The sequence below is a fragment of the Tenrec ecaudatus genome, chromosome 3 (assembly GCF_050624435.1).
Source record: "Tenrec ecaudatus isolate mTenEca1 chromosome 3, mTenEca1.hap1, whole genome shotgun sequence".
Classification (NCBI taxonomy): Eukaryota; Metazoa; Chordata; class Mammalia; order Afrosoricida; family Tenrecidae; genus Tenrec; species Tenrec ecaudatus.
Window position 1 is genome coordinate 74194867 of NC_134532.1, and position 72089 is coordinate 74266955.

Below are 72089 nucleotides of genomic sequence, written 5' to 3' on the forward strand. Positions count from 1 at the left end.
TTATAGTAATCCATAAATCAATTATATCAAGCAAACTTGTGCATATGTTGTCATCATCATTCTCAAAACATTATCCTTCTACTTGAGCCCTTTGATATCAGCTCCTCTTTGTTCCCTCCCTCCCCGCCCCTCCCACTTTTGTGAAACTTTAATAACTTATATATTGTTATTATTTCCCCATATCTGATACCGTCTGCTGTGTCCCTTCATCCACAATTCTGTTATTTGTTCCCCTTGGGGGTGTGTGTGCACGTGTGTTATACATCCATCATTGAGATTAATCCCCCTTCTTCCCCTTCCACAAACACCCTACCTGTACCCTCAAGGTATCACTACTCCTGTTACTGCTTCTGAGGGGGTTAGCTGTCCTGGATTCTGTGTGTTGACTGCTCTTATCTGTACCTAGCAGATTTGTGAGGCAGAACTTGGGTCATGATACTGGGGGAGGAAGCATCAAAGAACTAGGGGAGTTGTGTGGTTCCTCGGTGCTATTCTGCACCCTGGGTGAGTCGTCCCTTCTGTGTGACCCTGCTGTGAGGGAATGTCCATTTGTCTACAGATGGGCTTTGGGTCTCCACTCTGATCCCACTCCTTCACATTAATATAATTATTTGTTTCTGATCTTCTGATCCATCGATCTTCGGATCTTTTGATCCATCTAAACCACATGATCACTCAGGCTGGTGTGCTTCTTCCATGTGGGCTTTTTTGTTTCCCTACTAGATGGCTGCTTGTTTAACTTTCCATTTATAATAAATTATAAATTATTATTGTTTTCATACTTACACCAACTGCTGTCTCCCTTTGCCCAGGCGAGTTATGCATTAATCATTGCCCTCAGTTTCCCCTTCCCCGTACCCTCCTGGTATTGCTACTCCCATTTCAGTTCCTGAGGGGTTTATCTGACCTGGATTCCTTGTATCCTGTACCAGTGTACATGCTCTGGTCTAGCCAGAACTGAAAGGCAGCGCTGGGGTCATGAGGGTGGGTGGTGAGGAAGCCTCAAAGAACTAGAAGAGTATTGTGTGTTTCATCGGTGCTATACTGCGCCCTGGTTGACTCAACCTTACCTTGTGACCCTTCTGTGGGGGGTTGTCCTATTGTCTACAATGGAATTTGAGTCTCTGCTCTGACCCTCCTCTTTCTCAACAATGGGTTTTGAAATTTTGTTTTGTTTTGGGTCTTTGGGTGCCTGTTACCTAATTCCATTGATAACTCATGATCACACAGGCCATGTGCTTCTTTCACGTGTGCTTGTTGCTTCTTTGTTAGATGGTCGCTTGTTGACCTTCAAACCTTTAAGAAGCTGGACAACAACAGCCTTCTTCACCACGTTTGCTTATGCAACCTTTTTATTTTCAGCGATCTTGTCTTTCAGCAACCGTGTGGCAAAGGTATCACCCAGTGCCAGGTTTTTAGAACAAAGTGATCTTCTATTGAGGAAAGACTTGAGGAGAGGCCCAATGTCCATCTGATATCTTAATACTTTAACATATAGATATATGTACATAGACCCATACCCCTATGGCTAAATATTGGTATATTTACATAGGTTTATGTCTATATTTATAACTCTCTGTGTAGATGCCCTTTTCCATTTCGTCTCTTCTAAGTTGAAAGCTGTGTGGCTACAAATGATTGTCCAGCCAACATCCTCTCTCATACCTCTCAATGCCCTCCATTGGACTGTTACCACATTCCATACAGATGCTTTCCCTTCCGTGCCGCACCCACATGCAGACAAAATGCGGTGCAGTCCGCATTAGCCCTGCCCCTGTCCAGCAGGAGCCAGCTACAGAAGAATGGCCTTGACTGGTCAACTTCCAAGTAATTGGGCTGGTTTTGCTGGAGGGTGTGTGTGGTGGGTTGAGGCAGCGATGCTTGGTAGAGAGAGTTGGGCAAAGGAAAAGAGGGAGACAGTGGAATTGATTTTGAGTCCAAAGAGAGATTTCCTTGATCGCTTTTATCAGTGGTGTCCCAGCACAGAAGAAGGTGGAGGGCAGTGAGGACATACTTTTCCAGAAGAGGACGGGAGAATAGAAGAGTGTGGGCAGAGCGGGGGGAAGAGGGTCACACCCTCAGGGTGGTGAAATCCCGCCCCCCTTGGTTTGGGGGCTGGCAGCAGAGACTTAGCATGAACTCTGGGCTGCATCTGTATGCCTCCAGGGGAGGCAAGCTACAGAAGGCCAGCCACTAGTAGGTCTGATATCAACAGTACAAGCATCTGCATTTTCCATCCAGAAAGACCTTTCAGTGTTCCAACCCGAAAAAAACTTCTTTCATAAACTCGTTCATTGCATTCTAACTTTTTATCTGACTCTGGTCTGTATACAATTCCTGGTCTGAAAACTTTCTTTTGAGGAAGACACGAACCAAAAGTGGAGGGGTTTGAAACCCTGAGCTTCCTCCTGATAGCAGAAATACGCAAACACTACAAATCTTATCTTTTCATTTCCCCCCCGAAAAGTCATGTATTATTTGCTTGTTTAATGTTTACTCAGAGGTTATGTACGAGGTCTATCTTATGCTTTCCCTGTTGGCCTAGTGGTTACACAATGGCCTGAGATCCACAAGGTCAGCTGTTTGAAACTACCAGTTTCACTTTACTCCTGTAAACAGTTACAGTCTCACAAACTCGCACGGGCCGGTCTACCCCGCCCTGGAGGGTTGCTATGATCATCACCGACTTTATGGCAATGGGTTGGTTTATTTGTTTGTTTTCTTTTATAAAACCCTTAAGAGCAAAGGGTTTCAGGGGTTAACTTTGTACTTATTCATCCATAAACTTTTCATTGTGATTTAGGTGAAGGTTTACAGCGTAGAGTGTCAGTTTTACATTCAAGAGTTTACACCCATTTGTGTCAACTCATCCATCTACCTCCCCACAATGTCCCATTGCTTGTCCCCCTCCTCCCAGGGTTTGCTTCCATCCCTTCTTCCTGTAACACTGGAAGGTGGAGAGCACGTGTACTCATTAATTGAAGTCTATTCGATAGTACTCAACCAGAGTCATCCAAAGTTTTACGAGAAATTGTCACATCTTAAAATGGTATCTCTAATATTGGGAAGAGACATAAACTAAGGAGGATTCATGGTGTTAGACGTAACAAGGAACGGCAATCCACACTATCACCCAGCATCATGGGATACACAGGTGAACTTTTGGTTTTACTTCCCTGTGTTATCTTTTCACTCTCGTGCTTTCACATTCCTTGGGAAATGCTCCTGGACAGGGGATTTTCATGGATGATAGCCACGTACATTCAACTTCAGAGAATAACTCCCAGAGAAAAGTACGCAGTTAGACAATGCCATTTTAACAGTACCAGTATGAAAATAACCCAACATCTGCTCCATTATTTAACATAAATAATTTGTACATTTTACTAATTTTATTCTTAAAACCTTATGTGATCTCAAACCAGAGCTGCTGTCCACTGTAGCTGAGCAGCTTTTCCTAATGAGATCATTAGCGTGATTTTAAAGAAGTTATTGTACATTGAAAAGACCACGTCCAATTAATTCATCTTTTAAGTGTGCATCATTGTTATTACAGTTACAACGATGAAGGAGCCTAAATTCTCTTAATTTTGTAATGTAATGATCAAGTCTTGTCCTACTCTTTGCAAAATGAATAAACAAATACAATCATTTTCACTTTTTATTAGATGGCTTCCTGAACTCAAGTTGAATATGCTAAACTATAGTAAATAATTAATCCCACTGATAAATTTATCAAATTACAACTTCTAAAATATGTTGGACTCTACTTAAAATTTTAATAGATTTAGGTTTTGTGTGATTTTGTTTTCAAAGCATTTCAGTGCTTAATAGCTCCAAATTGAAACCTTAACAAGAAAATTCTTCCTGTGCATTTAAAATAATCTCATGTAATAAACTTGCAAATACAATGTAGTTATCTTGCTATTATAAACGTAGTCTTAGATATGTTTAGCCTGGATGACATAGTGGGATGTGTGTTGGGTCAACAGTTCAAAACCTCCAGCCACAGGAGGACAAGGAGGCTGTCTGCTCCAGGAAAGCTTCAAAACCACAGACGATGATGGAAAGGGGAAATTTTATGCTGTCCTAAAGGGTTGCTGCGGGTCAGAATTGACTTTCTAGCAGTGAGTGAGAGCTCAGTTTCAGACTCCATTACCCATTTAGATTTATACTCTGATCTGTTAATATATTCAAACTCAAAATCCCACCTCACTGCCTTTGAGTTGACTCTGTTTCAGAGAGACCCTCTAGAAGTGTCCCTATGGGTTTCTGAGACTATAACTCTTTATGGAGTAGAGAGCCTTGTCTTCTCTCAAGCAGAGGCTGGTGGTTTTGCATTGCTGATTGTAGCAGCCCCGTGACGTATGACCACTGTGCCACCAGAGCTCCTCCGTATATACTCGAATTTTAAAAACATGATAAATTCATTAAATACTTGATTAAGCTGAATTTTCTAGAGAAAGTCAGTTATTTATGTTTAAGAAAAAAATTCACATCAATGGTCTTTGTTTCTCAAATAAGTCTAAAAGTTTATTTCAGATCTTGACCTCAAAGGATACCTGACTTGGGTTGATATATTTTTACCATCTCTGATTTTAATTTAGATCTCTCTGTAGTTGATAAAACTTATTCATCAAAAGAGGTATATTTACAATCTTAAGGGAAATAATATTGACATGATAATATGATTGAATGTGGGCCAGAAATCAGGGACAACATATGCATATGAGATTGGTATTCTGAACCTCAAATTGCAATGCTTAGTCCCTTTTTATAATGATAACTAGATGATAAAAGGCTCTAAATATGCTCACAGAGCCGATGCTGTCACCTGAGGTACAGTTGCTCAAGTCTCTATCCCCCATGAAGTTTCACTGAACTCCCCCCAACTAATCTAATTACCATAAAACTGAATTCTACAACCCTTCTGATTTTTCAGGTGGATGTGACCAGAAGTATTAAATCATATTGATGTCTTTATCCTGCCTTTCTCTGGCCTGACCTTTTATCCTATCCCACAGAGTCCTGAATATCATTCAGCATTTTGTTTGATATTTAAAATACAATTTTATTGTTATGTAAATACCAAAGCTCATCTTCCAACACATGTCAGAGAGATGGCTTTGGAAAGCCAGGTTTTGCTGATTCTTTCAGTAATTCTATCTGACATAAAAGTTTACCTAGTGTAAGGGAAAGAGCATACCTAGATTCTGCATTTAGAAAGATTAGAATTCCAAGACCAAGTTACCACTAAATGACTATACTCATTTCTTTAAATGCCTTGAGTCCCGATGCTTTCATTTAGAGAGTGTAAGAAACTCATTTTGCAGGGTTTAAGGTAGGCACTCATAGTAATAATAATAATTATTATTATTATTACAACATAAGACAATCATTGCAATGTTTCATTTCAGGAGACTTGATATACGGGCAAAATTTTAAAGAAGATGACAGTTTTCTGAGATTGAAGAAACTATTTCACAAATCATAAGACTAGTGATGACCAACTTTCATTTTATTGTATAAAAGTGAAAGCAAAATATTTTAAAGTATGTATGCTTTTTCCCTTAAATATAACACATCTCACATTTTCCCTCTTCTCTTCCCCTACACACTTTTACATTCTGCATTAATTATCAGAAGAAAGTCTAGATTTCTTGTAATCAGAGGCTTGAATAAACTAAGACTTCCTGGGTGTAGGGAGACATTTTTCAGTAGCAGACACAAAGGTGAGAGTTTATTTGTTCAGAGGGGAGGAAGAGTTGGGTTTGGTTGTATTGGCTCAGCATAATGATAAAGGTAAGTCCCCTCCCTAAAGGAGAGTTATTATTTGAATCAACCCCTCTCCTTGATAGAGAGAATGGAGACCTAGATGCCGCTACACAGACCGAGGTGTGGAGAAACCCAGACCTGCCCACCCAGCAGCAGGGATCTGTCATAAAAGAAAGGATTGACTGAAGCACTCATTTTCTGATTTTCTGCCAAATGATATCACTTACAGATAAAGAGAACAATCTGAAGTAATACACCACGCAGTCATTAATCACACTTCACCATCACACCTTTGGTGCTGAAGAATTCCTCCTTTACAGAAGCAGTTGATGGTTGTGTGGGATTCACGCTACGGTTTTTAATGCAATAAAAATCAGAAACATTAAAAAAATGTGTTTGTAACACACTGAGCACATAAGGCATTCTCTGAAGGAATTAAAAAATACTTTTCAGCTTTTCTGGTTGGTAACTATCTTTGTCTCCAAAGAAGGGAATTTCCATAGCTCCCCTGAAACTCTTCAGTTGATGGTTATGCGAATCCCTCCTTCCGCCTCAATAATGGAATAGCATACAAAATGGATGACTTTTTTAAATGACTCAGACCGAAGTTGAATTTTCACACTACCACTTAATATATATTGCTGGCCTGGGGCAAATTACTTAATCTCAATGAGTTTCAATTTCTTATTATTAAAGTAGAGATAGTACTACCAACATTATCAACCTCACAGGAGTATTGGGACAATGAAATATGAGGTTGGTGGATTCACCCAGCACAGTGTCAGACAAGGAGGTATTTAAGATTGTATTCCTTTCATTGATTGCTATATTCGTTGTTATTAATTATAACTTCCACCTCTCATTTTACAACATTTATTTATTAACTTTTATATATTAGCTTCTCATTTTGTGGGTCGAATTATGTCCACCAAAAAGATACGGTGAAGTCCTTCCTCCTGGTCTGAAAATGTGACCTTGTAAGAGACAGTAAGATCTTTGCCACTATTATCAAGTTAAGGTAAAGCCACACTGGATTAGGACCCACCTTTATCCAGTGACTAATCTCTTTACCAAATGGAAATTTGGACATGGGCACTAGCACCAGGAGAATGCCATGTGAAAATGGAGGCAGACATTGGCATCATCCTGCCCCAACTCATGGAACCTCAAGGTTTGCTGTCATACAGTGGAAGGCAGCGTAAGGTTTGGAACAGACTATCAGATTCCTGCTCTGAAGAACAGTGAGAAAATAAATTTTGACTGTTTTAAGCTACCAAGTTTTGGGTTATTTTGTATGGCGGCCCTAGGCAACTAATACACACACTTCTAGACAAATGTAGGGCATTGCATATAGTAATCAATACTTTAGATTTTTTCCTAATTAAATATAAAAACATTCAGATGTTCATTTCAGATTATTTAGAAAATGCAAGGCCTGCAATAAGGAGAGCCCGGTGGGCAAGTCGGGGTTATGCTTTGGGTTTTAAACCACAACATCGGCAGTTTGAAAGCACCAGCTTTTCCATGAGCGAAGGACAAGACTCCTATTCCCATAAATAATTGCAAACTTGAAACACATGAGGAAGTTCCAGTCTGTCTTAGGGGGTCACTATGAGTTGGAGTCAACTCAATGGCAGTATTTTTTTTAATGTTGATGTTTTCAGGTGTTAAGGAGTCAGTTCAGACCCATAGAGACGCTATGCCCACAGAAGGAAACATTGCCCAGTCCTGAGCCATCCTTAACATTATTTCTAGGCGTGAACCCATTGTGATAGCCACGTTGTGAATCCATCTCATGGAGGACCTTCCACTTTGTCCCTGCCGCTCCACTTTACCAAGCATGATGTCCTTCTCCAGGGACTGGAGACAATATGCCCAAACTATGAAAAATGAAGTCTTGCCACCCTAGCCTCTAAGGACCACTCTTGTCGTACTTCTTCCCAGACAGACTTGTTTGTCCTTTTATCAGTCCATGGTCCTTTCAATATTCTTCCCCAGCACCACCATTCAAATGGTGCTCCAGCATCCATTTTTCTGCAGTCTTCCTTATTTAATATCCAACTTTCACATGCACATGAGGAAATGGAAAATATCATATCAGGCACACCATAGTCTTCAATGTTGCATCCTGGCTGTTCAATATTTTAAAGAAGTCTGATGAGTAGATTTATTCAATGCACTGCATCTTTTTATCTCTCTTTTTTATTATTAATAATTTTATGGAGGGGGGGCTCATTTACAAATCTTATGACAATCCATCATTCAATTGCTTTAAGTTCATTTGTACATTTGCTGCCATCATCATTTCCAAAACATTTTCTTTCTACTTGTGCCCTTGCTATCAGCTCCTCTTTCCCTCTCTCACTTCCCCTCCCTCCCACCTTGTGAATCTTTGATCAATTATATATTATTGTTATTTTATATCTTACATCGCCATCTGTTGTCTCCCTTCACCCACATTTCTGTTATTCATCCTCCTAGTCGGAAGGGGCTATATATCTGACCTTGTGATTGGTTCCCCCTCTCTCCCTCTCCCCCCTCCCCTCTACTCTCATTGTATTGCTACTCTCATTATTGTTTCTGAGGGGTTTGCCTGTCCTGCATTATGTGTGTTGAGAGCTCTTACCTGTATCAGTGTAAATGCTCCAGTCTAGCTGGATATATAAAGCAGAACTGGATAATTATAGTGTGGTAGGGGGCAGGGGGGAGGGTGGGCATTCAGGGACTAGAGGTATGTTATGTGTTCCATTGGTGGTATACTGCACCCTAGTTGAATCATCCCTTCCTTGTGGCTCTTCTGTGGGGGTATGTCCAATTGTCTACATGTAGATGGGCTTTGGGTTTCCACTCTGACTCACCTCATTTGCAACGATGTAATTGTCTGTTTAGGATATTTTGATAACTGATGCCTGATCTTCATGATCACACAGATTGGTGTGCTTCTTCCATGTGGGTTTTATTGCTTCTCTGCTGGATGGCCACTTGTTTGACTTCAAGCCTTTAAGACCCCAGATGCTATATCTTCAAATAGCCAGGCACCATCAGCTTACGTCACCACACATCTTTTGATCTCTTAAGTGCTACTTCCATGAACATTGATTACAGATCCAAGCAAGACAAAGTCTTGATAACTTTAATCTTTTCTCCATTTATCATGATATTACCTATTGGTCCAGTGGTGGAGATTTCAGTCTTCTTTACATGGGGTCAAAATATGAGACTGAAATCTTTGATCTTTATTAGCAAGTACTCAAATTCTCCTCATTTTCAACAGGCAAGGTCTTGTCATCTGCATATCACAAATTGTTAAAAAGCACTTCTTCAACACTAATGCTACAATCTTCTGCATATAAGCCAATTTTCTGCTTACTTGCTCAGCATAGAGACTGAATAAATGTAAGAAGCTACAACCCACATACACACCTTTCCTGATTTTAAACCATGCTGTGTTTCCTTGTTCCAGTCACAAAAGAGCCTCTTAGCCCAGGTACAAATTCCTCATGGGTACAATGATGTGTTGCGGAATTCCCATTCTTCTCAAGATTTTCCTTAGTTTGCTATGGTCTACATCATCCAATGCCTAAACATAGTCAATAAAACACAAGCAAACGTCTTTCTGGTATGCTCTTTTTTGAGTTGAGATCCATCTGACATCTGCTATGATCTCCTGGAACCTCTTGCAACTCCCTATCAATGGACTGCTGCAACTGTTCTATTTAATAGACTGTAATAGAAGGTAAAATTGCTCATAGTGTAACAACATAGAGAAAACCATTCATAACTCACTTTGACGTATTTCCTACAAGGTCGTTTTTTGGGCCTTTTGTGTACTTTAAATATTAAGATCAAGCAGTGTTTAGAAATTTGTGTACTGCTTTGTCATATAATTTTATGCTATGAACAGTTTTCCTATAGGTATTTTTCACAGATGTGAATTTTAAAAATGGTGTATCATGCTGTCAACTGGATATTCATAATTTATTTTGATACCCCTACTTTTTAATATATACATATATACATAATTACATATATACATATATATAACTTTAGTTGTTAATTGGATAAAAGTTTACAAAGCAAATCAATTTTCTACTCAATAATTTTATAATAATCATTTATTTTAGGAGAATTAACATGAGACTAGTTTCAAGGAGCTGGATATTAAAGATATCCCAAATAGCCACCACTTCCAAAATGCTATTCTTCTTCTTTACCCACATACTCCTCCTTGGAGTATCCTCCCTTCCATCCCTGCATCCCGTGCTTTGCTGCATTATCCCACAGAACTCAAACAATGTTAAATATATGTATCACTGGTTGTGGTTACTGTTTCAGACAAGTGGTGTTATAGACAAGATTAAAGAGGGATTAAGCCCTGACTTTTTTCCCTCAACAGTTTCATTGGCATATAATTCACATGTCATAAAATTCAATAGTGCAATCATAACATCACCACATGAGTTTTAGAACTTTTTCTTCAATCTTGTACTCATCATTATTAGCTCCCTATTTTCGCCCTAGCCCCCCTGCCATATTGCGAAGGAAACATTAATCTAATGATTGTCTCTATAGATTTACCTATCCTGGATTTCATACGCAAAAATGCATTAAAAACCTAACAAGAATAACAAAGTAAAATGGATAAAAAACCTCAAAAGAAAGCAGAAAATACTAAAAACTAGAACAAATTTAAATGAATCATGAAGGAGAGCAAATGATAGGGCGCTACATTTTAATCTAACTGCATCTGCAACGATACACTTTCCAATGCATTTTGCATGTTAGCAAGACCTCAGCAGAGGGTGTGAACTAAGGACACCTTTAGACTCCACTCCACTAGAGGACTGACATGGTAGCTACAACCATGGGCTCATTTGTAATGTGTCCTTACAGGATGGCACAGGGCCATGCAGTGTTTCATTCTGTTGCTTAGGGGAGCTATGAATCAGAACCCATCAGTGGCACCTAACAACCACAACCACAATAACACTAGAGGCAGTTACTTAAGATACCATCCTTTATTTCCTTGGGTATGTGGTCTGCTGAAAGAAAGAAAGAAAGAAAGAAAGAAAGAAAGAGAGAGAGAGAGAGAGAGAGAGAGAGAGAGAGAGAATCAATAACTCACTTCAATCAAAAACCATTCCTAATTTTCCTGACTGAATTTTGGTAAAAGCCAGACCGGCTTTGACGTTTGGTCATTTGTGGCTCTGGCTCTGGCCCTTGCATTTAGCTGTCCTCTGCCTGACTTTTGGATTTGGGATTGAGTCACCCGAAAGGAACACATTTCAACAGAGGTTCCACACTAAGGGCAGACTATGAAGAAGGAACTAGCTGCCCATGGCTGAGGAAGTAGCCACTGAAAAGCACATGCCTGGCATGGAAACATTGTCAGAATCTAATGTCCTGATGAATGGAAGCAGCACCGGTCAGAGATAGAGCCAAATGATGACCGCCGGGTCGGAAGGCCCTCAAAATGTGACCGAGGGAGAGCTGCTTTCTCATAGGAGAGTCCACCGTCTTGATGGAAGTGAAGCAAGCCTGTGGAAAGAAAGCCCTTGACATCTTCCTTGCTGATGTGACACGACTGAAATGAGAAGAAAGAGCTGGGAAATATGCTGATAACAGTAACTTGGACCGTCTAAAGTACGCATCTAGGTAAATTGAAGTTGTCAACCATGAAATGGTACACACAAAGAGGGATATCCTCGGCACTGGTGAGCTGAAATAGACTATAACAGGCCATTCTGAATCAGAAAATCACATGTGGGGATGACAAAATAAAAGAGGAAGTGCATTGCACACATTGTCACAAAGCACGTTTCATGATCTCCCTCAGTGCAATGCCGTCTGGGATAGGATGATATTTACCAGCCAGAAATCCAAGCAATAAGACTGTTGATCAAATCTACGTACCAGTCCCAAAAGCAAGTGAAAAAGAACTTGAGGAATTCCACCGATGTCTTCAGTCTGAAATTGACCAAACATGCAATCACATTGCACTGATGACTACTGGCTATTGGAATGAAACATTGGGGATAAGAGGGAGTTGGAAAATATGTTCTTGGTGATAGAAATAAAGCTGGAGATTGCATATTAGAATTTTGCAAGAGCAATGATTTGTTTAATTTTTTCCCCCCAAGAACACAGTTACTATTCACATGGACTTCTCCAGAACCAAATTGACTACATCTGAGGGAAAAGATCATGGAAAAGCCCAATATCAGCAGCTAAAACCAGGCCAGCTAAAACTGTGGAACAGACCATCAATTGCTCATATGTAAGTTCAGGTTGAAGTTGAAGTTAAAGAAAATTTAAACAAGTCCATGAGAGCCAAAATATGACTTGATTCCTAAATTTGAGACCATCTCAAGAACATATTGGGGGCATTGAAACATCACTAAACAGACAAGAATGAAATCAAAGATCAGCTTAGATGTCCGAAGAGAGTCTTAAACCTGCTCTAAATTATAGAATAGCTAAGGCAAACGGAAGACATAATGAATTAAAGAGCTGAACAGAAAATTTCAAAGGGCAGCTTGAGAAGTTACTTCTAAGGAAATGTGCAAAGGCCTAGAGTTAGAAACCAAAAAGGAAGAACAAGCTCAGCATATCTTAAACTGAAAGAATGCAAGAAAAACATCAAGCCACAGTTGAAATAGTAAAGATTTTATGGGCTAGATATCAAATGATACAGGCACTATCCAAAGGAAATGGAAAGAATACTCAGAGTCACTGTGCCAAAAATTACTTGTCCAAATTCCACCATTTAATGGGGTAGCATATCAGCAAGAACCAATGGGATTGAAGGAAGAAGTTCAAGCTGCAGGGAAAACGTCAGCCGAAAACAAGGCTCCAGGACCTGATGGAATACCCACCGAAATGTTTCAACAGACTGAGGAAGCACTGGAGCATTTACCTGTTTCTGACAGGTAATTTGAAGGATTACTTTTTGGCCAACTGTTTGGAAGAAGAAGACCTCTTTAGGGTGTTGATACATAGTGAGGTTACTTTGAGGAGCAAGGATGCACCTGATCCAAGCCATGGTATTTTAATTGTCTCACATGCATGTGAAAGTTGGACATTGAATAAGGAAGAAGAGTGGATGCATTTAAATTGTGGTGCTGTAGAAGAATATTGAAAGGACCATGCACTGTCAAAAAACAAATAAATTAAAACAAAAAACAAATAAATCTGTATTGGTCTAAGTAAGACCAAAATGTTCATGTACCGTGGATAGATTGTCAGCAGAGATCAGTCCCTAGAGAAGGATGTCGTGCTTGGTAAAGTAGGGGAGCAAAAGAGAGGAAGGCCCTCCATGAAATGTAATGACAGAGTGGCTGTGACAACTGGATTAAGTGTAGGAACAATTGTGAGTGTGGTGTAGTGTTGTGAAGGGGTGCTTTGGGTCAGAACCTACTGAATGGTTCCTAACACCAACCATCGCCTTTGCCCTGACCTGATATGATATAATTAACTATATGGTGGGATCTGCAGTCAGCAGCCAAGTAGTTGTAAGATTAGGGTGTGGCACAACCCACTTACTCAAGTCACAGGCCTGAATTAATTGAAAGGAAGTCCCTGGATGGGGGTGGGAGATGGTCTACTGTTGAAAACTTGGGCCTGCATCCTGCATTTGGCTTGTAGATATCTAGTTCTTTGAACTTGATCTGGTGGCTTGCCATATTCCCTACTTCTCCAGGGAAGAACCAGCCACCTGTCATCTGACCTGCTGACTTTGGATCCATTCACCTATGCAACCACCAGGTTCCCTGATTGCGTTGGGCTGCATCCTCAATGTCATCAGTTCAAATCTACCCAGCGACCCTGAGGGAGAAAGACAAGGCTTTCTACTCCCATAAAGGGTTACAGTCTCATAAACTCACAAGAGTAGTTCTACTCTGTCATTACCCAGTCCTGCATCACCCCCAGAATTGTTGACATGTTTGAGCCCATTGTTGGAGCCAATGTGTCGATCCATGTCCTTGAGGGTTTTCCTATATTTCAGTGCTCTTCTGCTTAAGTAATAATGACGTCCTTTTCCAGGGACAGAGCTCTCCTGAAAACATGTGCAAAATAGATGAGGTGAAGTGTTACCATCCTCATTTCAAGGGAGCATGCTAGGTGTTTCCTTCCAAGACAGATTTGTTCGTTCTTATGGTCGTCCATGGTACTTGGAAGACTCTTCACCAGCACCAGCATTCAAATGCCGAGACCTTTTTTGGTCATCCTCAGTCACTGTTCAACTTTCACATCCTTATGAGGTGATTGAAAATACCATGGATTGTGTCAGGTATACCTTAGTCCTCAAAATAACACCTTGTTTTCAACATTTTAGAGAGGTCTTGTGCAGCAGATTTACCCATGTATTGTGTAGTTTGGTTTCTCCATTACTGCTTCCATGAGCAGTGATTGTGGATCCTAAATAAATGAAATCCTTAACAATTTAATTACTTCTCCTTTTATCTTAATGTTGCCTAACAGCCAGATGAAATGAGTTTTGTTTTCTATACATTGAGTTGTAATCTCTCTGAACCTCTTATTCTACTTGCTGTCCCTATAAGCTCATCAATCCTCGGTTTAATATACTGAAAAACAGAAAAGCATATAACACAGCTGCAAGAGGGTGACCTCCCACAACATGAAACCTCTGAGACACACTCTAAGATGAACAAACAAAGACCAATGAAAACAATACAAACCAAAAATACAGAAACTTTCAGAAACCAGATCAGGTCCAGCCCGCATCATAGGGGGGAATCTACTGACAAAAATTTAACTGTACAGGTCAGAGTTATACCTTTGCTCTTCTGTACTCCTTTCTCCCAAACACCCTTTGTAGTAACCCCTCTCCTCCTGTCCCTCAATTTTGGATCGCGGGAGTTCCCAGAGGCTTATTTTCCTGGTAGTTCCACAAAGGAATCATGGGATTTCACCATCAGCCATCCCCTCTGCACACTAGCTTTGACACAGATCTCTCCTTCAACTTCTGATTATATGGACTCCAATCCTTCGGTGACTGATGATGGTGTGCTTCTTCCATGTGGACTATTAGTTGACAATTCGCTTAGATCATTGCTTGTTTATAGACAAACATTTAAAACCCAAGATGCTGAAATATAAATTTCCAAACAATGATTTTTAAAGTGTGTTTTGTGGATCCTTCAGAAGTTTAGAGGTTCAAGCCCATTCTACGATAATGCCAATTATTCTTTGCCTATTTATCCTTTCAGCTCTCATTTTATCAGAGAGTTTTCCAGAACATAAATGACATGTGAGTTGTCATTGTTTTGGTTGCTAGTTTAATAGGTAATTTTTAATTCATGTGTTCCTAGATTTTTCTAAGATCTAGGTGTCTGTGTATGTATCACCAAGATTTTTTTTCCAGAATCATTTTATTGGGAGGTAATACTAATGTCACATCATTTCACAGCTCAATCACCTCAAGCAGTTTTATATAATAGCTGCCACGATCCGTTCCAAAATATTCTTTTCCTTCTTGAGCTCCATAACAGCAACTTCATTCAGGCTTCTCTTAGGCCTTTCCACAACAGTCTTTCAGCCTCCATTGCTTTTACTAGTTATGATCTCTGTTATTTCATTGTGATCCAAAATACCATGATTTTTTTCATCTTAAAATTTCCTTATGTCACTTCTGAGCTGGATGGTCGCTTGTTTACCTTCAAGCCTTTAAGACTCCAGACGCTATATATTTTGATAGCCAGGCACCATCAGCTTTCTTCACCACAGTTGTTAGCTCAGAAGCAACAAAACCCACAGAGAAGAAGCACACCAGCCTGTGTGATCACGAGGTGCCGAAGGGATCAATTATCACGCATCGGAGAACAAAATATCATATCATTGTGTGCTCACCTCCATGATACGATCACTGAAGACAAATGGTGCATAAGCAAATGTGGCGAGGAAAGCTGATGGTGCCCGGCTATCAAAAGAAATAGTGTCTGGAGTCTTAAAGGCTTCAAGGTAAACAAGTGACCATCTAGCTGAGAAACAGCAAAGCCCACATAGAAGATTCACACCAGCCTGTGAGAGCATGAGGTGTCGAAGGGATCAGGTATCAGGCATCATCAGAACAAAACATCTTACCATAGTGAATGAGGCGGGGAGTGCAGAGTGGAGACCCAAAGCCCATTTGTAGGCCACTAGACATCTCCTTACAGAAGGGTCACAGGGAGGAGAGGAGCCAGTCAGGGTGTGATGTAGCAACGATGAAACATACAACTTTCCTCTAGTTCCTAAATGCTCTCTCCTTCCCCCCACCCCCACTATAAAAATCCCAATTCTACCTTGAAATTCTACCTTGAAATCCTCTGGCTAGACCAGAGGATTTACACTGGTACAGATAGGAACTGGAAACACAGAGAATCCAAGGCAGATGATCCCTTCAGGACCAGTGGTGTGAGTCGCGATACTGAGTGCAGAGGGAGGGTGGGTTGGAGAGGGAGAACCGATTACAAAGATCTACATGTGACCTCCTCCCTGGGGGCCGGACAACAGAAAAGTGGGTGAAGGGAGGCATCAGACAGAGAAAGATATGACAAAATAATAATTTTTATAAATTATCAAGGGTTCATGAGGGAGGGGAGAGTAGGGAGGGAGGGAGGGGAAAAGTGAGGAGCCTATGCCAGGGGCTTAAGTGGAGAGCAAATGTTTTGAGAACAATGAGGGCAATGAATGTACAAATGTGCTTTACACAATTGATGTATGTATGGATTGTCATGAGTTGTATGAGCCCCTAATAAAATGATTAAAAAATTTCCTTATGTCTATGTAATAGCTCATCAGAAAGTATATTTTGTTTGTTTGACATTAATGTGATTTTAAGAATGTTCCTAAATTTTAAACTGTTATTCACAAGGTATTACCTAAAATTAATAATATTTTAATCTAAAAGTATATATGCTCTATCTCACATAGCACTCTCCACTTTTCTTGTTCTGTCTCCAGTAGCACTTTCTACTTTTCAGCTGGGTTCCAGGATTATTGCAATAACCACACAGAATCACAGACAATACTCACTCCGATGGGATTTATTAGGGAAGTTAATAGGTGATAAATGAGAATACAATTGTTTAGTCGGGGCAGTTTTTTCTCTGTCAGGCCTCTCTCTGACCCACAGCTTCTTGACTTGATCTCAGCCTTGCTTTAGCAATGTTGCATAGCTCTTCTGAGGTCTGAAGGCATGTAATTTTACCCTAAAGTTTGACCTGATAGCTGGGTGCACCCAGCTTCAGCTTCATGGGTCAGCGAACTCAGCTACCACTAAGTGGCCAGAGGTACCCCACTCCGCAAGCAAGACTCCTGCTCAAAACACTCCACTTTACTTTCTATGTGGGCCAGAAAATCGACCACTCTGCCTCATTCTCTAACTTCTGGATCTGCTGCTGCTGCTGCTGTTCTTCTGCCACTCTGGTGTCATAGCTACCTCCTGGTCAAAGCAGTTCAATGCCCAGGAATCTCGGGGTCCAAATGACAGGATTCGCCCCTGACTCTTCTCTCTTGCTGATAGTGAGATCCTCACTTCTTGTTTCTGAGATGGCTCCGTCGATACCCAGAATTATACAATCATATAATCCAGAATAATACAACCCAATCAATCTCTCCTCTGCTCCCATCTTCTTACCCAGACACACCAGAAAAACATAAGCTTGCTTGGTGGGAGTAAGAAAGGCTATCGGCAGAGAGCCATACTAAATAATTCACTATGTTGCAGACACCTTCACACCTAGACTTATCCGGGAAAAGTCATTTGGTGGGAGTAACGAAAACTAACTCTGGGTAGAAGAGCCATAAATAATCCACTGCACTGCAATATAATTTATAACACTTCCTTTTTGTATTTGAAGATGAATAATTGCCTTGGCTTAAAAGGGGGTTTTAGAATACTTTCTCTCAAACATTGCAGGAACCGTGTCTGAAGATCCTGAACAAAGAAGTTGAGATCTTCATGGAAGAGAGACTTCTACCTCGGGAGAATGGGCAATGCAGCAAATAATCAATACCATTTCTTGGACAAAAGTTATTGTACTTTGTAAATGTTCCAGAGTTGACTATTTTAAATGCAGACATGATGAGCTCTTCTAAAGTTAGATATTGTTTCATGGTTTGAAACTAGAAATACAATAGCCGGTGATGTATCTTAGAGCATGAATGATGTATTGTGTTTGCTGGGGATGCTCACACAATAGCCAAGAGAAAAACGAAGGCTTTCTAGGTGACATTTGAAAGCCAGCTATATGGAAAGTTGCTAAAATAAGCCACACTGCTGCCACATTCCAATGACACAGTAACTTGTCCCGTTAAACTATAGCTCCAAACAATTTTCTAGAGTTGTGATTTTGCCTTTCGCATGGAAAAAACTACAAACTCGGCTGCATTTGATGTTTTGCTTTTATTCATTTTGAATCAGTATGAACTAATCATGAAATCAATTTGAACTATACTGTACCAGAAGTTATTTCATTCTTAAATAGCATGCAGTTTCAGGGGAAATAAATACAGTTTAACTTAAAGATGTCTTAGATAAAACAGGAAAATGAATTCATTTTATTGAAACGTAATCCTTGAGTAAACTTATTAACATTTGGGTGATGAGATGGGAAGATTACATAAGACACTTCTGCTCCCTACTGAAGTGCTCATTTTTTTCTCTTGGAAAATGCACTGTGAAATTAAGTTGTGAGGTGATCGGACTACTTTTTAAATGGAATACCATTTTTACTTGCAATGACACTGGAAAACTATAGTCACTCATGCTGAAATACTTGGTGAAGAGTTTACACCCCTAAGGAAACAACTGAGACTATTTTTTGCCACTTAGATAGCATGAGCTTTCCAGTGAAAATTATAATTTCAGAAAATGTATTTGCCCCCATAACCTTGGCAGCTTCACAAGATCTAAGGACATTTTTTTGATGAGGTCATCAGTGAAAATAATGGCTATGATCACTTGATATTGTGTAATAGAATATGTCATTTGGAAGCTGTACGTAGCTCAGTGAACTGATAGTTTCCAAATGTACACATTTACAAAATTATGCAAGGGTAAATGATCCATTAGTGCAAAACAGACTAATGGGTTTAATGTAATAGACAATGTGAAAAGTTCGCTGATATGGTTTCAGATTCCACACTGCATACTCAACTTCTTTGATAAATTAATGCTAAATGAGTTTTAATGTAGTATCAAATAAGAATATCCACAATTATTTTAAAAAATCTATTAAAATTTATTTTAGCTCTTCCAATAATGTATCAGAAAGAGGCTAGATTTTGTTTATAAATTCTACCAATGTAGTATTATAAAAACAGGCTGCAGAAGCAGATATGAGAGGACACAGGTGCCTTCTATTTAACAAGATAATATAGGGCGTACTCTCTTTTGTTTTTTTAAATGTGAAAAAAGCCACTCTTTCACAAATTTTTCTAATGCTGTGTACTTTTAAATTAGAGTGACATGGGACAGTGTGGATCATGGCAAACTCTGGACAGCCTTAAGAAGGATGGGATTTCCGGAGCACTTCCTTGTGCTCATGGGGAATTTGTACATGGATCAAGAGGCAGTTGTGCAAACAAAACAAGAATACTGAGTGGTTTAAAATCAAGAAAGGTGTGCATCAGGGTTGTGCCCATTTCCCATACTTATTTAATCTGTATGCTGAGTAAATAAGCAAAGAAGCTGGATTATATGTAGAAGAATGTGGTATCAGGATTGGAAGAAGGCTTATTAAAACCTGCTGTAAGCAGGCTAAGGTGCAAATGACCCAAGCCATGGTATTTTTTTAATGCCTCATATGCATATGAAAGTTGGGCATTGAATAAGGAAGACTGATGGAAACTATATGCCTCTGAATTACGCTGCTGCGAAGAATACTGAAAATACCACGGACTGCTAGAAGGGCAAGTAGATCTGTCTTGGAAGAAGTACAGAGTGCTCCTAGAGGCAAGGCTGACATGGCTTTGTCTCACATACTTTGGCCAGTGTCTCATTCTGCTGTGCACAGGGTCACTGTGTGTTAGTACCAGAGGTGAGATTCAGCTGGTTCTTGCCTGTTGGACAGAACTAATATCTAATTTTTGTTGAGTTTGGCAAACTGGTTGTTAACATGGCAACTGTGATTGGGGTTCTCTCTAAGATGGATGGCTGGGCAGCCACCCAATGTGGAAATCACAAATTTACATTCCTTACTCTCTTTTAGCATTTGTTTGTACAACAGTATATTATAAGTGCCACTACTAATGTTTATTCCGTCCATGGTTACAAAAATTACACCCAACTATACTTGTAATATTTACTTTTGATGTAATACTACATTTAATTCCCTTGTATTTGTTACTTCAGTAAACAAACACATAAAGTAAAAGGGAAAAGTGTCAAACAACCAGAGGATGACACTCAGTCATTCACTTCAGCTCTGTGTTATGTCCCAAGTTCTGGCGAGATATTATGAGTGAATTATGCAATTCCTGAAAGTGTTCAAAGGGCTAAAAATATTGTCAAAATAATTGCCATAAGTTCAACAGAAGCAGAAGGGGTTTTTCAAAGATGAACATAATATGTTCAGAGAACAGATGTTGCCTAACTGCTTTGAATATATCCAACACAATGTCAATTATCTAATTGGCCTGTCTCTAAAGGAATGAAATCCTACTCCAACAGTGAGAAGATGGTGAAGAGTCGATCAAACAGCCACTGATAAAAGCAAAGATTTTTATGTGAGGACACCAACCAAGAAGAAATATGGGGATATCTTAATAAATTTGTTTTCATGTGCTATTTAACATTTGTCATTAATAATTTTAAATTCCTAATGTAATCTAGTTTTATGTACCTCTTTTATTGTTTTTATTCAAATATTAACTGTATGAAACAATTAAACTACCTTTGGTAGATTGTTCTTTTATACTTAAAATGGTTATTAGGCAGTGGACCCATTGTTAATTTACTTGACTCTCACCACATTGGGACCGACTGATGGAACCTGACAACAACTTCTGCAGATGACACAGCATGCTCGCCGAAGGTGAGGACTAGGAGCACTTGCTGGTGAAGATCAAGGGCTGCAGCCTTTTGTATAGATTACAACTCAACGTCAAGAAGACCCAACCCTCACAGTTGGACCAATAGGTAACAGCACAATAAACGGAGCCAAGGTGGAAACTGTCAAGGTGTTCATCTTGCTTGTCTCCACCATTGAAGCTCTCAGAAGCTGCAGTCAAGGGATCAAATGAAGAGTTTTGCTGGGGAAATCTGAGAGTGACCACGTGAGAGTGTTGGAAAGCAAGGACGGGACTTTGAGGCCTAAGGTGTGCATTACTCAAGGCCTTGTGTTTTCTGTTGCCTCACCTGCATGTGAAAGTTGGTCAGGAAAACTGAAGAAGAATGGATGGTTTGAATTATGGTGCTGGAGAAGACTATTGAAAGTACCATGGTCTGCTAAAAGGACAAACAAGTCTGTCTTAGAAGAAGTACAGCCAGAGTTCTCCTGATTGGCGAGATGCTGTCTCACTTACTTTGGACATATTTTCTGGAGAGATCAATCCTGGAGGAGATATGCTTGGTAGAGGGACAGCGAAGGAGAGGAAGGTCCTCATGGAGATGGACTGACACAGGGGCCGCCACAATGACCTAAGCATAGGAACAATTGTGAGGATGGTGTGGGCAGTGCTTTGTTCTGTTGGACCTGGGTCACTATGGGTCAGAACCAACTTAATGGCACCTAACAACAACAACATGTTGACATGCACTAGTTTAATAGCAGACATCCTACTAGCATAGTGGTTACAGGTTGTACTGCTAACTGCAAGGTCAGTAGTTCTAAAACACGAGCAGCCTTTCAGGACAAAGATGAGGCTTTCTTCTCCATAGAGAGTTACAGTCTCAGAAACTCACAGGAGCTGTTCTACCCTGTTCATTATGACTCAATATCAACTCAATGGTAGTGAATCTGAGAGTTTAATATCAATATTTTATTTGAAAAATTTTAACTTATTTTCAATATCCCCTATACCATGATAAATATCAATAATGTGTGTGTCAGAACTGATGTGATGGAGATGGTTATTTTTTATAATTCAGATTCATAATATGCTTATAAAAGACATATCAGGTGAGGTAGTATATTCTATAACACTTTGTAATCCACAGAGCTATCAGGGCTCCTGTAAAGCACTTCATCATACTAATTCTTATTGGCAAAGCCCTTCATCAAGGTAACAATATATCTGCATAGTACTTTATGGCTTATACTCATATACTGCTATCATAAATATGCTACTTGATCTCCATCAAGACTCAACAGGGTCTGTTAAACAACTATTATCACCGATTATTTTTTCCTCTGAAGTGCCTACAAAAAGAAAATTCATCATCTCTGCTATGTACACTTACTTGTTTACACTAGAGAAATGGAACTATAATTGCCTTCTTTCTCTTGGTTCTTAGACTTGTAAAATCAGTCATAAAGTTCTATGGATTATAGCAAAAAATAATATTCCAATATGTCTACATTTCTTTGTTTTCATTCTTATCACCTAGACTCAGGCTTATAATTTTACCCTAGAGGCAGTAAGATTTTATGTCAACTTGCACTTCTATAGGAATGGAGGGCAAGCTGTCAATCAGGTCACAGACCGAACATGCTTCCTGGAAGGTGTGGCCTTTATATAAGAGAGATCCTGGGGATCCCTCCTCTCTTTTTGTCCCTTCACTTCCCTGCTTGCCAGCATTCTGGCCTGCCACCAGCAGGGACCTCCTATAGGAGGGTTGATCCTGAGAGACTCTGCTGTCCTGCCACTTGTCCACCAACCTTGGGTTCACGGGTCTGTGCACCTGCCATCCTGTTGTCTTTCTGCACCCAATTCACCATTACAAGCCATTGACCTACAGCTTTGTGTGTCTGAAAGGGATATGGTTAGCATTGGATCCATGGACTTAAGTTGTGCTGGGCTTAGATGCTTTCTTGACATATACTTACTTCTTGAAAGAATGTTCCTTCTTTTACATATAGAATTATCACTGGATTTGTTATTCTAGACAACCCAGCCTAACAAATCCCTGGATCTTACAAACTCCTTCCTCCAACCTTCCTTTTATTCCCAGCCAACTAGTCTCTGCCTATTTTGTCTTCAGAGTTTTCACTGTGAGACAAATTTGATCAGAAGACTTTGTCCTTTATAAATGTACAGATTTTAAATCCATAGATTAAAGAACACATCTGTTATTTGCTGATTTCTCTCTACAGTTACACCGCTAGCACAGTGTACATTTGAGAAGAATTCTACATGCTTATTGAATGAGTAAATGAGCTGAGAAGAAAGAAGCTGAGAGTCTACATTAAATATGAATGAAAAGACATATATATATATATATGAATGAGAATATATATAGCACTTTGCCAGAGGCTCTGGAGATTTTTCTGTGGGCATTCAAATCTGATCTCAGTAGGTAGTTATTTTCAAAAAGAAATAACCTTTATATTTATTTTGTACATTAATGGTTCTTCTGAAATGCAATGTCAATTTCTTTGAAAAGTCTGCTTAATGACATATGATCTGAGATGCTTTTGTCATATTATCGTTAAATCACCTACACACAGGTCCCCTTCCATAATGAAAGATTTTTTGCTCTCTGTGCTAGCTCAGGAATGTAGAAGATAACTTTGCTATCACATTACTGAGCTTTCTCAAACATTCAAATTTCACTCAGAATTTGTGCCAACAAATGAAAGGACTATTAGCTTCACAAAGATCATCCAGACATTTAAAAACAACCCAAAGCCAGGACCTTTCTGTTGAAGTTATTTCCAGAATATTACATAAATTTGACTCAGGTTGGAGAGAGATGCCTACCTAGTTATACTTTGATGCATCTATTTTTACTTTATGTCCCAGAAAGAACTACAAGCAGCAAGGGCTTGATTTATTATCTCCTGCTCTTCTGTGTTCTTGAAAATGTGGACAGCCACCGATGCCAAACAGATATTAATCAATCACCAATTTCCTTTAGAAAAGACTTAGGAGCTAAAAGAGGATGGAACAGAGAGAGTGGGAATTCTCACCAAGGTTAGGGAAATGCATATCCAGGCCTCGCAATGGCCATTAGGAATCTTTGCACTGGAAGTTTACAAAGCCATTGCCACTACTGACGTCCAGGAAGCATATAACGATACGAACTTTTTTTTTAACTCAAAACTTCATTAAAACTCTTAATCTGCATATGGCCTAGGTAAGCTTCCTTCATATTTTGGGCAAGTAGAGTCAATTACGGAGCTAGCTTTGCCATAAAATCCACACTTATCTCCCCAATAGATTTCCCTTTAGGTAGGTAGCTACATGCCTTATCAATGGAATGAAAACAACATTGCATTTCTTTGGTTTCAGAGCTTTGTTAATCAATAACAGATCAAATAATAACGCATGGCTGAGTACTGTGTTTTTTAATCTGTAATCTACACAGCCAGACACCATGCCACAGTGTCATTTCCCTTTAACGTACTTCCGGTGTGCGGTGTCTTCTTCATGGCATACCATCTGTAAAGGTGAACACAAAGTGAAGAAAAAAGAACAGATCAAATAATGTATTCTGAAATTCTTGATAGCATGAGATGGACAGGTAAAACAGTGTCTTGCTGTTATGTATTTCCTATCAATACCTTTCATATCATTTTATCTCTCCTTATAAATCAAACTATAATTTGTCATAAGTTAAACCTGCAGCATGGAGATCAGGCTATATTTTATAGGCCCATACATCATCAGCTATCTCGAATAACAGCATGTCTGTCCTCAGGAGGCAATATGGTTGATATACAGGATAGGATGAAACACAATGTATTCTTTTGCTTTTTGACTTTGCTGGATGACAGTAGCAAGAGCATAGAATTTCTTTCTTTTTACTTTTTTTAAACAGTTAGCCCTGGGGAAATGTAAGTGGAGGAGGTGGAGCACCTCTATCACATCACTTGGAAATACACCAGAAACAGGTTATAATGATGAAAGTAGTTTCATTGTTTAGTTCCAGGTTGAAAATTATACTTTAAAAATAATTCATCTGTTGCATTTCTCAAAAAATGTTTCAGTCAAATGTACACATTATAAAAATGTGACCTTTAGTTTCATATTCCTTGTATATTTAAGAAAACAAATAACATGAAACTTTGTAAGTAGTCTGAGGTTGAAGGATCAGGACATGCTGAGTTTTCACTATGTTTTAAGATTCTGGGATGCATCTCTTCATTTCATTTTCCCCAAACCCGATGAATAGGGCTGTTAACGTCCCACCCAGATTACCTTCCTCTTCCCAATTTAGTGAACATCGACCAACTGTCAGCAACTGGATGTCTTTATCCATCACCCAAGGACGCTCATTGACTGCTGAGCCCACATTGCCAGCAGGTGTGGTCGGGCAGAAGGCGAGATAATTATACTCCATGGAACAGCCTTCAACCAACTACGGGCAAGTATCTTGCCCCCACCTGTGCCTGTGAGGGAAGTGCGCTGACTTCCAAAATGTCAACAGTAGGATTCAGCTCCTGCGCTCCTATGGTAATTGCTTGATAAGACGTGCTGTTCACCAATTTCCACCTTTCACATGCATATGAGGTGACTTAAAACATCATCATGTCTTGGGCCGGATGCACCTTAGTCCTCAAAATGACCTCCTTTGTCCTTCAACACTTCAACGAGGTCAATCTTTTCTCAATTTATCACGAGGCTCTCTTTTGGATCAGTTGTGAGGATCTTGGTGTTCTTTACACAGAGTCACAATCCCTCTTGAAAGCTGCAGGCAATGACCTTTATCAGCAAGGGCTTGAAGCTCTCCTGGAGGTCAGCAAGCAAGTTCGTGACATCTACATGTCACAGACTGTTAATAAACCTGCGGCTAATCTTGCTGCAGAAGCTCCCACATTCTCACACTATTTGCTCAGAATACCAATTGAAGAAGCATGTTGAAAGGATACAACTGTGACACATACCTTACCTGACTTTAAAACACACACCCTTGTTGTGGTCAAGTGACTGTCTCTTGATCCCCCAACATGAGCACAATTAACTGCTCTAGAACTCCCATTCTTCTCAATGCTATATACATTTTGTTATGATCCATTTAGTTGAGTGCCATTACATAGTCAATAAAACTCAAGTAAACGTTATCCTGGTATTTTTTACTTTTAGCCAAGATACATCTAATGTCAGTAATGATATACCTCATGTCACATCCTCTTCTGAATCTGACCTGAATTTCTGGCCGCTAACTGTCTATATACTGCTGCAACTGTTGTTGAATAATCTCCAGCAAAATTTTACTTGCATGTGATATTAATGATACTGTTTGATTATTTCCACATTCTATGGGAATGGGTACTAAGAAAGCGCTTATCTCCTAATGCCCGTGGCATACATCACTAAGCACTTCCTCGGTGTGTTGGAGGAGTTTGGTTGGTTTTCTCTCAATTCCTGGAATCTTGCTTTTGCCTAATGCCTTCATTGTAGTTTGGACTTCTTCCTTCAGCAGCTTGGGTTCTTGATCATACACTCCTTCTGAAATGGTTGAATGTCAACCATTGATTTTTGGTACAGTGACCTTAAGGATTCTTTCCATCTTCTTATCATGCTTCCTGCATCTTTTGATATTTTGTCCATCTCAAAAGTACTCATTCTCATTAAATTGAACTGCTCCTGTGAGTTTCTGTGAGTGTAATTCTTTTTTGAAAAAATATAATTTCGCTGGGGGCTTTTACAGCTCTTATATCAGTGCATATATCAATTGTATCAAGAATATTTATACATACATTGCCATCATTATTTTGTAAACATTTGCTTTCTATTTGAGCCCTTGGTATCGGCTCCTCTTTTTTCCCCTCCCTCCCCCTTCTACAATTTTGATGCCTTGATAAATTATAAATTATTATTATTTTCATATCTTACACTGATTGCTGTTTCCCTTCCCCCACGGTTTCTGTTGTCCCCCAGGGAGTGCGGAGTGGTGGTAGTGGTGATGGTAATGTATCCATCTTTGCAATCGGTTCCCCCTTCCGCCCCTCCTCTCCTCACCTTCCCGCTACCCTTGGTATCGTTCCTCCCATTTCTGTTCCTGGGTTCCGGGTGCCATGACCTCTTATCTTTGATCTGTACCTGTGTACATGCTCCAGTCTAGCCAAAATTAAAAGGCAGGACTGGGGTCAGGATGGTGGGGGGTGAGGAAACCTCAAGGAACCAAAGGAAATTTGTGTGTTTCATTGGCGCTATACTGTGTCCTGGTTGACTCATCCCTTCTTTGTGACCTTTCTGTGAGGGGATGTCCTATTGTCTACAGATGGGTTTTGGGTTTCTTCTCTGATGCCCCTCATTGTCAACAATATGTTTGGGTCTTCTGTTGCCTGTTACCTGATCTCATCAATACCTCATAATCACAGTGGCTGGTGTGCTTCTTCCAAGTGGGCTTGTTGCTTCTCTGCTAGATGGTGGCTTGTTTAACTTCAAGCCTTCAAGACCGGAGATGCTAAATCCTTTGATAGCCTGGGACTATTAGCTTTCTTCACCACATTTGCTTATGCACCCATTTTGCTGTCAGCAGTTGTGCAGGAAGGGTGAGCATCACAGAATGCCATGTTATTAGAATGACATGTTCTTGTGTGAGTCAGGGCTTCAGCAGAGACCCAAAGTGCATCCACTACCTCAGTGTATTGTCATATAAATATATGTGCATAGGCCAATACCTCCATTTTTATGAAATAATGTATTTACATATGTACACGCCTATGTTTATAACTCTCCTTTTTTAAATGATCCTTTGCTTGTTTCATACTGTATGTTCTCCATGTCATCCTACAGTTGTTCAGGTCTTCTGTCACTAGTGTTCAATGATGCCAGTCTAAAGATGTTCCTGAAAGTCAAGTACTATATATTCAGGCCATAATGTGGCCGTCACAAATTTGTCTTAATTGTCTTCAACTTCAACTTGAACTTATGTATAAGCAACTGGTATTCTGTACCACAGTCATACCCTAGCCCAAATTGACTATTGATAGCGGACTTCTTAAATATTCCTACCCATAGATGTCGCCAATTCGATCCCTGTGTATTTCATTTGAAGAAGTCCATGTATAAAGTGTCCATTTGTGCTGTTGAGAAAAGGTATTTGCAATGAAGAAGTCATTGGTCTTGTGATCTATCGTGTAATCTCCATCTTCATTTATATCACCAAGACCATATTTTCCAATGACTAATCCATCCTCTTTCTGTTGCATTCCAATTGTCAATCATTAGAAATCCATCTTCGTTGCATGTTTTTTTTCATTTTCAGACTGAAGAAGTCAGTAGAATTATTCAATTAGTTTCCTTTCTGGCTTTAGTGGTTGGTGCATAAATTTGAGTAATAATCGTGTTAGTTGGATTTCCTTGACTGCCCATAGGTGTTATCCCATTACACAGCATTCTTCAGAATAGAGTTAAATTTTTTTTTGATGATGATGAATTTGTTATTTCCAGGATAAAAAAACACAATCATCTAATTTAAGAAGGCGAATACCCATCTATTTTATCTCACTAATGCCTAAGATACCAATCTTTATATATTCCATTTCACTTTTGATTATTTCCAAGTTTCCTAGGAATCATACTTTGTACAGTCCACGTTGCGATTATTAATGGATGTTTGTGGCTGTTTCTTCTCCTTTTGAGTCACGTGCCATTAGTAAAATGTTCCACTCTATCCACATCGTTTGGTCAACTCTTTTTGAAGAAGGAAGCTCTTCTGATTTGAGTGTCCAGCATTAGCTGACAATGTGCCGCTAGGTAATCCCTCAGAAGGGAGAGCCCATTCCTTCTTAGCAGTGTGTTTTTATTCTTGAAGCTCTGCTAAAGCCTGTTTACTTTTGGTGATCCTGCTGGTATTTGAAATTCCATTAACTGGCCTTCCCGCACTACAGCAGCCTGCAAGCTACTACATGCAGTGTGACAGACTGACAGACACATGATGGTTCCAATATGCAGATCCAGGATCTGATGAATAAATTTCTGCATGTAATAATTAGCTATTCAAATTCTATTTGGTAAAGCAAAAAGTCTTCACCCTTATCATCAACAGGGCCCTTAACATGAAATGGTTGTCAAAAAATAAACTTCATATTTAACCCGGAGTCAATGCCCAATCCATTCAAACTCCACCTTGTGTCAGCAGCGTAGACACGTACTACGTAGGTTTTTGAGGGTGTAACCTCCCAGGAGCAGGTTACCAGGCCTTTCTTCTGAAGTGCTTCTGATTATGTTCAAACTGCCAACCGTTTGTTAGTAGTTGAGCATGTAACCATTTTAATCACTCTGTGTCAAAGGGTGTGGAGGGGAAGTTGGGGAGGGGGTGGGGGACATGACAATTTCAGTGACTAGTCTAAAGCAGAGACCACATAAGGAAAACAAAGGTTTTACAATAAAACCATGGCCCAATCACCAAAAGGGAGAGGTAAAGGAGAGGAAGAGCTTTCTTTGCTGAGCGAGGATTAGGTGAATCATAAAGGTTTATAATCATAATTAGGGGGATGACAATACTGCATCGTTTTGTAAGAACAGATTTTAAAACTATCTAAGAAGATATAAACTAAATGGGGGGGCTAATGATAAGAGTTAATTCTGAGGTTTTGTTTTTTCCCCTTTTTGTCCCCTTCCAAACTGTTGACTCAAGTGAACCCATCTTGGTTGCCTGGAAGCTTAAATCAAGAAATAGCTGTCAGGAAGGTGTGTATCATGGAATGCCAATTTAATAGATAACCGTGTTCTTGCATTGAGTAAGTACTTGAGTGGAGGCCCAAATGTCCATCTGCTGCCTTAATACTAAACCTATTAAATATATGCACGTAGGTCTATTTCCCCAACCTCCTATATAAATATCTTTACATATGTACATGCCAGTATTTAAACCTCTATAAATACCCTTTGTCTCCTAGTTCTTTCCTCTATTTCCTTTTACTTTCCTCTTATCCCACTATCATGCTCAGCTTTCATTTGGGTTTTAGTAATTTCTCTGTTACATTGCCCTTGCTGAATCCCTACCAGGCCTCTCACACCCTCCTTGCCAATGATTTTGGATGACTTATTGCTCCTTGGTTGGTCAACACCACCTCCTTAGCCCCACCTCCCCCCGCCCTGCCCCTGTCTCCTGTGTCCCCCAGTAATCATTGGTCCCATTGTTTTCTCCTCCAGATGGTTCATCCAGTCTATCTTATCTAGGTAGACCTGCAGAGATAATAATATGCACCAAAAAAACAAGCCATAGCAAGACAGGCAATGAATGAGAACACAGCTATAACAACAAAAAAGGAAACCAATTACCCATAGAAGAATAAATTAATTAAAAGAAAAAAATTTTTTTTAATCTGTCACTGGTTCATTTTTATTTAGGAGCTGGCTGAGCCAAAGAATCCAAAACCTGCCCCCACTGCCTGGCATTCTGATTTTGGTTTATGTATAGTTCTAAGGTTTTCTATGCAGGTTGTATTTATATTAAACCCCTGGTGAAGAAAAAAATTTTAAAGAAAGAAAAACCTGTAAACAGATCAATGTCTGATTTTTGAACTCTAGGCATGTCCTCCAGTCAAGTCCGATGGGGTGCCACACACTTGTACTCCCTCGGGAACTCCCTGCTCTGCTCCACACGTTGCTCTGCCGCACACCTTTAGTGTTTTGCCTCAGTGTCTCGGTGTCAGTCTGGGCCAGTCCCGACACTGAGTCAACAGTATTGTCCCCCATAGGGCCCTGGGCCAGTGAGCAATGGCATGTCTCATAGTGGGATCAGCTATATGGTCCACTCTGTTCATTGTTCAGAGCAAGGATATCGTCTTCCAGGCCTGATGGGCCAGGATGTGCTCCACTCCCTATTCCTCCCCCTTCTTTTGCTCCCATGTGCTCTGATCACACAAGTCCCTCTCCCCTACCTGCAGCTTCTGTGCGGTCCAATGTGTGCATGAGCAAATGTGGTGAATAAAGCTGATGGTGCCCAGCTATCAAAGGCTATAGCATCTGGAGTATTAAAGGCTTGAAGGTAAATAAGGAGCCATCTAACTCAGAGCAACAAAGCCCACATGGAAGAAGCACACCAGCCTGTGTGATCACGAGGTGTTGAAGGGATCAGGTATCAGGCATCAAAGAACAAAAAAATCATATCACTATAAATCAGGGTGAGTGCAGAGTGGAGATTCAAAGCCCATCAGTAGGCAACTGGACACTCCCTTCCTGAAGGGTTGTGGGGAGGAGATGAGCCAGTCAGGGTGCAGGGTAGCAATGATGAAACTTTCCTCTAGTTCTTAATGCTTCCTCCCCCACTATCATGATCCCAATTCTACCTTACAAATCTGGCTAGACCAGAGGATGTACACTGGTACAGATAGCAACTGGAAACACAGGGAATCCAGGACAGATGACCCCTTTAGGACCAGTGGTGAGAGTGGCAGTACCTGGAGGGTGGAGGGAAGGTGGAGTAGAGAGGGGAAACCGATTACAAGAATCTACATGTAACCTCTGCCCTGTGGGATGGACAACAGAAAATAATAATAATTTATGAATTATGAAGTGTTCATGACGGAGAAAGAGTGGGAAGGGAGGGGGAAAATGAGGAGCTTATATTAAGGGCTCAAGTAAAAAGCAAATGTTTTGAGAATGATGATGGCAACAAATGTACAAATGTGATTGATACAATGGATGGATGTATAGATTGTGATAAGAATTATACAAGCCCCCAATAAAATGATTTAATAATAATAAAAAAGAAATGGCTGGCTAAAGTTTCTTCTTGAGACTGTTTTTATATCCTCAGTATCAAAAGGATGCTTCTTAAGGTCATTTTATACCCATGTACCAAAGGGCTTCAAACAAAATCATGGAAAAATTCAATTATCTTTTAATTGAATTTTTCCATGACATTTTTCAATTCCAATTTCAAATGTGCCAGTCCCCCTCCCTTGCAGGACATTCCTTCCACATATTGACGTGTCAATAAACCAAACATTTCTTATTAATTTTGGCTTCTAGCCATTAACAAAGTCAGACAACAAGAGTTTGTCAGACGCATGCAGTGACTCAGCTAAGAATATCTTTCATCCTCAACATACAGGCTAATAAAGAGCTAGAAGAATTCAGCAAAAACTGACTTTGTGCCAATCATTTAGATTTGGTCAAAACAGTTTTATAAATTTCTCGAGATCCTGTAATAACTAATAAAATATCTGTTTTCTGAATGAAATTGAAAAACATAAACAGAAAAACAAAGTGTCAATGTAGTCTAAAATCTAAAACAATTTTTAAAGTCACTTTCAAAAGAGGTTAGACATAGCAAACCACTTGAATTTGAAAGGCTAATGGCTCTATATTTTTGTAGAAGATGTGAATATGTGTATTTAGTTATGTATATTGACACCAAATTAAAAAATGATTAACATTGTTTAATAAAAATTAGTATAACAATTTAATTTCTATCATCACCAGGCCTTAGGTAAGAAATAGACTATACTCAATATAATATCCAATATACCTAATGTCATATGAAGCTCAGCAAATATATCTGTTTATTTTTCCTTCTCCTCCTCCAGCTATCAAATGTCCATTTTGGAGGCGGGGTTTTGCCAATAGTGCATTTGAATTGCCAGTTTGCTTTTTACTAGAAATGCCTAAGCTTCTTTTCTGTTACACTTGGCCTCAGTATATCTAGAGGTGGGCTCAGATACTTAAAAATTCCAGAGGTAATCTTGGACCACGGGTGAAGGCATCATCGGCGCATGATGGCGATGCTTGGAGAAGCAAATCTTAACCCACCTGTGTATGTGTCATTGGCTTCAGAGAATGAAGCAAGTAGAGAACAGAAAACATCAAGTAATTCATTGCTTCATTTCTAACTTCTAATATTTCTCAGAAATCTCAACATGAACAGGAGCCTTTGGGCCCCCTGTAATTTTTTTCAAAACCTAGATATCCAATAATTGATAATGACAAAAAAGCAAATCTGAAACATGATTTTATGAGTAGGATTATATAGAAGGTTGGTACATTGGTGGAATTTGGGTGTAATACATTTTGTGCTGAGGCTTGTTTACATTCTCCATAAAACTGTCCTGTTAACAAAATAATTGTATCTAAAGTTCCAATACAACTTTTACTGTGATTAAATGATGTGGTTTTCATGAACCATGAGGGAAAATTACTGCATAAATAAAAGTCAAGAAGTTGTAAACTATTATTTCTAAGGCAGAAGAGAGAATTTGGGTATTCTGTTGTGTTTAGCTAATTCAAAAATGATTTATTAAAAAATCAACGCCCAGCTGTAGCTCAACCACTGTTTATAAAGGAATCAGGTGTGAGGACAGACCTCCAGAAATTGGATTCGTGTGAGGACTAGGTATGCAAATGAGCTTCAAAAAGTTTTTGGAGACATTCTATTATTTTTTAACTTCATTTCCCACAAACTTTCAAAAGTCCCCTAGTATATAATCTGGTGCTTGAAACATTGGGGTTTTCTTGGTTTAGAGGTTCTCGCCTGGTTTGGCTGATCATTCAAAAGGGCTTAGAATTTCGGCGTCTACGCAGCTGTGATTTCCTTTTGGAAGTGGGACAGGATGGAGGTTTAAACTACTCTCTTATGAAAAACAATCTTGTAATCCCAGAGGTAGAACATGCTGGAAACAAACTGCTCTTCAGATATTAAAATTTCAGTGAAGACAAAATGGTTGTTGTCGTTAGATGCCAGATGCCAACCCACAGACTGACAGCGACTCTGTGTACAGCAAGGCAAAACCCAGCATCCTTATAATTGCTTCCATACCGGAACCACTGGGGCGGTCACTGTGTCCATCCATCTCCTTGAGCACTTCCTTCTTGTTGACTGTTTCTCCACTTTACTGAGCATGATGTCCTTCTCCAGGGACTGGTTTCTTCTGGCACTATGCCCAGTCTTGCCATGGGACTGGGCTGGGACGTTTTCTCGATATATAATTACCTCTTGATATAAAGGTCTCTTATATGTATATGAGTGTCTCTGGGTTTGTTTCTCTAGTCAACCCGACCTAGCACAATAGTAATAATAAGTTTTTGGAGAGACCAGAATTATTGGGAAAAATATCATTGTAAGTGTTGTAAAGACAGAATAGTTAATGTTGGAGTATATTTCCCTAGGAGAGGGAGAGAAGTACACAAGAAAAGTATAAGCAAATAAATTAACCTGGGAGAAGAGGATTATATCTATATATATCTACAGAAGCAAAGAAGAGAAAGGAAGGAGAGAGAAGGAATGAATGAGGGGTAAGAGAGATAGGAGAAAAATTCGGCAAATTCCAGTTAAAAAATTTAAAAATAAGATAGGGCTTGTATTGGCTGTGGTTACAGAGTTCTGTTGCCGTGGGAGTGTGCATGTGGGAGCCTGGGCTGTCAGGGGGACTGTGTTTGCTTGTGTTCGTGTCTGCCTAGGACGCATTTTTGTCCTGATGAAGTCAATTTGAAGGACATTGTCTTGAGGTGTGACCTACTTCCTGTATAAGTGGTTGTTGTGAAAAAGTTTGTGTGAGTCTTTTTGCTGGGTCTGAATCCTGAATCTTGGATTATCGATCTCTGGTTCTTGGAATTTAAGCCAATGTCCTGCAATGTTATTGACCTGTCCTGGAAGTGTCATTTGACTTGCCTATCTTGGTTTCATTGCCTCTGTAACCACTAGACTGTGGCCTTCCTGCCAGTCATCAGTCCGTGCAGCTAAGTCAAAGGAGGCCTCCAGTCTGACCTGGACTTGATCTTGCATGCTGCTACAACTATGTGAGACATTTCTGGATATGAATTTTTCTTGCTCTAGGAGAATTTCTCTTTCACTATGTTTAAGTGTTACACATTCTGCTTTGCTTCTTAAAATTCTTAATCATTTTATTGGGAGCTCTTACAGATGTCATAACATTCCACAGCTCAGTCACATCAAGCAGTATTGTACAATTGCTAGCACAATAAATTTCAAAACATTTTCTCTCTTTTGAACTCCTTGATATCAGTTCCCCTCTCCCCAACCCTTAGTGTTTTGCCATAAAAGTTTTTTTGTTTATTTTTTTGCCATATATTACACAATGAAACATATTTATTTTCAATTGTGTTGTTTGATCCCATCAAGTGGGGTTATACAGTCATCAATGCTTTCTGTTCAACTATTTCCCCCTTCCCCTAACCTCTAACCAGACCCTCAGGGAACCATTACTTCTATTACTCTTTCTGAAGGGTTATCTATCTTGGCTTTCATGTACCAAACAATGTTAAATATATATATGAACATATGCAAACCTAATGATTATGTAAAACAAATAAAAATCATAATAGTAAGTAGCGGAAATATTAAATAATTAGAGGATAGTAATGTGGTTCATAAGTGCTATACCACACCCTGCCTTTATCATCTATTCTGTGTGGGCCTTCTGAGAGGAACAGCAATTAGCTTACTGGTGGGTTTGGGGTCTCTACAACATTCATGCCCCTTAACATCGATTTGGTTCCTTGCTTTTAAACTTCTGATACCGCTTCCCATTGACATTTTATGATCACACAGGCTGGGGTGCTTCTTCCCTGTGGGTTTTGTTGATTCCCTGCTAGTTGACTGTTTCTTTAGCTACAAGCCTTTTAGTCCCCAGATGCTATATCTTTTAATAGCTGGGCATCATTAGCTTTCTTCACCACATTTGCTTATGCATCCATTTTGTCTTCAGTGACTGTCAGGAAGGTATCATACAACAAGACATTATTAGACCTTTTTTTTTAACCCCCAACCCCAAACCATTCTTGTACTGGGGTAAATTTTAGTAGCGGTCCAAAGTCTATCTGCTTCCTTGTTGCATTTGAATATATTTACATATAAAACAAGTGTATATATATATATATATATATATATATATATATATATATATATATATATATATATATATATATATACACACACATACACTTTTTTATTCTTTCCTATTTCTATGTTCCTCCTGCCCCACTTTCATGTTTACTCATCATTCACCTCTCAGTAATTCCTTTCAGATACAGCTCAAATGATCAAACAGGACCAGAAAAGCTATATTTACAATTCCCCTGCCCTCGTCATTGTTGGCTCCCCAGTCATCTCTTCCCCTTCCTTCCTATGCCTCCCAGAACCCATCAGACCAGTTGCTGTCTCTGTAAGATTGCCTATCCTGCCTATCTTGTATAGATAAATATCAAAAACAAAACAAACATATTAGTCACAAGACTAACAGGGATCCTGACATAGAGCAGATGAAGATCTTTGTTAAATCTGAGAAGGACCTGTATAAACCACCAGTCCGGTACCCTCTCTTCCAGAGCCGCATATCCTGGGTTTGCTTGCCTAGCAACTCAGACACCCTTTTAATCTTTGGCATTCATTGTGGGATACAGAAAAGTTTCTCCCAAGTTGTCTCCCCCAAATATATGCCAAACCTAAGATGCTGCTTGCTATGCATGGTGAATGGCTGTACACTTGGAGGTCAAGGAAAGCAGGCAAGAGGCTCTTCTCCCTAAGGGTGATCAGCCACCTAGAGCAATTAGACTGCATAGTCTGTCCCACCCTACTTAGGATCCACTCCCTTCTGATAAGGGTAGTGGATTGTTCCCTTGAAGGAGAGCCCAAAGGCCAGGTCAAGCCCACTCAAGGATCACCAAGGTTAGGCTGCCATATTGTCTGTGATCCGATCATCTTGTCACATGTGTACCTGCAATTCCTTCCCTTCTGATTGCGTTTACACCCTAGCTTGTCCCCTTCCTGTGACACATATGCCTATTGTACAGCCCCTTCCTGTGACGTGTGTGGTTACCTGTAATCACCTCCTTAAGTGTATATAGGCCTCGATCAGAAATGCGCTCTCATCCTCCTGCATCCCCATGTGGACCACCAAGAAGGGCTGAGGTGAGCACGCTACCATGAAATGTGTCTGACTCCTTTGTTTTACTCTCTCTCCTATCTCTCTTATTCTCTATGACTTTACTATAATCTTTGTATATCATAACTGTACAATGTTGCCTACTGAACTCGTGTTAGTATGGGGGGCTGGTTTCCCCCCACAATTCATGTCCAAAAGGCAAGCACCCTAAACATCTCTATTTCTATTCCTGCATCCAGGGACAGAACACTTAAGTGTATTCCGCTCCCCTCAAATTATGCCTTTAGATATTCATTTTTGCCTCATTTTGAGTTATCCCCAACCAGCTAAGGTGGCATACCAAGTTTTGCCCCCTGAGTCAGTAATCTATGATTGGGATACTTTGAGGACTTTGTGGCTTTGCTCCCATCCCTGGTCTGTTGTGCTCCCTCTTGATTTGTCCTCATGGGTACAGGTCAGACTGGGTGCTCTTCCTGAGCTGAATCTTCAGGGATGTCCTCTACACCACTACCATCTAGGGAGAAGACATCCTGTCTCCAGCTGAGTCATCTCTGGAAGCAGAGCTGCTCCAAGCAGGCACATGGCCCACCAGGATTGGCACCCAGAATGAAGTCGACTCTCACTCTCCCTTTCCTGTGGAGATGTAAATAATATTCTCCCCTTGGGTTGGTTCGTGCCCTGACCCCCATTATCATCGTTTCCCCTCCACCCTTCTGTGGGCCTTGAAGGCATTTGGGGGGTCGGGGCCAATGCTTTTCAGCACAGGTGCTGGCTCCATCTGTTGTTGATGATGTATGAATCATTGGGTTTGGTCTGGCTCATGCCAGAATATCTGGTCCTCAGCCTGGGAATTGTGCGCCTAAGACAAGTTGTGGCAAATTAAGATAAGCAGAGGCATAAAAGACTTATACAGGGTGTGTGGGTTTAGTATAAGAAGAAATTTCATATCCAGAAATCATCCCAACACAGACCACCTCAAATTCTTAAGTCCAACACTAGCCAGGGCCCTCTTCAGACTGATGTAACTACAGGTAGATGAAACAGGTGAAGCAGGAAGCAGGAAGATCACAGACTTGTGGGTGCAGAGGCATCGGATGCAAGGTTGGTGGAAACATGGGAGGGTGCCTATAGTTCTCAGGAAGATCAGGTGCCCCACATGGGGCTTCCCACGGGGCTGCCCTCGGAGGCAGGCAAAGGCCCGGGAAACAGGAAAAAGGGAAGCACAGAGAGGCGTTGCTAACTTCTTCACTATAAAAAGGCCACACCTCCCAGGGGGCATCATCAGGTTGCAACCTGACTGCCAGTTTGGACTCCACCCTCCACGAATGTAGGTAGACATAAAAATCATACAATGACCACACAGGATAAATGAAGAAACATTGCCACAAAACCATAGAAATATTCATTAAGCAACATAAAAATATGAAGGTATTGTTTATCAACATATCCTCCATCCAGGACCCTAAACTTCTAAAGAGGATGTCTCCCTTAGAATTATGGATTATTTGCTTTACACCAAGTGAAAATAGCAGTGTATAACCTCGAGGGATTCCTTTTAAATGTTACATTAATTTTGGAAACAAAAAGAATTCTGAAGGGTGAATATCAGGTTTGTAGGATGGATGGGGTAAGGTTTCCCAATGAAATTTTCATAGGAAAACCCTTGTAAAGAATCATTGAGCAAAGAGTAACAATGGAAAAAAAATGTTTTCCTTGCCACAATTTTCCTAACTTCTATTTCACCAATGTAATTTTTACTTTCTTAAATTATTTTTCATAATAATCCCCCATACTCGTCTTGTATCCTTCAAGGTATGTTATCAATCTTACCCTGGGGGAGCCCCAGGAAACAATGGACCAGCAGCTTCCCTAGCAAACTGCTGCTTTGAGTGGACCTTTTCTTGAACTGCACCTTAAAGAGACTAAGACAAATGTGCTGCTAAGGAAACTTGTGGGCAGCCAGCCATTGATAGCAGAGACAAGTTTAAACAAATTTTGTTTGTAAAAAAACCTGCACTGTATGAAGAGGAACGCTAGTGGCTGAATTTCTTGATTTCTGTTGTAAAGACAGAGATTAATGTTAGTTTGTGGTGATAAAGGTGTGGTGGCTCTAAGAAGGGTTAGGGAACTTTAGCCCATGGAGACGGGTTTTTTTAGTAAGGAGAAAAGTGTCAGCAGAGGTTAATGTAGTGAGCACAGCACAACCACCACAACACTGCGTGTCTGAGTACACACGGGTGCAGACCAGATATGTTGGTAGTGTACTTTTAGGTACCGCTGTACATACAGGCGAAACCGGAATTATCTAGAAACCCACTGATGTCAGCCGGTTCAGTTTCATAGTGGCCCTGCAGGACAGAGTAGAACTGTCCCTTAGGATTTCTGGGACAATAAATTTTTATGGGAACAGATTGCTTCATCTTTCTCCCAAGCAGCTGTTTATGGGTTGGGACTGGCAATCTTATGGTTAGCAGCTGAGAACTTGACCCCCTGTGTCACCAGAGATCGGTAATTGCCAATACAAATATGTGTGCTAGTAACAAATACGACCAAAAACCAAAAACAAGAACCACTCCCTGACATCCAGAGACTCACAGGAATCTCATACAGGGATCCCAAGGCTGTCAATCTTTATGAGCGCAGGTAGCCTCCTCTCTCCAGGAGGTCCACAGTATAACACATATGCAACAGTGCCACCAGGGCTCCTCTGTAACAAACTCAGGTATAGGTAGTGTGTGTGTGTGTATGTGTGTGTACTACGCTTGTCAATTGACTGAGTTGTCCCACGTCCTAACTTTTCAAAGCCAGAAAACAAAATTTATATTAGAAAATGGTTGGTTATGTTTATAACTATGTGCGTGTGTGTCTTCAATGAATATGTTTTTATGTATGAAACACAATTACAGAGAATGCTGACACGTTGTGATAAATGTAACATGTCACTGACCAATATGTGTAGAATTTGTCAAATGTGAAACTAACTTACTATGTAAACTTTCAGAAAAAAAGTCAATGAACAAAAAAAAGTGGGCTGGGGGTTGGGACCAAAGCGGTACCAGCTTGGGACCATGAACAGAAGCTCAAGAAACTTGAGAGAATTAGATCATGACATTGGAGTGATTGAACTTACTCTCAAACTTACAATCCAATGACTCATATTCAGTCTATGATTGATAAGATTATTATCTGTTGCTCATATCTACACACATATTCTGAGATTCAGTATCTAATGAAGAAAAAATATGTATGACTAAATCTCGCTTTACAAATAGTAACAAACAAGTCGGGCTGCATAGGACAGTGAGTGGCTAAAGGCTGTGAATGTAATTGGGTCAGTTGACCAGGGAAGACGCGGAGGTTACATTAACCTGAGCCTCGACAGAGCTGGCCTGTAATAAGAGCCGTTGGAGGAGACAGCTTTAATGAGATGGTAAAAGACTGTGTTAAGATCCTGAGGTGGGAAAGATCCTGGTATGTTTGAGAAATGAAGATGCCAATGTGAGAGAGTAAAGGTAAATCCTATGTGAGAGAGCAAAGGTAAAGGGGCCCACAACATAAATTCAGAGAAGTGGGGACTGGGTAAATAATTTTAGAGGCTTGGGTCTTTGCTAGGAGAACTTAGATTTTAGGCAGATCATTAAAAGTAATCATAGAGTCTCTAGTATTAAAACACTTAGCAATTCCATCATGATATATTCAAATGGAAAGATACATGAATTCTGAGGTCGACAGGGGCATAGGATTTCTATGAGTCAGAGTCGGCTAGGTGGCAGTGAATTTGGTTTGGGTTTAGTAAAGAAAATAAATGTAAATAGATTTAGATTAGAATATTTGTTAGCAAAACATGGCTCATTTTTATACTCTATGCATAAGTCAAGCTAAAGTAAATTCTGCATGAGGTAAATAGTAACTGGATAGCCGTCATAAGGTGGTTAGAGTTCAACTTGGCTTTGAAAGGAGACTTCTACTCAACAAGAGGAGGGCTTAAAATGGGAAGTAGAAGTAAATAGAATATTCTAGATGTGGGATGTTTTTTCCTCCTAAGCACATGAAATTCAGGATCTCGGCATTTTTGTGGGCAGATGGATTAACAAAAACATGGCATGTGAAAAATATTAAGTTATTAGGCTTAAGTTGGATTCCACCTAATCTGACAATGGTAGCATACCAGCAACATAAGAATGTGCATATATATGTGTAACATTTACATTGGCCTTTATACATAGATGAAGGGGGTTTCAAAAAGTGCACTGAAAATTTAGTTATCTCTATGATTCACCAATTTTGAATCCCTATATGTAAGATAATATAGAGATCAATGCTTATCTTACAAATCACTTGGGTTTAAAGGGTATGATCTACAATGAGAAAACTTATGGATAAGAGAAAGGGGAACTCTACAGTATAGACATTCCAGGTCCTCAAATTTTATTAGAGGCAGGCTTCAATACATTCCCTACACATAGCCTGCAACACGTGACAGGTTTAAAGAAAGGGACAGTTTACAGTTGGAAGGTTTACAAAGAAGCATTCACACATCAGCCAAGTTATCCACAGAGGAGAGGATGAGGTTGGGAACATGAAGTAACTGATAAGTTTGCAGACTGCTGTCTTCTGCAGCTTTAATTAAGGAACAGGCAGCAAGTGTCTGTTTATCTCAGGTGGAGAGACAGGCCAGCCATTGCTTCATCTGTCCCCGTGGTTGAGCCACCAGCATTCTCCCATGAGCTATGAGCATGGAAGGTGGGGGTCCTGTCCCATTTGCCTAAAGAGCAAACAATTTTACCCTCACACCTATATAGAGCCATGTGTGTGTGCACACACATAAACATATGCCTTCATATAGATGTGTCATAAGTAATTCTTACATGCACTAAGTAACAGCAAAGCAATACTGCCTTATTCCAAAGGAGTATTCAATAAAGGCAAATTCTCTCAAGTGTTAGAGTGTTACAGTCTTGGAAGGGGCAATTCTACCCATGTCCTATATGGTCACTCTTGAGTTGGAATCAGCTCGATGGCAAAGAGGTTTTATTAATTTTAATTTTTTTAGGAGAGTTACTGCCTTCGAGTTGGGAAAGTCTGCTTATAATAGTCTCTCAGAGCTCTCGGGACCTTCACCAGCTGACTACTGCCCTTTATGTTTTTTCTGGTTCTATGTTATTCTAAAGGCTCTTAAAAATCTTTAAAGATTTTATGGAATGGTTAATTATCACTAAACTTTCATTTTTAATAGAAATGGATGTTAACAGCAAGGTCAGCAGTTCTAAATCGCTAGCAGTTCCTTGGGGGAATGGGGACTCTGTACTCCCATCAAGAATTATGATCTCAGCGGCTCACAGGAGCAGTTCTACAGTGTCCCATAGGAGTAGGACACAGTGCCGTCCTCTCGATGGCACTGAGGTTGGGTTTGGTTTATGCATTATTAATGTGGATTTGGGAAATGGGTAAATGTGGAATAGGGAGAAATTGTAAGAAAATGATGGTCTTGATCTCGGGGTCAGGTGAAAATGATAATCTAATGCAAGACTTGAATAGAGGAAGCTACAACTAAGGGAAGCATCTGAGCAAAGAGGTGAAAGTCGAGTCCAGGATATCTTGTGACCAAAAGATCAAGCAAGAGAAGGAAGGGGAGTGGCGGTAACACTTCATCTAAGTTCTCCAGGTCAGAGCCTGGATGGAGTGTAAGGTCAATAATCATCCTGGTAATATCTAGTGAGGAAAAGAAGGCTTGTAACAGAAGATGACATGCATGGAGTTGGGGACTATATTAATTTTGAGGAATCTGCAGAGCACATCAATGGATAAACCCAGGAAGCACTTAGAAATAGGGATTTATACCTCAGAAGGAAAGTCAGCCTTGAATTCATCGTGTAAGAGATTACACAGGGACATAAGGTACAAAAGGGAAGGGATCAGGAATAAAACCCAGAAGAGTATAAACATGTAGTTAAGTCAAAGGACAGTGACTAGATACATAGTATTTTATGCAAATAGCACACATCTCCATTAGTTTGTCAAAGTTTATTTGCCCACCTTTGGGAAGTATTTTGCAGAATTCTACTTTGCCAATTCTGAATATATATTTGCTTGTTTATTTTTAAATAACATGCCATATTTACAAAAACACCTCTTGAAGTAGAGAGTGCATATAGCAAACATGAGAGGAGCGTGTGATTTGCATAACAATGCAGTCTACGAAGAAGATAAATGGGCGTAAGGAGAGACACTGAACATGGGCGGCTTTGCAGAGATGCTAATGAGTATGGCTTTAAGAAATTTCTAGATTCAGAACAGCATCAATGACACTTGAGAGAGGAATTGCAGTTGAATGTAGCAAGGGAGAGGCAAGTTAAAGTAACATCAAAGGAAATGAGAGATTGTGTGAATGGAAAATGTGCAAACATATAAGCATAAGTGATATCTGATAAAATGGCAAAAATACAGCGGAAGGCAAAATTGGATTGGATCAACAATAGCCTTCCCATGTAGGCCCAAGTGTAAAGGAAGAGGCAATGTGAGTACCTGAGCACTGACAGATTGTCAGATACGATGACCATTTCCACCACCGAAATGTACTACAAGGTTCCCCTAGATGTCACTTAACATAGGGCATCCTTTTAGGGGTTAGGTCAAGTGAGAGTTACCATTAAAATGAGAGTCAGATAGATATCCTTGAGAATTTAATGTGCCTGAGAGGATTCAACTTCTACAGCCATGCAAGTTTTAGACAGACCTTTAAATTTTCTAGGCTTCCATGCATTAATTTAACAGTGCTCTGAGGATAGTAAAACTTGTGGGCTTTCTTTTTTTTATTCTGATGGCTTCAAATAATTAATAACTCCTTCTCAACAGATTGAAAGGGAAGCACTCACCAGAACAAATTCTGCTTTCATCAATGTCAACATAATGAAAGTCTTTTTTTTTTACCAGATGCTGGAGGTAAGCACTTGAAAACCAGATATGGCCCACCTGGTTAATCTCACTCTGCTTCCAATCGAAAGGCGATTTTTCTCTGCTGTAATTCATTGCAGCTGATGTAGGAAACAGGTTGACAAATGGTTTGGGGAATTAAGAAAAAAAACAACAAAAGTGTCTCCTTAGAGAGCCTGGGATTTGCCTTTAGTTTGAACTCTAAAATGTGACCTCCCTCTGAGATGTTGAGCTGTGTAAGCACATTTACAGTTTTATTTTGTTACAAATTGCAGGGCCTGAATCAAAGATTATGAATGACCTGAATTTATATATTATCAATGCTTTAAAATCTGTCTCTTTTTTCATCACTAATGATAATAAATTAAAGGCTTTTCATGGAAATTGTGAGGTTTGGGACCACATGACAAGCCCTGTGTCTTTAATTGCATATTTACATATTTTAGTCCCAGCAGATGGTCTCCATTTTCCTTTTACATTGACCTTCTGCTTACAGGAAAGTTTTCTTATAGCTTCTAATGGGAAATTCTTTGATGTTTTTCTTTCCTTGAAGTCACCTCTTTTCTATGTTCTGAGTAACAAGCTCACAATTGAAAACACCGTGAAGTCGTCAAGAATTTGATGGCCTGAAAGCTGAACCAATTTCTCTAAAACAACAGGGGAAACTCACTACCTTTTAAACAAGTTTTCTTTGCCTCTTCCTTCATCCGAGAGCACCACATCATGTAAGAATAAGGGGGTCATGCAAATCAGATTCTGCTTTTGATTCCCGAAATATTTAATGCCATTGCTGTGAGCAAATAGTCTGAATAGTTCACTCTGGATTTTAAGGAGTTCTAAAATCATTGCTCGTGGATTTGGCTCTCAGTGAACTTACAGTGCTCTAAGAGTGTCAGGGTAGGTATAAAATAAGGGTCCCAAAGATTATAGGTCTCGCATAGGCAAGGATTTTAAAAGTGAGTTTTATATGGGGAGAAGGACAAGGAGTTTGGCATTTGATTTACCTATAAACTTTTTATAGAGTTTGGGCACGCAAAGACTGGTGGGAAATATATTCTTAGCAATAGAGCCTACAGATATTGGGAAGCAATTTTTGACATAGGAGGTGAGGTGGACAAAGGAACAGAGGGATGTGAAGGTAATAAAGAAGGTTGTCAGAGAGCATGTGAGAGAGAGGAGGGATGAGGCTTTGGAGACCTGTGAGCATTGAACCACACAGTGAGACACTTTTCTTTAGGCAAATGGAAAACCCAGAAGATCTTTGAGCACTAGATGGTGTGATCAGAGCTGGCATTTGGAAGGCGTAGATCAGTTTGTGCAGCAGCAGGTTAGACTGCTGGAGTGGAGTTAGACAGTGTTATCATCTTTGCACCACCTCACTAGGCTCAGGACGGTTTTGACGATTGTCACAGGCTGAAATGTGTGTTAATCATAAATTAAGGTCATAAACCATTAAGGAGAAACAAAAATGACTCTCTTTTCACATGAAGTGCTTCATGTGACTAAATTCTTCAGTGACCACTTATATTTTATCCCCTGTTGTCGCTTCCCTTTTTACTTATTTTTTTTTTGGTGGGAGGGGGTTGATGTCTACTTTCAAGGCAAAATAGGAGACAATGTGATTTATAGTCACTGCTCCTTGGTTTACGGAACTCTGTCATCAGAATGATCTATAGCATACTATATTTTGATGGCATATGTTATAGTGTGTTGATGTAATGAATTATGGAGCTTGATTACACAATGTGAATGTGAAGGAAAATGTCTCTCACATAAAGAATTTGGTGTAAGGAATGTTTTATGTGAAAAAGATGCTTCCAGTGGAGAAATTGTGATTAGAAAAATTAACTCTAGAATAGAGTTTAACTGAAGACCACAGGGTTACATCAATTCATATACTGAAAAGCTAGAAAGTGACAAAATAAAATCCGTTTTAGTGGAGTGTTTGAAGTTTTATGCATGCACTACTTTGCAGTACCTTGGCTTTGTATGGTACTCTTGGGATTAAATTTACTCTTTCTTAATTTTCCTCTCAGGCTTTTTAGTAGAAATGGTGACAATTCCATTATACAATTCAATGGGTTTTAAAAGTATATAGCTATCACCTATATTTTACATTCCAAAGGACTCAACCCTGAGGATACACTATATCCAAGGACATTTCTCGTTTATGAAGGAACGGCTTCTCCTGAAAATAGTAAATTATCTTCAGAGAAGCCTCCACGTTGGAAGTTGCTTTACTATCAAAGCTTCCCAGTTTGGGAATCTGTATGTATCCACGTCAGCTTTGGTGTTGTTTTAGGGCTGTGTGTGTGTGCATAAAAGTGTTCACGTCACATTGCCTGACTGGAGGTTGTGTGTTACTGTCATGATGGCAGCTATGCCACCAATATTTCAGATATGAGATGGTGGACGGACTTTAGCATAATTTCTTCGAATTGTGAAAAACTAGGAAGAAAGGTCTGGTGACCTGCCAATAATTAGCCAATAAAAATGCTGTGCATCTCAACAGAACATTGTCTGACTGGCTTGCTTTGGACCCATCATCGGGAGGGAAGCATCGCTGTGTTTGATGAAACAGAGAGTCAATGAGGGCTAGGGAAATGGATGGGCAAGATGGACTCCAACATGCCTACATTTGTGAGGGAGAGGTAGAAGGAAGCAACTTTTTGTTCTATTGTACATAAGGCTAGGAAGACAAGGTCCTCTTGGGGTAGCTTACGCCAGCTCACTGATTGTGGACAGGGAATCTAAGTTACGTAGTCACACCCTCCCTTGCTCCCTTCTGGTGCGTGTATAACAGCTACACAAAGCACATTCTGGAACCCATACCTTGGTCCAAAGGACTCCTACAGTTTGTTTTCCACTCAAAATTTAATTGGGAAGCCATTCTTCTTGACAACCCAGTAACCACCCAGCCTCACTGTGCCAAAAGTGGGGCCAGCGTGGTAGGGTGAAGCAGGCACAGGCTCTCTGATCATGACACCAACTACTGAAGCAGCCTTGATAATGACCCCTACGGAAAGACTATTTTGAGCCAGGACAGATACGGTTGCTGTGATTCCTTGCCATTGAGTCCGCTCTGACTCCTGGCAACCTTGTGTCTAGCAGAATAAACCATTGCCCAAGCCTGTGCCATCTTCCAGACTACTGATACGTTTCAGTCTGCTCTTTATCTTAAAAATGGTTTTATGGGGGGACAATTTTTTAGAAATAGAACACTGGATCTTTCTTCCAAGTCTGACTTTGTCTGAAGTTCTGCTAAGCCCACCCACCATGGGTAACCGTGACAGCACGTGAAATACCAGGGACATAGCTTTTGGCATCGTAGGAACACAGAAGCCATGACTGTGGGCAAACTGACAGCTAGATGGACACAATGACAAGCCTATGAACTGTTAGGTAAAAGTCAATTCATATTTGTATCAGCTGTGCATAATTCTTAGAACTGAATCTTCCAAATTGTGTTAACTTTCAGGAATTTTAAAGAACACCCACACGACCTTGAAGGACTTATCAAACAGAGGCACCATGCCAGACACACTCGGGGGAAGGGCCCAGTTACTGACAATTCCTCACAAAGGATGCCTGTAAAACAAATCATGGAAACACTTTTCCATCCCAACACTTTCTTGGCAATTAAGGAAATACCTACGACCCAAGCACTATAGCTTCCCTGCTGAAAATGCCCTACTACCTTTGAAGACCTTAGACCTGAGCTCTCAGAAGGAGCTCCTCTACATGCTGCGTTTGGATGCCCACAGATCATAACCCACTCTCGCTTATCAAGTGTCATATCAATCATTTTCTGTGGTGGTCTCTGATAGGACTTAAGATAGTCTATAAACATAAATGTAAAAATCTGATACTTAGCAGTCGCTTTCCAGAATCTGAGGGGGAAAAAATCTCATTATCTCTCAAGTCCATTTTTCCACAAATTTTGGAAGTCCCATCATATATAAATATGGGGCAAGATCAGTGGAGAGAAACAAGAAAAAGTGCTTAGACAAGGTAGAAAACATGCAGTCTGCAAACTGAGGGTTTTCACCAGGTTTGTCGTGAGAAGAGAATCAAACTTATATCACCCTCTTCATTTATTAAACAAAATCTCTGGACATTTAATAAACTCAAAACTAAAGCTACCACTGTTGAGTCCATCTTAAACGATGACAACCTGTAGGAGGAGTAAAAGATCCCTCACAGGTTTTCCAAGGCAATGCTTTCACAGAAGTAGACTGCTAGCTAGCATTTCTAGCCGCCCACCCCCCACCAAGTAATGCCTGTCTTTGAAACACTCAGAGCTTTAATCACTGCACACCAGAGCTCTTCAGCTATCTAATTAACATGTATTATTTTATGTTTCAAAAACCAAAATATTGCTATTGATTCCCATTCATAGCAACCCTGTGTGGTCTCTGAGACTGTACCTTTTTTCTCATCTGTCTCAAAATTGCTGGTGGCTTTAGATTGCTGCCTTTGTGGATTAGCAGACCAACACATAAACAACTACACCAGGCAGGGCCACTGTATATTCCTTGGTAAGGAGCCAGTCTGTCTATCCAATGGTTTTGTTTGTTTGTTTAGTGAATGCCCTTTACTAATGTTGCTATAAAGCAATACCTATGTTGGAAATTAATGCATACAGTTTATGCACAGCCTATACAGACCAGACCACTACCAGTCTGTCGGCTTGTCATACTGTGATAGTTGCTGTGATGCTAAAGGATGTCACCAGTATTTCAAATACAAGCAGAGTCACCTAAGGTGGGCAGGTATCATTAGACCTTCCAGTAAGACCAGCTTCCACTATGAAGAGACTAAGAAAAGAAATAGATTATCCACTTCTGATGGATTTACCATGGGACACTTTTTTCAATCATTTTATTAGGGCCTCATACAACTCTTATCACAATCCATACATACATCAATTGTGTAAAGCACATTGGTACATTTATTGCCCTCATCATTCTCAAAACATTTGCTCTCCACTTAAGCCCCTGGCATCAGGTCCTCATTTTCCCCCTTCCTCCCTATTCCCCCATCCCTCAATGAACTCTAGATAATTTATAAATTATTATTTTGTCATATCTTTCCCTGTCCTACGTCTTCCTTCACCCACTTCTGTTTTTTCCATCCCCCAGGGAGGAAGTCATATGTAGATCCTTGTAATCAGTTCCCCCTTTCCAACTCACCCTCCCTCTACCCGCCAGCATCGCCACTCACACCACTGGTCTCAAGGGATCATCCACCCTGGATTCCCTGTGTATCCAGTTCCTATCCATACCAGTGTACATCTTCTGGTCTAGCCAAACTTGCAAGGTAGAATTGGTATCATGGTAGTGGGGGAGGGAGGAAGTATTTAGGAACTAGAGGAAAGTTGTGTTTTTCATCACTATATCATACCCTGACTGGCTTGTCTCCTCCCGGAGACCCTTCTGTAAGGGGATACCCAGTGGCCTACTAATGGGCTTTGGGTCTCCACTCTGCCCCCCCTACACCCCGCCCATTCACTATGCTAAGATTTTTTGTTCTGATGATGCCTAATACCTGATCCCTTTGACATCTTGTGATCACACAGGCAGGTGTGCTTCTTCCATATGGGCTTTGTTGCTTCTGAGCTAGATGGCCACTTGTTTATCTTCAAGCCTTTAAGACCCCAGACGCTATATCTTTTGATAGCCGGGCACCATCAGCTTTCTTCACCACATTTGCTTAAGCACCCATTTGTCTTCAACCATGGCACATTTTATGAACAGTAGGAGAACAATGTCAGATATAGTTCTTGAAGGTGAGCTCTTCATATTTGAAGGCATTTAAAATACCACCAAGGAAGAGCTGCCTTCTCAAAGTAGAGTTGACCATAATGGGAGAGACGCGAGCTGCATTTGCTGATGGCACATGACATGACTCAAAATGAGAAGAAACAGCTGCAAACATCCAATAAAAATCAGACTGTGGTATGTAGAAAGTTTGAATCTATGAAATTTAGAAGTTGTCAAAAGTTTAATGGACATCATGAAGATCTACATTTTAGGCCTCAGTGAGCTGAAATGAACTGGTATTGGTTATTTTGAATCAATCATACAATTTACCATGGCAAGAATGATAAATTTAGGGCACAGTGTAGTCAATTATTTAACACAGTGCTGGCAAGTCAAGAGTATACTCGTGTATTCATGCTCACACATTGCTAACTGGTCACGAGTTAACTTGTGTTTCACTTACATTGTTTTATCATGTTTTTAATAAATGCTTGCATTGTTTACATTGTTTTATTATGTTTGTAACCCTGAAAGCAACATAGGAGCAGGCTGCACAGGATAGTTTGGGTTTGACAACGCTAGTCAGATATGTTATATGGCTCTTTTAGTTGTAGACCTCCTTGTTAATCCCACAGAATAACCCTGGCTTTCCTGGTGGCTGTGGGTAAGAAGATGAGGAAATGTATTTGTTTATTATCTGACTCAATTGTGAATGATTGCCATCCTGCTAGGTGTAAAGTGAGCCACTTCAGAAGCAGCGAATGTCATCTAACTATCAGCAAGAGGCCAGAGTGAAGTGCATCTTCTGGCTTTGAAATTGCTGCAAGTGCAACTCCTTGATCCAGAAAGACAGCGCTGATGCAAGAGGACTGATAAGACCAGGAGCAGCAGAACCAGGAACCAGAACTTGAAAGAGATCAGTGAAGTTCCCAGCCCACAAAGCAAGTAATGCTAAGTACTTTGGGGGCAGGAGGCTCTAGGCATTTAATTCAGGGAGCTGGTTTTGCTGACTCACAGAGCTGAAACTGAGTGCCTTTGCTTTAAGGCTTAGAGCTGAGTGGTATGCTTTGAGGGCATTTATTAGCAGCCCTGAAAGAAACTTTGCAACATGCCTGAACTGAGCAGCTGAATCCTGAGCATTTCTCACCTGAATTGCAATCAGTTACCTCCCATAATAACCCCAATAATTATTATCATTGCCCTTGGATTCTGTGTGGCTCTTGCAATGAATTATAGAAGCCAGCAAAAAGTAAAGCACGATAGGAGACAGAGGTGGAGAAAGTGAAGAATGGTGTGTGAGAGCAAAGAGGAATTGCATCACCTTCAACCTGTAAAATAAAGGCACTTTAAGATCTGCTTTGAAGTATAATGCTCTACAACTCTCATTCCATTTTATCCACGAACCACTAAAGCCAGTGAAGAAATGGAAGAGTTCTACACACTTCTCCCATCTGGAATTGATCAAGCAGGCAAAAGAGATGAACTCTTTTGCCAGGGTGTCCTTAGTGACATTTGGAATGCAAAAGTTGGAAGCAAAGATTAAAGCTCAATCGTTGGAAAATATGGCTTGGTGATAGAGAGGCATCTGGAAATTTCAATGTAGAATGAAGAATAGCTTCTTCATTAACAATAAACTTAAACAGTGACTATACACATGGACTTCACCAGAAAGATTACACACAAGTCAAATTGACTGTATCTTGGGGTAGAGATGATTGAGAAGGTCAATATCAGCAGCCAAAACGGGCTATCATTTGTTTATATGTAAGTTGAAGTTGAAGAAAATTTGAAAGTCCACAAGAGCCAAAATACAACCCAGAGTGTATTGTGCCTGAACTTAGATAAAGATTGCATTAGAAACTCTCACCTTGAATGGGAAATTGAATCATGGATTCTCCAGGCCTCTAGTGGTACTTGCTCTTTGTCATTTCATCTAGGTTCAATACCTATTCGTTCTTATTCAAATATGAGATTGTACTAACTCTTTGCATATGAAAGAATTTTAAAAAGTAAAAAATAAAATAAAATGCAAATCATCATGGTTTCTCAAAATAAAAAAGAACATATTTGATTCATTGAACCCTAATGACAGAAGACCTGAGGAAATGTGATATGACATCAAGAACATCGTGCATGAAGAAATCAATAAGCTATTAAAGACACAGGAAAGAATTAAAATCAAAGGAATATCAATAGACTCTGAAACTTACCCTTGAATGTAACCAATGGAAGAAATGTTGCAATCAAAGAGCCAAACTGAAATTTTCACAGGGCACCTGGGGAGGACAAAGTAGTTTATAAAGAAAGGTGTAAAGATATAGCTTTAGAAAGTCAAAAATGAAAAAAAAAATACAACCAGCACAGCTGAAGCTAAAGGAACTAAAGAAAAAACTTCAAGCCTCAAGTTACAATTTTGGAAGATTCTGTGGGCAAAATATTGAATGAAGCAGGAAGCCTAAAAAGATGATGGAGGGAATACAGTGAAGCACTGTGCCGAAAAGAACTAGTTGAGGCTCAAACATGCAGCTTATGATCTAGAATCAATGAAACTGAAGGAAGAAGTCCAAGCTGCACGGAAGACATTTTTGATAAATGAGCCTTCAACAAGTGATATGTGTCAACAAGCTGGTTGAAACTCTCAAGAATTTCTTTAGGCTTGGATAGACAATCATTCCTCTCAGAAGCAGCAGTCAAGAAATCAAAAGACGCACTCCACTGTGCAAATCTGCTGCACAAGAACATTTTTAAGTGTTGAAAAGCAAGAATATGACCTTGAGGACTAAGGTGCACCTGACCTAAGCCATGGCGTTTGCAAGCACCCCAAACGCATGTTAAAGTTGGACAGTGAAAAAGAAAGACTGAATAAGAATCCACGACTTTGAACTGTGATTCTGGCAAAGAAGGTTGAACGTACCGTGGGACTGCCAAAAGAGCCAACAAATCTATCCTGGCAGAAGTACAACCATCTGTTCCTTATAGGCCATGATGGTGAGATTTTGTCTCACATTCTTAAGGTATGTTGTCATGAGAGGCCAATCCTTGAAGAGGGACTTCATGTTTGGAAAAGTAGTAGGGCAGCAGAAAAGGAAAGCCATCGATGCGATGAACTGACCCAGCGGTGGCAGCCATGGGCTTAAACAGAAGAAGTCTAGTGAGAATGGCACCGGACCGGGCCATACTTCATTTGGTTTTGCGTACAGTTGGTGTGAGTCAGACCTGACAAGATGGTACCTAACAACAACAAAAACTATATGCTTCTATTGGCCAATTTTCTTTGTGCAAGGGAAAGGGGAAACAACTTTGAGAGGCTAGAGGACCACAAAGATTTGTTTTTTGTCTTTTAAAACTTTTATTTACTTATTTAAATCCTTTTATTGGGGACTCATTCAACTCTTATCACAATCCATATATCCATCCATTGTGTCAAGCACATTTGCACATTTGTTGCCATCATCATTTCTAAAACATTTTCTTTCTACTTGAGCTCTTGGTATTAGCTTCTCATTTTCTTCCTCCCTCCCTCCTGAACCCTTGATAATTTATAAATTTTTTTTTTCATGTCTTACACTAACCAATGCTTCTCTTTACCTACTTTTCTGTTGTCCATCCCCCTGGGAGGGGATTATATGTAGATCCTTTTGATCAGTTCCCCCTTTCTTTCTCGGCCTTCCTTTCCCCTCTTGTTATGGCTCCTCTCAATATTGGTCCTGAGGAGGTTATCTGTCCTGGATTTCCTGTGTTTCCAGCCCTTATCTTTACCTGTATTCATGCTCTGGTCTAGCCGGATTTGTAAGGTAGATTTGGGGTCATGATAGTGGGGGTGAGGAAGCATTAAAGAACTAGAGGAAAGTTTGCTACATCAGTCCTATACTGCAACCTGACTTGCTCATCTCCTCCCCATGACCCTTCTGTAAGGGGATGTCTAGTTGCCTACAGATGGGCTTTGGGCCTCCACTCTGTGTTCCCCCACATTCACAATAATATGATTTTTTGTTTGGGGTTGTTAATGCTTGATACCTGGTACTATCAATACCACATGATCACACAGACTGGTGTACTTCTTCCATGTGGGCTTTGTTTCTTCTGAGATAGATGGCTGCTTTTTTATCTTCAAGCCTTTAAGACCCCAGACACTGTATCTTTGTATAGCCAGGCACCTTCAGCTTTCTTCACTACATTTGCTTATGCACCAAGTTTGTCTTCAGCAATCATGTTGGGAAGGTGAGCATCATGGAATGCCAGGTTAAGAGAACAAAGTGTTCTTGCATTGAGTAAGTACTTGAGTGGAGGTCCAATGTCCATCTGCTGCCTTAATACTAAACCTATAAATATATGCACGGAGATCTATTTCTCCACCATCCTGTATAAATATATTTACATATGTAAATGCCTGTATTTAGACCTCTATAAATGCCCTTTACCTCTTAGTTCTTTCCTCTATTTACTTTTACTTTGCTTTTGTCCCACTAGCATGTCCAGCCTTCATTTGGGTTTCAGTAATTCCTCTCGGTTACCTTGCCCTTGATGACGCCCTACCAGGCCTCTCACACCCTCCTCACCAGTGATTTTTACGTCACTTGTTCCCTTGTCCCTGGGTTCGTTAACACCCACTTCCTTTTCCTTGCCTCCTCCTCTCCCATGTCCCCCCAGAATCATCCGTCCATTGTTTTCTCCTCCAGATTGTTTATCCTGCCTATCTTATCTAGATAAATATGCAGAGACAATAATAAGCACACAAACAAGACAGAGAAACACATAACAACAAAAGAATTTGTCAGAATGGTTAATGGTGATAATTGCTAAATGTATACCATGCGTTTTATGAACTCACTTAATATTTTTCATCCTACTTCCATTAAGCCATGATAAGTACATTTTCCCTAAGACAAATAATCATAACTTCAATATTACTGTTTATTAATAAGCAAAGTATATCTTAAAATATTTAGTATATTTAGGATAATATATTTAGTATATTTAATCCTCACAATGATACAAGTCTATGATGTAGATATTGTAGTTTTCAAACAGTCACACAGGAAGGTAAGCAACTTGCCTAAAAATCAGATGGCTGTGAAGTAAGTATCTGATCTGGGCACAGCTTGGCTAGAACCCGCACTCGAAATAGTTGTCCTGGTTGCCTTTCAAAAGACACTCTGGCCAGAGTGTGCTTACCAAAGACAGTGTGAACTAATAGGCATTCGTCTTTGATTCACTGGCATGTCTAAGCCCCTCTTTTGTGCCAAGGACCATCTCAGACACAGATGGTACCAAGGAAAACCAGGCCTGGCTACATGTATATTCAATACCACTTAATGAACTCCCAAATTCAAATGCCTTTTCGCATTCTGAAATAGAAAAGGTCAATTTAATTTCTTAGTTATTTCTATGGGAGTTAATCATCAAGCCCATGTCTAAGAATAGCATTACACTGGTTTGCATTTAAACTTCCTTGCCTTCTTATAGTCTGAAAGTTTCTGAAAGTCAAGGGCAAGATTTCTAACAGGCAAAACTTCAAAGGAAATAAAGATACTGGGGTGATTCCCATTCTTCAGTCTAGCTAACTTTCATATGTATATTGAACAGTTAATGAAAATCACTGAGATCAAAATATCTTACTCAACTGTGGAAGCGTTGATGCTGAGGGGGGAGGGCTCTGGAGATTAATTTCTGGAAGCTTTTCTGGTTCCTCACTGTCTGCTAGAACTTGGAATTATTTGTCTTAAGTCTCCATTTCTTCATCTGTAAAATCAAGAAGCAAAAAGTAATTCAAAACACAGTATTACTAAAGAGAATGTATATAAGGGGGAGTCAGTCATGAATTGTATTTTTATTTTCAGTGTTTCTATGGGAAATTTTAAACTCTTCTAATTATGCATATTCAGAGCGAACATCTCTAAGCGTGGCAGGGACAATTAAATGCAAAAAGCAGTGATATGCAGTCTTGCTTTCCTCTGTCCCGGGGGAATGACACTTGGGTTGCCCTTGCTCACCCTGCAGAATCTCCTGCTGTGCTATCAATAAAACTGTCCCAGAAAGCACATTGACACCCTTCTTTGGGAAAGGACTGTGGTGGGCAGGATATAGACAGGAGAAAGGTATATAGATATAATTTTCCAATGTCCTTTTCAAAGTTAGCTGGAAGGCATCTCTAAATGTTAGAAGCACTTAACACTTGAAGAGGTGCAGGGCTATGAGAAAGCTATGATTCATTTTTTTTAAATCAGTGAAAGGTTGAACAAGAACATCTTAAATATGGCAGCCAGTTATAGCCACAGACTACATATGCATTTCTAGAAGAATAAAACATATATTAAATGTGTTACCTTAATATTTTTTATGCAGTCATTTTGTCGGGCAATAGAAACCCAATGGGGAAAAAGCCGTCTTCGTGATGTTGACGTGTTCACAGAAAGTTGGGAGAGGAATAAGTTACGTCATCAAAGAGGAGGAGGGATGGCATGGCAGGGGAAGTAGAATAATTTAAGAGCAGAGCAATGCTTCAGAGGAAAGTGCGAGTTGAGCTGAAAAGAGGAAGATGCATGGAAATAATTGCCCTACGAGTTAAATATTATCATGTTAATTTTATAGCCACAGAAACTAAGGCATCAAGAGTTAAATAATGTTATAGAATGACAATGATATCTCGAAATCAAGATAAATATTCTTTGGAGGAGTGGGTTGTGCAAAGGAAATTGGAAGGAGTCTGTTCCTGACTATCAAGAGGAAAGTGTCCATATGGGCCTGTTAAGTACTTCATTCAGTGTTTCAGTGGGAGAGATTGGGAGATAATCTAATCATTTACTGTGGGAAACCAAGAAACTGGATGAAAATATAAGCAGCCTAATCTCTAAGCTCCATAACCACGGGGTTTGGAAAACGGGATTCTAGTGGGGGAAGGCTCTCACAGTTCTGAGGTACAGGAAAAAGCCTGATATGCCTTCTCCAGACAGAAAGAGTTCTCTCCACACTTGCCCCATTGAAGATGCTGAAGCAAAGCCACCCTTTGCAGGCACCTGGCTCTTCCCTGTGCAAATACCCATCTCTAAAAGCAGACAAACCCTTTAGTTCTTATCACACTGAGAGTCGGCTTTTCCATTGTATCTTGGCTGCTCAGTACTTAATAATGGAATATCCACCATTGCCCTGTACGTTAAGACAAAGCCAGATGCATATAATGTTTTCAGGAACAAACTTCACATATAGCCTCTGTACAATGATTGATTACACCCTACAGACACCTGTTTTCTCACACACTGTGGAACCCAAGCTTGTCTCTAGAGCATCCCTGTCTGCCAGTTAAAGCCTCCTGGTGATCGACACCATTTGGACGCCATGTTTCTTGCTCGCCAGACACCTCCTTCGAGATGCCCCCCAAAAGGCGTCAGTAACTCAGATTCACACTTTGCCCAGTCTATTGTGTCTGCGCCTGATGAAGCCTTTCATACCTCATTACCATATGGACTGTTTAATAAACTGGCCCTCTCTCTCTTGATCCTGACGTTGGATGGGCCACCGTATGCTCACTGTCTATCATTCTTCCATGATCGCACAAGCCACCCCTCAAGACCCTTTTGGTTGTGGAGCTGAATCCCACAGTTTTGGGGTTGGTTTGCTAATGTATGGATTGTGAGAAATCATACAATTATTTGAAATCAGGTTGCAGTGCCATATCTGCCTTGGCACACAGCGGTTCTCAACCTCTGTGTCACGACACCTTTGGGGGTCAAAGGACCCTTTCACAGGAGTCCAATTCATCACAGTAGCAAAATTACAGTTATGAAGTTGCAACGAAAATAATTTTATGGTCGGGGGTCACCACAACATAGGAACTGTATTAAAGGGTCAGGGCATTAGGAAGGTTGAGAACCACAGTTCTAGAAGATAGGCAAAGACAAAGGGAAATTGTCCTGTTACAGTGAAGGATTTATTAGGATAGGCTGCACACACGGAGTACCACAAGGACGCACCTTTTACACAGAGTGAGGAACGCACTGGCAAAGGAAGCCTCAGCATCTTTGAAGACAACTGTGTTGCTATTTTATGTACGCCCTGTGTGAAGTGGAAATCGCCTAATTTCACTAAGACTCCGATCTACAATGGGTCTGATTAGGTGTGGAGGGTCTGGGTGGGGTGGATCAAGTGGCAGCACTTAACTAAGAGAGGCAAGGTGGGCTTGGTTACCGTAATGGACAGCAGGGTGAAAACACTGATCCTAATAGCCTCCCTCAAATGAGCTCCTGGGGTTGAGTACTTAGCCTGGGTGTCCCTGCAAGTGAAACAGATGAGAAACTTAAATATTTCCTTGATCTACCCAAGCAAAAGAATTCTAGGCCAGGTGACTGGCAAGGTACCTGAACAAGCCAGAATAGTGAGTCATGCACTCTCACTTTATTCCCAGACTCAAGCCAAGTCACAGACCCACAACACTTTGAATAAAAGGAAGGATGGGTCCCTTTACGGGGGGACCCCACAACCCGGCCAAAAGGTTATGCTGTTAATCTTTCTCCCTGGCTTTCGCAAAGGGATCCCTGGCCTTTTACACCAGTGAATGTTCCTTGGAGAAAAAGAAAGCATTGGACTTTTTCAGGAGTATTGAACACTGCCTCTGAATTGATACTAATTGCAGGAGACTCATAACGCTTTGAGGACCGTCAGCAGCAGTGTGCCTCAGCTGGCAAGGGTTCCCTAGTATTTTTATATTGGTCCCTCCCATTGATGGCACTGCTCTGAGTGGACCCAGTAAAGAAGAAATGCCAGTGACTCTGCATTAACTGGTAACATAATAGCGGGTAGGAAATTAACCTGACAAAGATTCAGGCTCCTTCTATTGCAGTGAAATTTCTAAGGTACAGTGGTGTACAGCATGTTGAACTATTTTTATGGAAGTGAAGGAAAAGTTATTGTATCAGACGGCTCTTACAACCAAAAAGGTCCTCTTTGGATTTTGGTGGGAACATATCCCTCACTTGGATGCACTACTTGGGTCTATTTGTCTTTCGAACAGCTACTAGTTTGCATGTAGCTCTGAACAAGAGAAGGTGTGTTAGGTAGCTAACTTAGGGACAGGGGGCAGTCCCTCCCATGCCTTCAAAGGCCCCCATAGAGGAGGTTGGAAAGAAATCAGCCAATCATTAGACCCCTATGAAGACCCCAAGCTGAGCACGCTGATACTCAAGCCCCAGAGCCCGGTGGGAGGTACACCTGGGCAACCCAAACACAGCCCAGACTCAGGACATCATCCAGGTGGGTCAAACTCAGCAATTGGCGTCAACCAATACCATCAACCACGTCTCCCCAGCCAGAGGCTTGACATATCCTGGCAGTGGGAAGGCCACTCTCCTACCCTGTTTCTGGTCATTGGCAGGTCAGAGGGTAGGGTGCACATGGGCCACCTGGGTGTGTCCTCTCAGGACCCGCTCTGGGCCTGCTTGGGGCCAACATGCATCTGCCCCGGGTCTACTCAGGGCCCACGTTCCATTTGCGCCCTCACCCTCTTGCCTCTAGATCCCTCCAGCACTCAGTCCCTGGGATTTCCCCCCCCTGTTCCACACGTGTGGGTGCTCTTTTCCGTGTGGTTGTTCAAGCCCTGTATTGAACCCCTTTGAGACTATAAAACCTGAAACTGGTTTTATCCTTCACAAAACCCACTTGGATTACAAAACGGGCTTCAGTGCGAATTCTTCCATCATGCAAAGAAAAAGCCGAGGTATTACCCACCCCGGCACCCTAACAAAGGCTCTGCAACCGGTCCAGGCTCAAGTGCAAAGTGATCTGCCATGTGGGCCACATGATACAGCTGATTCAATGGTGCCTGAAGTGTCAGAGAGGGAGGCAGTTTGGAGTCTTGGGCAGGACTCTGTTGATGAACCACAGGGAAGATCCTTAGGATTTGGGAGCAAAGTGCTGTCATCTTATGCAGACAACTACTCTCCTTTTGAGAAACAGTGTTTGGCTGGTAACTGGGCCTTAGTAGAAAGTGAACACCTCATCATGGGTCACTAAGTCACCATAGGGCCTGTACTGAGTGTTGTCTGACCCACACAGTCTACAAAGTTGGACGTGTACAACAGCACTCCATTAAATGGAAGTGGAATATGTAAGATCAGCTTAGAGCAGAGCCTGAAGGTATCAGTAAGCTGCATGAAGATGTGGCCCAAATGCCTATGGTCTCCACACCTGCAACAATACTGTCTTTCTCACAGCCTGCACCTGTGGCCTCATAAGGACTTCCTTAAGATCAGTTGAGTGATGCAGAGAACACGTATGCTTGGTCTGCTGGTGGCTCCTCATGACCTGCAGGTAATACTAAAGCAGAGAGCAGAAGCATTGCAGCCCCCTATATATATATAGTCATGGGTTGTTGCAAGTGACTAGGCTGGAGGTCAGGAACTTGAAGGGGCATGATGGGAAAATTGATAACAATGAGGTGTGGGGAAGAGGCACATAGATAGACCTCTCTGAATGGCCCAAGAAGTGAAGATATTTGTTCACATGAGATCATGTGAATGCTCACCACAGGACCACTTCTGCAGAGGAGTATTCTCACATTCAAGTGGATAGAATGGCACTGTGAATACCAGGCATGTTCTTTCCCTGGCCACTCTTGCCATTTCCCAATGGGCTCAAGAGCAAAGTGCTCATGGTGGCAGGGATGAAGGTTATGTGTGACCTCAGCAACATGGACTTCACCTCATTGAGACCAACTTGACCACTGCCACTTCTGAGTGCCCAATCTGGTAGCAGCAGAAACCAACAAAGAGTGCATGATACGGAACCATTCCTTGGGGAGATCAATCAGCAAACCTATCAATCAGATAGGTTGATTTCATAGGACCACTTCTGCATGGCAAGGGCATTATTTTGTTCTTACTAGAATAGATACTTACTCTGAATATTCTATGCATCTGCCCAAACTATCATTCTTGGACTTACAGAATGCTCTATCCATTGGCATGGTATTTCATACAGCCTTGACTCAGATCAAAGGACTCACAGAAGATGAAGTGTAACAATGTGTCTATTTTCATAGAATCCACTGACCTTGCCATATTCCCCATCAACCTGGAGGTGCTAGCATGATAGAATAATGTAATGAATTTTAAAGATATAATTAGAATGCCAGCTAGGTGGCAGGTTGGGGCATGAGTTCTCTAGGAGGCGGTATGTGTTCTAAACCAGGGAACAATAATATGGGGCTGCTTCATCAATATGCAGGATGCATTGAACCAAGAAACAAGAGGTGAAAATAGGGGTTTGCAGTCCTCACTATAACTCCAAGTGACTCACTCACAACTATTTGCTTCCGGTCTTAGTGATCCTGTGCTCTCTGGATCTGATCTAAGTTCCAGTGGGAGGAAGACTCCCACTTGGAGACACTGATTCCGTTGACCTAGAAGTTAAGAATGGCTTTAGGTCATTTTGAGTTCCTTGTGTCTTTTAATCAATAGGTAATGAGGGCATTGTTATATTGAGTGATGTGATTGATACTGATTACCAAGAAGAAATTGGTTTATCATTATATATGGAGGCAAAGAAGAATGTATATGGAAACCAGTAGATTCTTTAGATCAGGGGTGTCAAATTGGTGACCCACAGGTCACATGCAGCCCCCGAGGTAATTTTTTGTGGCCTGTGATGCTCTGACATAAAATGAAAATAGAAAAAATAGCTATGAAGAAAACAGTGCTTAGGGGAGATCAAGGCAATACCATACACACAATTCCCTCCTGAACCCTTTAACTACTGAAGATACACCTGGTCCAGTGCCTTTCCTAGGAGCCTGTGGGTATGTATAAATACGCTGACTCAGTTCCAGAGATATTTGGAAGCGATATGTCTGCCACTCTCAGTGTCATGTAATCTAAACAGAGCCCAATAGCGAAAAGATTAAAAAGAGCATTCTGGGTTGTGCTATTATGAATCATACCTAGCAGCAGGGCTAGTTAGCATTTTTAGAGGGAAGCCATTATGATTGTGCATCATGTTTGTCAACTGTACAACATTTTGTGTTTTTTATTAGTCACGTTGTTATATTTATATTATATTTTATAATATAATATTTTATATTTTATGTTATATGATTTTTTCCGGTCACAACATAAGAGGTAAGTGAAAACTAGTAGGAGGAAAGGACGGGCAAGTTTCAATGAAAAGGAATGATTTTAGTTTTATAAACACAGTAGATAAAAATAAATGTTTAAATAAAAACAATTATATAGTGTTTTAATTATCCTATCCATATTCTTGAATCCTCACTTCAAAATATAAATTTAACACAATTTGTAAATGTGATATGGCCTGCGCGAATCTTGCCTGTTGGACCAAGTGGCCCGCGTTTTAATTGAGCTTGACCCCCCTGCTTTAGATGGTCACCTGCTGTGACCCTGCCTACACATGGCTTGGATTCTTCAGGAATGAAAGTGTGGGTTGCCCTGCCAGATACAGCACCATGACTGCCTGGGGGGTCCAGTTGAAAACAATGGAAACACATAATGGGTGGTGGAAAAAGGGAATTCTAAATAATAGCTGCAGTTTGGTGACCGCTTGCAGCAACAAAGACTCTAATTGCTATTTGTGCTCCCTTCTTATGTGTTGTTTTCATTGCTGGATGCCATCAGGGCAGTTTCTGACCAAAACTGACATGTAAACCAGAAAAGAGAAAAAAATTGAATAAGGAAGACCAAAGAAAGAAGCTCCGAGCATTTGCACTGCAGTGCTGGCGAAGAATATGAACGTACTGCGCGTTGCCAGAAACACGTCTTAGAAAAGGACAGACTGTTCCTTAGAAGCAACGATGACAAGACTTGTCTCACATGTTTTGAACATGTTTTCAGGAGAGATCAGTCCCTGGAGAAGGCCAGCAGGCTTGGCAAAGATGAGGAGCAGCCAAGAATTAGGCTCTCAACAAGATGACAAGATGGATTGACACAGGTGTTGCAGCGAGGCGCTGCAACGTAAGAGCAAGTGTGTGTGTGGCGCAGGGCCAGGCTGCATTGCACTGGCTTGTAACTGGCCTCAATGTGAGTTGGAACCAGTGAGAGGGCACCTCACAACAACGGGGTGCTGGGTAGCATGGCTTAGTTTTCTCAAAGCCCTACTCAAAAGCGTAAGTTTTCCAAAATCACATCGGCCTAAAATATGTGATGTAAATTTACAAAAAAAAATTTTTTAACTGGAAAAATGAGTGGTTTTAAAGATATGCTTGCTTGGGAATTCAACAATCTTGTATCGTTGGAACATTGCCCCCGTTTCTTGCATTTTTTTGTTTTAGCTAGTCCTTTCGTATATTATTTGATTAATTCCTGAAACTTTTATTGAAGAACTTGGCACATAATTTATATATCTGGTGTAAAGTGAAAATGCAGAATCCTTTGTTAGAAATAGAAAAAAAGATACCAGTTAAGGTACTAAAATATAAAGTATTTTCCCTTGTCCCTTTGTGGCATCTCTCTTTGATTTTCATAGACTTTTCTTTTGCTATTGAATGCATTTCTAAGAAGTAGAGAAAATTTTGAATTTTAAATAATTCATATATGTTTTACAATTCATAGTATGGTTTATTGTCCAGTGCCAGTTTTGAATTCAATATGAGTTGAACTTTCATGCAGAATTACAAAAAATGTAATTCATATCTTGTCACTAAAATAAATAGCTATATTTTATTCTTACCAGAATAATATAAATGTTGCAGAAAACTCTCTTCTTCCAGTGAATATCTGATAAATAAGACAGAACTGATCAAGAAACGTGAGCATGAGTGTGCTGAAGTTAAATTTCTTTATATGGCTCTTCTATCCATACTTTTCTGTAACACCAACCAAATGATTGGTTCTGACCTTGAAAATAGGATGTGATAAATGCTAATCAAAGACACTGGACAGCTTCCGTTGTCATTCTATCTATAAAGAGCCTTCTCAGAAACAGGAACCGAGGCTTCTATGACCATTCAGCATAAGCCAAAGATAAAGCACATTCAATTCCTGTCTGAAAGGAGGGTGACTGAAGAGACCATGGTACATGCAGATCAGCGACTGAGCCAAGACGATCAGCAGGCCAAACAGAGAAGCAGCTGCATGGGTAGGATACTGTGAGGTACAACAGTGGGCAGGCTTCGTGGACCATGGAGGCAGAAGCCAAGGGGCCACATCATTGAGAGAATGAGAGCCAGTCTTTGTTGTCGACAGGGGAGAGGTGTTTCCTTGGACCAAGGACTGTACTGTTTTTTGATCCTGTTTTTCGGTAACCTGTTCACCTTCCTCACATACCCCCATAACTGTGAGTGTTCTCGGTGAGTCCTATGAAGTTATGACAATGAATTATTGAACCTCGCATGAAAGTATTTTGTCATCAGAGGAATGATTGGGGTCATAATAGGGTAAAGAAAGCTGGAAGATGAAGGCATCTCTTACCTTTGCTTGGTGGTGGTTGGCTTTGGGCTGGTATGGAGATGGATTTTCCTTTTTTTTTCTTTGTGAGGTCAGATGAGGCCAGACGTGAACTATGTGCCCTTTACAATGGTCGCTGTGTCTTTCCCTTTTTTCTGTTTCATCAGTTTCTATGTAAATGACTGGTTAATAAGGGAGTAACATGAATCAGAAAGGCTATGCTAGAGTTTCTTGGTCGTTTGTGCTTCTTAGCCTGGCATTTTGTGTAAGTTTTGACTTGAATAGAAAATGTGTTGGTATGGGGCTGACAGGGTTTCATTTAGTCATGGATCTAACATTCTTATCTTGTACTCACTTTGAATCTCACTAAACTACCACGCATGTGCATGAATTTTGTGCTTATTAGGCACTATAAGTATTTTAAGTGAGATAGCACAGAAAAAAATGCTGTTCATCCATATTCTATTGTCCCTTTAGTATTTGTTTCTTTCCCCATTCCACCACATGGCATCTTTCGATGAGCTACTATCTCCTCTTCTTCAACCGTACCTTGTAAAAGATTGGGAATGGCCCAAGAAGGAGAATTTCCAGATGCAACTCAGTTCCTTGGATATAGGGTGGTTAATATGGACCACAAAGTATGTTTCCAGATGAGATTGACTGTGAGAAAAATCTTAAGAGGAAGTCAGTGGATATGCTGCTAATGAAACTTGTTCTCGAGGGAAACAATATTTTGTGAAGATAGAAGTGGCATGAATTTTTGTAGGCATTAAACAATACACTGTTCAATGGCCAGCTGTGTTCAGTGGACAAATAGACCGACCGTGGAGACACACTGGGTTTTCCCCGTTGCACATTTCCTAACCTGGAGAGACAGTTCTCTGGTTATTGTCAGGGACCATGCAGTCGGATCCAGCTCACAGCAAACCAATATGCAACAGAAGGGAAAGTTGCCGGGACCTGTATCAGCCTCACATGTCTTGTCATGTTAGAGGGGATTGCTGCTGCAGCCCCTGTGCCAATACTGTTCTTCAGGGTGTCCTACTTTGGGGCTCATCTGCTCCTGGTCTTGCCTAAGGACATGTCCAAAGTACATGAGACAAAAGCTTACCATTGCCCCTCAAAGGAGCATTCTTGTACTTCCTCCAGGACAAATGTGCTTCTTTTTCTGGTAATTCATGGTACTTTCAGTATACTTCACCAACACTTTCATTCAAAACATCCATTATGTTGCAATCTTCCATGCTCATTGTCCAGCTTTCACATTCCAATGAAAAGATGGAAAATGCCAAGGATTGGGTCACATCTTAGTTCTCAAAGGGATGCCTTTGTTCTGGAACACTTTAAAAAGGTCTTGTGCAGCAGATATGGCCAATGCAATACTTGGTTTAATTTCTTGACTGCTGAATGAATGGGCATTGATTGTGGATCCAAGTAGAATGAAATCCTTGACAATTTCCATATTTTATAAATTCTGTTTATCATGGTATTGTCTATTGGCCCAATTATGAGGATTTTGAGTTCCTTTCAAAAACATTATAATCCAGACTGAAGCTGTAGCAAACAAACCTAAAGGGATAGAAACTTGTTTGACTGGTAGCACTACTGAGAAACTCTTAGGATTTTCACTAGATGATAATTCAATCCTCTTCATCTGTCTCCTCACGTCTGGGCTTGTAGAAATGACAGAAGGAATCAAGTAGAGAGGGGCCTGCTCCACTTATAAAAGCCATCAGTTCTAGGATCTTAGAAATGTATGAAACTGCTTTTCTCCAGTACATACGGTGCTCATCAGAAGCTATTGTATTCATAGGAAGCCCATGGTAACTTCAGTTGGCCCTCACTTATCTTGGACTTAGTATAATGAGTATGTTGTTGTTAGGTACCATTGAGTCAGGTTCTGACCTGCAACGACTCTATGCCCAATAGAACAAAACACTGCCCGGTCCTGTGCCCTCCTCACAGTCAGTTCTGTGCTTGAGCCCATGGTTGTAGGCAGGTTGTCAGGGGGAGCCAGCCCCTAACACATCATTACGGGTCCAGTAGGCGCAATTGTACGGTGATAATAAGTAACAATCATAGTAAAGTTATAGAGAGCATGAGAGATAGAAGTAAAGTATTGAAATAAATGGAGTCAGACAGGATTCATGGTAGCAGGCTCACCTCAGCCACGCCTGATGATCCACGTGGAGGGAGAGAGAGATATTTTAATGCTAGCCCAGGCTTTTTATCTTCTCTGGGGACATAAAAGCCCCCTAATCACAGGTGAGGACATATGTCACAGGAAGGGGCTGTGCTATAGGTAATACAGTAATGAGAGGGGGTGGTCTAGGGACATACACACAATAGAAAGAGGAGGGATTGGGATATACATGTGATAAGATGGGTGGATCCTAGATTTAGGGTGGCAGCTTAACTTTGAGCTATTCTTTGGATCTCCATAGGAACCATTATCAGTAGGGTGTAAACCCTACCTACTGGAACCAAATAGATGACTGCAGGCATCCATTGTCCTTAATAGCAGGGAGTGGGGCTTCTGTAGTCTGGCAACTGATCGCCCTCAGGGAGGATGCCTGTGAACATCTGACCTCCCCCCACAGCAGGTACTTTCATTTCATTGAGGGGTTTACTCTTTATCGCTGCCCCTCTACTTGACCAAACATGATGTCCTTCTCCAAGGACTGGTCTCTCCTGACAACATGTCCAGAATATATGGGGCAAAGTTTCTCCATCCTTGCCTCTAAGAAGCACTCTGTCCATACTTCTTCAGAGACAGACATAGTTGTCCTTTTAACAAGTGGTGGTACTTTCAGTGTTGTCTAGCACTATACTTTCAATGCATGGATTCTTCTCAGGTCTTCCTTATTTAATGTCAAGCATTCACATGATTATGAGACAACTGAAGATACCATGGTTTGGGTCAGGTGCACCTTAGTCCTCAAAGCAACACCCATGCTTCTCAACACTCTAACGAGGTCTTGTACAGATTTACCCTAGGCAACACATCCTATGAACTCTTGACTGATGCTTTCATGAGTGTTGATTATGGATCTAAGCAAGACAAAAATCTTTGGCAATTTCAGTCTTTCCCCCATTTACTATGTTATTACCTCTTGGTCTATATGTAATGAGTATAAACATAGTAAATATAACATAAACACTGGCTATCCTATGCATATTTGGTACAATCCAACCAGAACCAAGCCCATTGCTATCAAATTGTTTCTCACTCACAGCAAACCTATGGGACAGAAGAGACTTGCTCCCTTGGGTTTTCCAGACTATAAACATCGATAGGAGTGGACAGCCTCATCTTTCTCCCATGGGGTATTGGTACATTCCAATTGCTGATCAGGTAGTTAGGAGTCTGACATGTGACATGTTTACCCATCAGGGATTCTTGTATGAGAAAATTTCCAAACTTCATGAGAAAGAAAATGGAATGAAAGATAATGGGATTTTTCTATAAACATTTTTTTTGGGGAGGAAATATGTGAAAGTGTGTGTGTGGGGGGTGAGGGTTAACTTTGCCCAAAGAAAGGTTTATCTTTGCCATGGCTCCTGGGAGGTAACATCGAATCTCTCGGAAGGTTCTTCCCAATATAATTTATTTTTAGTTGGGGGGTTCTTCAGTCACCCACACCAGATAGCTGATACTAACAATATGAATTGCAGTGTGTGCATGCGTGTGCGTGTATCTGTGTGTGATATGGGCTCAATGTCTATCAGGGCTGGGGACTGAAGTCGTTATGTGAGCAAGTAAATCATTTCTACATGGTCTGCCATGACAAAACCTCTGAACCTCAGGCAAACTTTCTTGGACGTCACATATCATTGCTGGGAAATGTAAGTGCTGTGTGCCTGGTGCCACGGGTAGAGGACACTTAGAAGCTATATGGATGGAACCCCCTGTGCCTCTTCTCTTTATTGGTTTTTAATCTGTATCCTTTTAGTGTAGTAAACTATTACCATGAGTGTTTTCTGAGGCTTTCAGTCTATAATGAATCATAGGAAAGTCTTGGGAACTCCACAATGTGCAATACGATCCTCTATATTTTGTAAGCTAACATGACAAGATTCCCAGTGGCAAAAGATAATCTTATAGACCTGTTTGAATTCTTTCATTCCATCTATTAATTAGCAATAACAGGACCTAGTTTTCCAACAGTGTTGAACGAAACCCAATGTTCAAAGCTGTAGGTCCATGGCAAATACGATACCATCATTTTCTCAAGATACAAACTACCTCATGGAGAAGAAAAGACATAAATAATACCTACAAAATTTTAAATGATAAAATGCTGATATTTCTTCATTTTTTGTTTACTTCAATTTCTTTGTCTGCATAGGACGAAGTCATAATAGCACAGAAAACAAAGACAGACTTACAAGTGCCTTTCCATCCCTGAGAGGACAGCACTGAAGCTACAGCTTGGGGAGAGGGGCCCATCAGACCAGAGCACACAGGAGCAAATGAAGAAGGAAGGAATGAGAAAGATAGAGTAGAACAGCCTGGCCCACCAAGCCCTGAGGACAATATTCCAGCTTGGAGTAGCCAGTGTGCAGAGTACCATAGGGCCGGCCCCACCATGAGACACGACTGTCCCATAGTACTACAGGGGACAACACGGGACAAGTGCAGGAATTGTGCCAGATCTGACCCCACACACCAGGGCAAAACACTAAAGTCGTGCAACAGAATAGCGAGGGGTGGAAACAAATGAAGTCCCTGAGGAATCCCCAAAATAGAGTTTGGTGCCAGGGTGCGGCACCCCATCAGACTCAATATGATAACTCTCCTAAAGGTTAACAAGCAGACCCATAATTTTTATATACTTTCTGTTTTTGTTTTTGTTGTTCTGGTTTGCTTTGTTTTGGTGTTTATTATTGTTTTTGCATGTGTAGATAGCTAAGGTGGGTGGGATAAACAATACAGAGGGGGAAACAGAGAGATAAATGGTTCTGGCAGGACACTGGAGACAGGGAGGCAGGGGAAAGAAAGGGGGGAGCTAACAGACTCATGCCTAAGGGAATAACAAGTGATCTAAAATCGACAGCAAGGAGAGTGTAGAATGTCTGGTGGGGCTTGATCAAGTGCAATGTAGTCAAGAGGAATTATTGAAAGCCAAATGAAGAAACATGATAGAGGGACAAGAGGAAAGTAAAAGGAAACAGAGGGAAGAACTAGGATGCACAGACATTTATAGAGGTATAAATACAGGCATGTACATATGTAAATATATTTTAATGTAATGATAGGGAAATCAATCTATGTACATATATTTATATGTTAAGTATTAAGGTAGTAGACAGACATTGGGCCTCTATTCAGTACTCTCTCAATGCAAGAACAATTTGTTCAAATACCCCAGCATTCTGTGATATTCACAAGACTGCTGAAGACCAAATGGGTGCATAAGCAAATGTGGTGAAGAAAGCTGATGGTGCCCAGCTATCAAAAATATAGCATCTAGGGTCTTAAAGGCTTGGAGAAAAACAACTGGCCATATAGCTGAGAAGCAACAAAGCTCACATGGAAGAGGTACGACAGGCTGTGTGATCATGAGGTGTTGATGGGACCAGGTATCAGGCATCAAAGACCCAGAACAAAAACTCATATATATGTGCATGAGGGAGAAGGTAGAGTGGAGACCCAAAGCCCCTCTGTGGACAGTTGGATATCCTGTTGCAGAAAAGGGAGGAGACGAACCAGTCAGGGTGCAGTATAATACTGCTTAATATACAACTTTCCTCTAGTCCTTTAATGCCTCCCTCCACTATTAAGACCCCAATTCTACCTTAAAAATCTGGCTACACCAGAGCATGTACATTGGTACATATGAGAGCCCTTGACACAGGGAATCCAGGACAGATAGACACCTCAGGACCAATATTGAGAGTAGCAATACTAGGAGGGCAGGGGGAGATGGATGCGGAGAAAGGGGGACTAATCAAAATGATGACATATAATGTGCTCACCCCCTCAGAGGGATGAACAACAGATGGGTGAGGGAAGGGAGGCAGTGGTTGGTGTAAGACATGAAAAAAAATTATTTATAAATTATTAAGGGTTCATGAGGAAGGGAAGGAGGGTGGCAAAGGGAAGGGGAAACATGAGGATCTGATACAAAGGGCTCAAGTAGAAAGAAAGTGCTATGAAAATGATGACAGCAACATATGTACAAATGTGCTTGACACAATGGATGGATGGATGGATGGATGGATGGATGGATGGGTGGATTGTGATAAGAATGATATAAATGCCCAATAAAATGATTTTTTTTAAAGAGGAACAGATAAAAGCCTCTAGTATATTTTACTCAAAGACCTTAAAAGAAATGGATAATTTCATTAATTATCACTTAGCACTAAATGTAAAAAATCAAGAAATTTTTATTATGCTCTCCTCTTAGAGGAGTATGCAAGTATGTGCTCTGATTAAAAATAAAATACTGTCTACTTTATATATGTTTAATTTTATGACTTAAAAATTGGTATATCCTCTGCTTGTTTTTCTTGTTATATTTTCTAATGTTCATGTTTAATAACAAGATGCCCATGACATTTATTGGCCTATAAATTATAACTCCATTTAGTAGTACATGTTTCCAATTAGCTTTAAAGGCAATTAAAGAGCTATTTTTCATTGTTTCATTTCAAAAACACTAATTCACAATTTTAATTGTCTTACGTTTTCATATGAAATCTTTGAATCAGATTTCATAACAGAAAACAATTATCTATGGTGCATCATTATTTTCTTTGGTGTTCAGCACTGTGAACAGGTTGAATGGGTAGAAAGAAAAAATATATGAAAAATTTTTCTATTTATACAAAGTTGTTCAAATTCATGTAAATGTAATCACATAGCATAAAAAGATATCTCTTCTTTTCCTTTTTCTTTTTAAGTGATGAGCTAGAACACTTAAAATTGCTGTTTACTTTTATTTCATACAGCTATGTTTAATCAGGGCTATGAATAGGATATAAATATTAATAAATCACTTCCATAGCCCTTCTGTTCAGTTAGCTCAGCGCTTTCAGTGTGACTTCAATAAGGCCAAGGTCTTGGGCATGATAGCAATAATTGGGCATTGAGTGTAATGACTACAAGAGGCTTTTACAAGTATTAACCCATTTGGTGTTCCTCACACCCCTGTGAGACCCTTATATCAAGGATGATTATCACCATTTTAGACGTAACTAAACAGACTCAAGCAGTTGGGTGATTTGTTTAAGAACTTATCATCATCATGAGGGAGACACAACGGACTCTAACTTTTCTTCCCACTAATAGCAATGGATTTGTTCATTGTTTTCATGCATATAATAAAATACCTACAATGTTCAGTAGCCTGTTATTTGCATCATCTCTTAATTGCCTTTAGAAGAAGCTGACCCATGGTCTGAGATCATAGTAGGCGAATTCACAACTGCAAATAATTATACAACTGCATAGAATTATACAGGAAGGCAATCATTAATCGTGGCATAGCAAACAAGGATAAGCACACTTATATATTTCCACCAATGTTTAGCTTATTGCCATTGAATGACGAGACATAATCAACGGTCTGCAAAAAATATGTCCTGTGAACTAGAATAGCAGAGCTGGAAATGAAATGGGGAGAAGAGTTTTGCTTTTTAGTGCCAAAGATGAAATGAATCTGAAAATTGAGAAGCCACAGTTTCATTTTTGAGGCAACAGAAATCTTGTCCTGCTCCCCTCCGCACTGTGTCTTTTGTGTAACAGGATCCAGATACTGAAGGAAGGACAATGGCAGTCGCATTGTGGGGTGGTGACATTTCAGGCAAATCTATGTAAATTGAAGCAGCGGTAGGAAAGGTCCTTGGCAATGCTGCATGCTGGGAAGTATAATTTTTCATGACCTGTGCCTGATTACACTGTGGGTTGCCTTACTCTCTCTCATAGAGTAAAGAAACTGAGGTGGGAGAGCAGAAGTTTTCACTGTCGTGTCAAATGAATGCTTCTGAGTGATTAGAAACTGATCCGGAGCTGTATGCAATTGAGAGTGTTTTCATTATTAAATCAAAAGACACTGCTGACAGAAAAGATGGTCACAGGAAATCTACGCTAGCAATGTGCTTGCAAACCCGAATCCTAGGTAGATCTCGCGTACCACAAAATTGAAAGCAACTACAACAAAAAAGCTGAAAATAGTAAGGTAAGCAAGCACAGGATGAAATGGAAAAAGAAAATTCAAAAGAAACTTTAAAAAAATCATGTTATTGGGAGCTCTTATAACTCTTAATTACAATCCATATATCAATTGTATCAAGCATGTTTGTACATATGTTGCTAT

At 40.4% G+C, this 72089-nt stretch overlaps 1 non-coding gene across 1 annotated transcript; it reads left to right on the forward strand.

Annotated features, from left to right (window-relative positions):
- Positions 1-24208: 24208 nt before the first annotated feature.
- Positions 24209-24344, forward strand: LOC142444121 (small nucleolar RNA SNORA15). The gene has a single exon (XR_012783784.1). It is a non-coding gene; the product is annotated as a small nucleolar RNA SNORA15 (small nucleolar RNA).
- The last annotated feature ends 47745 nt before the right edge of the window (positions 24345-72089 follow it).